The 72,089-nt window shown below is 38.2% G+C and overlaps 5 protein-coding genes, 1 non-coding gene and 2 pseudogenes across 6 annotated transcripts; 5 read left to right on the forward strand and 3 right to left on the reverse strand.

Annotated features, from left to right (window-relative positions):
- Nucleotides 1–1,465: 1,465 nt before the first annotated feature.
- LOC113328102 (uncharacterized mitochondrial protein AtMg00810-like) lies at nucleotides 1,466–1,900 on the reverse strand. Its single transcript, XM_026575193.1, has one exon. The coding sequence runs from the start codon at nucleotides 1,898–1,900 to the stop codon at nucleotides 1,466–1,468; it is 435 nt and encodes a 144-aa protein (XP_026430978.1).
- Nucleotides 1,901–9,803: 7,903 nt separating this feature from the next.
- LOC113328103 (uncharacterized mitochondrial protein AtMg00810-like) lies at nucleotides 9,804–10,238 on the reverse strand. The gene has a single exon (XM_026575194.1). It carries the CDS (start codon nucleotides 10,236–10,238, stop codon nucleotides 9,804–9,806), a length of 435 nt encoding a protein of 144 aa, XP_026430979.1.
- Nucleotides 10,239–24,388: 14,150 nt separating this feature from the next.
- On the forward strand, nucleotides 24,389–25,508 carry LOC113327773 (annotated as a pseudogene).
- A 576-nt stretch (nucleotides 25,509–26,084) lies between these two features.
- Nucleotides 26,085–26,158, reverse strand: TRNAI-AAU. Its single transcript has one exon. It is a non-coding gene; the product is annotated as a tRNA-Ile (tRNA).
- Nucleotides 26,159–26,338: 180 nt separating this feature from the next.
- Nucleotides 26,339–28,222, forward strand: LOC113328104 (serine/threonine-protein kinase ATR-like). Its single transcript, XM_026575196.1, has 5 exons — nucleotides 26,339–26,513; nucleotides 26,626–26,770; nucleotides 27,088–27,200; nucleotides 27,731–28,039; nucleotides 28,213–28,222. Exons 1-4 carry the CDS (start codon nucleotides 26,339–26,341, stop codon nucleotides 27,784–27,786), a joined length of 489 nt encoding a protein of 162 aa, XP_026430981.1. The 3' UTR covers nucleotides 27,787–28,039; nucleotides 28,213–28,222.
- Nucleotides 28,223–35,672: 7,450 nt separating this feature from the next.
- Nucleotides 35,673–36,357, forward strand: LOC113328105 (annotated as a pseudogene).
- Nucleotides 36,358–54,075: 17,718 nt separating this feature from the next.
- LOC113328409 (germin-like protein subfamily T member 2) lies at nucleotides 54,076–54,933 on the forward strand. Its single transcript, XM_026575523.1, has one exon. The coding sequence runs from the start codon at nucleotides 54,114–54,116 to the stop codon at nucleotides 54,807–54,809; it is 696 nt and encodes a 231-aa protein (XP_026431308.1). The 5' UTR covers nucleotides 54,076–54,113; the 3' UTR covers nucleotides 54,810–54,933.
- Nucleotides 54,934–66,280: 11,347 nt separating this feature from the next.
- LOC113328424 (germin-like protein subfamily T member 2) lies at nucleotides 66,281–67,138 on the forward strand. Its single transcript, XM_026575536.1, has one exon. The coding sequence runs from the start codon at nucleotides 66,319–66,321 to the stop codon at nucleotides 67,012–67,014; it is 696 nt and encodes a 231-aa protein (XP_026431321.1). The 5' UTR covers nucleotides 66,281–66,318; the 3' UTR covers nucleotides 67,015–67,138.
- Nucleotides 67,139–72,089: the final 4,951 nt, after the last annotated feature.

Here is a 72,089-nt window from a genome sequence, read left to right on the forward strand (position 1 = left end):
TCCATTACACAATCACATCAATGCTTCAAATGTATCTAGCCTAGCATTCCATCATGTAACTGACAGTGACAGGAGCAACAACAAACATGAACACAACTAACTGAACTAACAATGAATAACATCTAAACAGGACACATGTTAACAGGAGATGAAAATAAAAACATTAACAGAACAAAGTAACAAACATTAACATGACAAATTAACAGTGAACTAACATGACATTGCACATTCAACAGAAACATTAACAGGATATTGCAACTTAACACATTGATATTAACAGAACATAGTGATCATGAACTTAAATTGAGCTGAAATTGAACATTTAACAGGACATGAAAGTCCTGGATGTTGGCTAGTCCAAACATGGTTTTTACAACACACCCATAAGGCTATTTATAGTCACAGACCCAAATTCCCTAAATTACACAATTAGGGTTCTTCCCCAAATTTTTCCCCAAAGTCAGTGAAATTAGGTTTTGCAAATTACCTAATTTTATGGCACAATTCCTCCCATGTGCGACGACCCATCCCCTCTGACGCTCCTGCTGCTATCCACGCCTCCAATTGCTTCATCTATCAATCTAATTCACCAAATCCAATCCTAACAGTGAAGAGGATGGTGGAGTTGTTGAAATAGAGTAATAGGTGATAGGGGTGATGATAGTAGTGATGGGTTGTGGTTGTTGTGGAGAGTTGGTGGTTTGGTGGCTGTTGCAGGAGTGGTGGTGATGATGGTGGTGCGGCAGGGAAGGAGGTGGTTCTGCAGAGAGGGGGGTGATGGTGGTAGATGGGTTCGATAGAATGGGAGAAGGGGTTGTTTGGTTAGGTGGTAGGGCTCGGGTGATAGAGTGTTGAGCGAATTCATCTAGTCTTGATGTTTCGTGAGATGGGCCGCGAGATGCGAAGCTGGTAGGTGAATCAGACGGTGATGCGGAGTGAAGCTTGTAGCGACCGCTAGATTTTTTTATACAACGAAATCAACGATGCCAGATGGAGTTAGGTGTTGTAATGTTAGCGGAGATTCAAACTTTGATGCACAGCAATGGAGCGACCGTTGGATTCAACTACCATCTAATCTGAAGGCTTGGAATTTCAGCGCTGTGGTGCTTGGCAGAGACTTCAGATTTTGATGCTCTATGCAGGAGCGACCGTCGGATGCTTCTGAGAACTGATCTGATGGCTGAGAACGGAGGCGTTTTTGTGTGTGGAAAATGAGGTTGTGCGCACCATTCTTCGCGGCTTCCTTGCGTGATTTCTCCCGGCTTTTCACTACTTTTCTGCTCTTTTTGCTCCGCAACTCATCCGAACTTTATTTATTACCTAATAATGCAAAATTAATTAATAAAAATATTTATTCTTGAAAACAATGAAAATACAGAATATGGGATAAAATGTAGAACTAATGCACAAAAGATGAGTTAAATGCCAACAAAAAGGGATAAATATATACAATATTTGGCACTCATCAATATTCAGCTTCAGCACTGGAGAGGGAGACAGTCGCCTGACGTTTGGAAGACCAAGAAACAAGGTTGTCACGCAAAAAAATGCAGAAACCAGAGGTAGATCGTCGTGAATCAGGACAGCCCGCCCAATCAGCATCAGAGTATGCATGGATGCCAGAAATGGTGGATACAGATAAAAATAACCCATGTTCGATAGTGCCCTGGAGGTACCGAAGTATACGCCGAAGCGCCTGCATGTGAGGTTCTCTAGGGTCGTGCATGAATAAACATACCTGTTGAACCGCGTAAGATATGTCCGGTCGAGTAAAAGTAAGATACTGTAAAGCCCCAGCCAAACTTCGATATAGAGTAGGATCCTTAAGAGCTGGTCCAGAGGTAGCGCTAAGCTTGGAGTTGGTGTCGACCGGAGTGGCCACTGGATTGCAGGCAGTCATGGATGCACGAGAAATGATGTCCTTCGTATAGAGTGACTGAGACAAAAACAACCCGGAGGATGACCGAGAAGTAGTGATTCCCAAAAATGATGTAAGGAGCCAAGGTCAGTCATACAGAACTATTTTTTCATCATGTCAATAAAACGGGTGAGAAGAACATCAGTAGAGGCAGTGAGTATGATATCATCAACGTACAGTAATAAGTATGCCGTGTCCTGTCCTGACCGATAAATAAATAGAGATGGATCACATACACTACCCTGAAAACCACATTGAGTGATGAAAGTCGCAAACCGCTGAAACCATGCCCGAGGTGCCTGTTTGAGACCATAAAGAGATCTACGAAGGCGGCAAACATAATCCGGGTGAGTAGGATCAACAAATCCCGGAGGTTGGTGCATATAAACCGTCTCAGTAAGATCCCCATGAAGAAAGGCATTCTTGACGTCCAATTGGTGAATGGGCCAAGATCTGGAGGTAGCAATGGTAAGAATTGTGCGGATAGTTGCGGGCTTAACAACCGGACTAAACGTCTCAAAGCAATCAACACCAACTTGTTGTGATTTACCGTTAGCGACAAGGCGGGCTTTGTGACGTTCCAAAGTGACATATGCATGAAACTTGTGACGAAATATCCCACATGGAGCGAATGATATGAGCACCAAGAGGTCTCGGCACTAGATCCCAAGTGTGAGTTTTCAACATTGCAATATATTCATCTATCATGGCTTTCTTCCAGTTTGGGTCCCTAAGAGCATATAGGTGAGATTTGGGGAGGGTGGAGATGTGGTTTCAGGTTTGAACATGGAGATTGAGCTTGTTGGAGGGACGGAAAATCCCATGAGAGGCCCGAGTGGCAGGGCGAGAGGGAGCAGCAGGAGTGTTGCTCGGGGGGGAGGGGGGGTTGCTGTCGGACAGGGAAGGTACTTCTGGGTTTGAGGGGGAGTTAAGGGATGGGATGAGTTGTTGGGCTTGCTGGGCCGGAGCGGGTGAAGACGGCGGAACAGCAGAGTGAGAAGAGCTGGGCTGAGACGCAGAGTTAGGTGAGTTGGGCTGGGTAAGAGAGGGAGAAGAAATGGGCCTGGCAAAAGAGGGGGAAACGCTGGGCTGAGCAGGGGAATCAGAGTTGCTGGGTAATGTGTCCGTGTGTGGGAGAGCCGGACAGGTAGAGGGAGAACAGGAGATGGGTGGAGATGGGACAGCGCAAGAAGGTCGCCGTGGACGGCGGTGAGGTGGAGTGTAGAGGTGGTGAGACGACGGTTGGGTAGAAGGAGGAGATGGGTAAGCCAGTGGGAGTGGAAAATGAGGAGAAATTGATTGGGTAGATGGTTCGAGGTTGTGAGAGCGATGGTCGGAAGAAGTGCGGAAGGGAAAAACGTTTTCATCAAACGTTACATGGCGAGACAAGATAATTTTGTTAGTGGCTAGGTCAAGGCAACGATAGCCACGATGATGAGGAGAGAAACCAAGGAAAACACATCTAGAGGACCGAGGGGAAAGCTTGTGAGGAGTGGTGGCGGACAAATTAGGATAACAAAGGCAACCAAACGTACGTAGGTGATCATACGTCGGTTGGCGTTGATAGAGAATTGACACCGGTGAGGCAAAGTGAATCACGGCGGAACGGAGGATGTTATGGAGATAGACGGCCATATGGAGTGAATCGGCCCAATATTTGTATGGGATAGAGGCATGGGACATGAGAGTGCGGGTGATGTCGTTAACACGACGAATCATACGCTCCGCTTTCCCATTTTGAGATGAGGTGTGAGGACAGGAGAAACGAAAGACTAAACCAGAGTTCTAAGAAAAATCATGAAAAGAAGAGTTATCAAATTCACGTCCCATATCGGATTGAAAACATTTCATATCTCGCTCAAATTGAGTGTTGACAAAGGACCGAAACTCCAAGAATTTGGAGTGGACCTGAGATTTGAGCTTCAAGGGATACACCCATAGATAATTAGTATAGTCATCCAACAAAATAAGATAATAGCGAAAACCAGTATCAATATGTATAGGACAAGTCCATAAATCACTATGAATAATATCAAATAGAGCAGAAGTGAAAGAATTTGAGTCAGAGAAAGGAAGACGAACATGTTTACTAACTTGACAAGAATGACAAAGTTTGGTAGACTGTTGTTTATTACATTGAATTAAAGAGTGGGAACGTAAATTATTTAAAATAGCTTGTCCAGGATGACCAAGACGGCTGTGCCAGACATCATGAGCAGACGAAGACGTAAGAGACAGTGGTGGAGACTGAGATGATTTTGAAGTGGGCACGACAGAAGTTGTGAGTAGGATAAAGTTCCCCAGAGCTATCACAGCGAAAAAGGATCGTCCTCGAATTCAAATCCTTCACAGAAAAACCATAAGGATCAAATTCAACAGACACATGATTATCAGTTGTGAACTTTCGAACGGAAATAAGATTTTTGATAATATCAGGAACTACGAGGGTATCGTTGAGGTGAAGAGGTCGGGACGAGAGGTTTATAGAGTGGGTGCCACTAGCCATAACTGGAATAGAGTTACCGTTGCCAACCAAGATAGATTTAACATTGCTAGTGTCGAAAACAGTATGTAACGTACCTTGGTCCGCGGTGATATGGGATGTCGCACCAGTGTTAATGTAGAACGTTTCATCTGGTGGCTGTAAGCTCAATGAACTGTAGGCTTCCGCAAAATCACTGGGCTGTAGTGTTTCAACTGAAGGCACAGCGTACGCATGGGCCTGTCCAAGAATTGAAGAGCGTCGCTGCTGGGCTTGACGAGGACGTCCAGCAGATGGGCCTCGAGGTGGTGCAGTGGGCTGCCAAAGTGGAGCAGTTGGGTACGGGCATGGAGGTTGAGCCCAGTATGGCATCCAGGATGCTGGGTTAGCTGGGTACACTGGGCCGCGTGGCGCACTGGGCTGGCGAGGTGCACTGGGCTGGCGAGAGTATCCTGGGGTTGGCAGAAGAGGACCGGAGTTTGCAGGGTTGACAGGTCTTTTTCCGTTGCTAGTTCGGTGATGGTATTGAGAAGAATTGTTTCCAGTGGCTGCTAGGGCAGTGGAAGATATCATGGTGGTTTGTTGAGCACGTCGTATTTCTTCAGTGCGTAGTTGTGAACGAGCAGCATCATAGGTGGGCATAGACTGTTGTATGAAGGAAGCAACAGTGTTGTATTCCTCCGGTAGACCATTGACAAGTTGGATAACCAAACGTTTGTCATTCATGGGAAAATCGAGATCGGTCAGTCGATCCGCTAACGACTTGAGTTTGTCACAGTAATCATCGACACTAGCACAGTCAACAAACTTTAGATTGACAAATTTACTTTCAAGGGTTGCAGCACGATTACCTTTGTTATCTTGAAACAACTTTTGAAGATGATCCCAAAGTTCTTTGGCGGTTTTACCAGATTTTAGAACCGTGAACATGAGATCCTTGGCCATGGTGGAGAACATCCATTGGCGGCATAGGGCGTCGAGTTGTTTGAGGGTATTTGCATCAATCCCTGTTGGTGGTGTGGATCCGTTGATGAGAAAAAGGAGATCGTGAGCTTGTAGATGTAGTTCGAAGAGAAAAACCCAGGATGAGTATTCATCTTGTTTGATGTCAAGAAGAATAGGAATCAGGGTTTTGATGTTGGTTACGGCAAAGGACGGATGCAGAGTTTTCTTATCACCTGTCATGGATTTTGTGTTGGAGGTTTAATAGAGAAGAAGAAGAAGAAAAGAGAGGATCGAGATTAGGGATGATACCATATTGGGTTATAGAAAACTTCCTTGCCCTCCTTGTGGGAGAAGGGACCATATATATATTATTATTAATAATCTCTATTAAAGAGAATATCATTGGTCCGCTAAATATGGTAGAATATAATCTATTACACTCGAATATTAGTACGTTTTACGCAATGGAACTTCTAGTACCTTATCTGGATCAATTTCGATACGTTTGTGGCCGACTCTTGTTGGTTTCCTAGAAGATACATCAATCGGCATATTGGGATCTTGATTTTCTTTTGCTCGCTGCCATATGCACTGCACAGTCCAATATGACGTCTTGAAAATTCTAGCAGCAATCTTATAGGAACCCCTTTTTAGTTTTCCATTCACGCTCTTCTTCAATAAAAATTGGTAGACAGCAACCCGTTCTTCATTTTTGAGTTCTCTTGTTTCTCGTAGGATTGGGTAAGAAAGCATTTCTCCATCACTATCAACCATCTCTTCTCCATCAGAAAATAAATCTTCATCACTAGCAATAATCCCTTCATCATCAGATGCTAACTCTTCATCACCAGCAATCATCTCTTCTTCATCGGAATTTGAAAATGATTTATAGCCCCTTCTGGACTAGTGATACTTCCACATACTCTTTCCTTTAAGAAAACTCCTCATGAGGAATGACCAGTGATTGTAATTGGTTCCATCAAAACGGACAGTGATAGGTTGAGAATCTTCTCTTGACATGATTACTATATTTTCTCTGGGTTGTATTTTCTCTGGATTGTATTGCAGCGGAAACTGGTTCTCAGATCTTTCCTAGCTCTGATGCCATGATAAACATGAACATAGAGATTCTAATGCAGTTGTGAGAATAATTCTTTGTGTGTTCATTGATAGGCAAAAGCCTGATTTATACACAACTGGATAAGGCAAATAAAAGATACACCTAACAACTAGATAAGGCAAATAAAAGATACACCTAACAATATCTAGGATATATACAAAAAGAATATATATATGCAGTTACAATAAAATAACAAACACAATAATGTCAAGATATATCATATCTTGACCATATCTTAACAGTATCAAGAATTTTTATACAGTAACGTAACCTTTTTTGTTTCCCTTCATCGGTTAAGCGTGGCCTCGTAGAACTTGTGTGTGGCTTGACCTTTCCTTCTTTGACCCTCAAATGTAATGTTGATTTTAACATATCCATAGCTGCAGCAAACACTCTATTGGGTTATGGAAAACTTCCTTGCCCTCCTTGTGGGAGAAGGGACCATATATATATTATTATTAATAATCTCTATTAAAGAGAATATCCTTGGTCCGCTAAATATGGTAGAATATAATCTATTACACCCCCTTAGTCTTAGCGGGAGAGGAACAAACACTAAGACTAGTACGAAAACGAAGAAATAATTGTCTAGGAAGACCCTTCGTGAAAATATCAGCGTACTGATTTTCGGATGGAATGTGTAGCACCCGAATGTCCCCAATACGGACGCGTTCACGAACAAAATGAATGTCGATTTCCACATGTTTGGTGCGTTGATGTTGAACCGGATCACCCGACATGTAGACAGCACTCACATTGTCACAATAAATGATAATATCCCGTCGTAGTGGTATATGTAACTCAAGAAGTAAATTCCGGAGCCAAGTCGTCTCGGCCACGACATTAGCCACACCCCGATATTTGGCAGGCCCGGAGATGTGTATAAAATTTAAGCGCAAAGAAAACGGGGGCCTACAGTAATACCGCAAGTGCACGGTCGTCAGTTGTAGCTCGTGCAAGTACGGGTCGATCCACAGAGATTGGGTGTGTTTCGGAAGTGTTTTAGCTAATTGGGTTCCTAGATTTGCTTTGGGCTTAGAAGCCTTTTGGCTTAAATTGGGCCTTGAGTACTAATGGGTTTGAATGCCCTTTGAATGAATTGGGCTTAGTGGGTTTGTTAAAGATAAAATGAACTGAGCTTGGGCTCAGTTATCTTTGAAGTGCAAATGGGCTTTGGCCTTAAACTTAGGCTTTTGATTAAGCCTGAATTGGATTGGGCCTTAATGAATTTGGGCTTTGGTCTTAAACAACTGGGCTTTGGTTAAGCCCACAGTTGACTGAATTGGGCTTCAGTTTGAAGTGAGCCTTGGGCTTGAGTGCACAGCAATGAACTGAATTGGGCTCAGCTGGCTTTGGCAGGCAGCAGCAGTAGTAAGACTGCACAGCAGAAGGAAGAGAGCAGCAACAGCAGCAGCAGGAGAAAGAGCTGCACAGCAACAGAGGAAAGCAAGCCAAAAGAAGTAACAAGAAAACAGCAGCAGCAACAAAGTTGCAGCAGCAGCTGCAGACAACTGCAGTGGAAGAGAAATGCAACAGAGTTGCAGCAACAGCACAAATGCTGCACAGCAGCAGCAGCTTGGCAGAGGCAAAAATAAGGAACAAAGCAAATGAAAACAGCAACAAACAGCAACAAACAGTGAACAAAAGCAAAACACAAAAAGATGAACCAAGGCCTAAGGCCAAGGGCAGAGATGAGGTGAAGAAACTGAAATGAAGCAAGGCTAGGCTAAGGCATTCAGGAGATATACTAAAAGAATGGGAAGAGAACTAGCTTGCTATAAGCACTAGTTTCTCCCAATGCACAATCAACACTACAACCTAAGCATACAACAAGAATGGCAAGAAAATCAGCTTGCTATGAGCACTGATTTCTTCCATTACACAATCACATCAATGCTTCAAATGTATCTAGCCTAGCATTCCATCATGTAACTGACAGTGACAGGAGCAACAACAAACATGAACACAACTAACTGAACTAACAATGAATAACATCTAAACAGGACACATGTTAACAGGAGATGAAAATAAAAACATTAACAGAACAAAGTAACAAACATTAACATGACAAATTAACAGTGAACTAACATGACATTGCACATTCAACAGAAACATTAACAGGATATTGCAACTTAACACATTGATATTAACAGAACATAGTGATCATGAACTTAAATTGAGCTGAAATTGAACATTTAACAGGACATGAAAGTCCTGGATGTTGGCTAGTCCAAACATGGTTTTTACAACACACCCATAAGGCTATTTATAGTCACAGACCCAAATTCCCTAAATTACACAATTAGGGTTCTTCCCCAAATTTTTCCCCAAAGTCAGTGAAATTAGGTTTTGCAAATTACCTAATTTTATGGCACAATTCCTCCCATGTGCGACGACCCATCCTTCCTCTGACGCTCCTGCTGCTATCCACGCCTCCAATTGCTTCATCTATCAATCTAATTCACCAAATCCAATCCTAACAGTGAAGAGGATGGTGGAGTTGTTGAAATAGAGTAATAGGTGATAGGGGTGATGATAGTAGTGATGGGTTGTGGTTGTTGTGGAGAGTTGGTGGTTTGGTGGCTGTTGCAGGAGTGGTGGTGATGATGGTGGTGGCGGCAGGGAAGGAGGTGGTTCGCAGAGAGGGGGGTTGGTGGTAGATGGGTTCGATAGAATGGGAGAAGGGGTTGTTTGGTTAGGTGGTAGGGCTCGGGTGATAGAGTGTTGAGCGAATTCATCTAGTCTTGATGTTTCGTGAGATGGGCCGCGAGATGCGAAGCTGGTAGGTGAATCAGACGGTGATGCGGAGTGAAGCTTGTAGCGACCGCTAGATTTTTTTATACAACGAAATCAACGATGCCAGATGGAGTTAGGTGTTGTAATGTTAGGCGGAGATATCAAACTTTGATGCACAGCAATGGAGCGACCGTTGGATTCAACTACCATCTAATCTGAAGGCTTGGAATTTCAGCGCTGTGGTGCTTGGCAGAGACTTCAGATTTTGATGCTCTATGCAGGAGCGACCGTCGGATGCTTCTGAGAACTGATCTGATGGCTGAGAACGGAGGCGTTTTTGTGTGTGGAAAATGAGGTTGTGCGCACCATTCTTCGCGGCTTCCTTGCGTGATTTCTCCCGGCTTTTCACTACTTTTCTGCTCTTTTTGCTCCGCAACTCATCCGAACTTTATTTATTACCTAATAATGCAAAATTAATTAATAAAAATATTTATTCTTGAAAACAATGAAAATACAGAATATGGGATAAAATGTAGAACTAATGCACAAAAGATGAGTTAAATGCCAACAAAAGGGATAATATATACAATATTTGGCACTCATCAATATTCAGCTTCAGCACTGGAGAGGGAGACAGTCGCCTGACGTTTGGAAGACCAAGAAACAAGGTTGTCACGCAAAAAAATGCAGAAACCAGAGGTAGATCGTCGTGAATCAGGACAGCCCGCCCAATCAGCATCAGAGTATGCATGGATGCCAGAAATGGTGGATACAGATAAAAATAACCCATGTTCGATAGTGCCCTGGAGGTACCGAAGTATACGCCGAAGCGCCTGCATGTGAGGTTCTCTAGGGTCGTGCATGAATAAACATACCTGTTGAACCGCGTAAGATATGTCCGGTCGAGTAAAAGTAAGATACTGTAAAGCCCCAGCCAAACTTCGATATAGAGTAGGATCCTTAAGAGCTGGTCCAGAGGTAGCGCTAAGCTTGGAGTTGGTGTCGACCGGAGTGGCCACTGGATTGCAGGCAGTCATGGATGCACGAGAAATGATGTCCTTCGTATAGAGTGACTGAGACAAAAACAACCCGGAGGATGACCGAGAAGTAGTGATTCCCAAAAAATGATGTAAGGAGCCAAGGTCAGTCATACAGAACTATTTTTTCATCATGTCAATAAAACGGGTGAGAAGAACATCAGTAGAGGCAGTGAGTATGATATCATCAACGTACAGTAATAAGTATGCCGTGTCCTGTCCTGACCGATAAATAAATAGAGATGGATCACATACACTACCCTGAAAACCACATTGAGTGATGAAAGTCGCAAACCGCTGAAACCATGCCCGAGGTGCCTGTTTGAGACCATAAAGAGATCTACGAAGGCGGCAAACATAATCCGGGTGAGTAGGATCAACAAATCCCGGAGGTTGGTGCATATAAACCGTCTCAGTAAGATCCCCATGAAGAAAGGCATTCTTGACGTCCAATTGGTGAATGGGCCAAGATCTGGAGGTAGCAATGGTGAGAATGTGTGCGGATAGTTGCGGGCTTAACAACCGGACTAAACGTCTCAAAGCAATCAACACCAACTTGTTGTGATTTACCGTTAGCGACAAGGCGGGCTTTGTGACGTTCCAAAGTGCCATCTGCATGAAACTTGTGACGAATAGCCACATGGAGCGAATGATATGAGCACCAAGAGGTCTCGGCACTAGATCCCAAGTGTGAGTTTTCAACATTGCAATATATTCATCTATCATGGCTTTCTTCCAGTTTGGGTCCCTAAGAGCATATTGAGATTTGGGGAGGGTGGAGATGTGGTTTCGGTTTGAACGTGGAGATTGAGCTTGTTGGAGGGACGGAAAATCCCATGAGAGGCCCGAGTGGCAGGGCGAGAGGGAGCAGCAGGAGTGTTGCTCGGGGGGGAGGGGGGGGGTTGCTGTCGGACAGGGAAGGTACTTCTGGGTTTGAGGGGGAGTTAAGGGATGGGATGAGTTGTTGGGCTTGCTGGGCCGGAGCGGGTGAAGACGGCGGAACAGCAGAGTGAGAAGAGCTGGGCTGAGACGCAGAGTTAGGTGAGTTGGGCTGGGTAAGAGAGGGAGAAGAAATGGGCCTGGCAAAAGGGGGAAACGCTGGGCTGAGCAGGGGAATCAGAGTTGCTGGGTAATGTGTCCGTGTGGGAGAGCCGGACAGGTAGAGGGAGAACAGGAGATGGGTGGAGATGGGACAGCGCAAGAAGGTCGCCGTGGACGGCGGTGAGGTGGAGTGTAGAGGTGGTGAGACGACGGTTGGGTAGAAGGAGGAGATGGGTAAGCCAGTGGGAGTGGAAAATGAGGAGAAATGGATTGGGTAGATGGTTCGAGGTTGTGAGAGCGATGGTCGGAAGAAGTGCGGAAGGGAAAAACGTTTTCATCAAACGTTACATGGCGAGACAAGATAATTTTGTTAGTGGCTAGGTCAAGGCAACGATAGCCACGATGATGAGGAGAGAAACCAAGGAAAACACATCTAGAGGACCGAGGGGAAAGCTTGTGAGGAGTGGTGGCGGACAAATTAGGATAACAAAGGCAACCAAACGTACGTAGGTGATCATACGTCGGTTGGCGTTGATAGAGAATTGACACCGGTGAGGCGAAGTGAACACGGCGGAAGGAGGATGTTATGGAGATAGACGGCCATATGGAGTGAATCGGCCCAATATTTGTATGGGATAGAGGCATGGGACATGAGAGTGCGGGTGATGTCGTTAACACGACGAATCATACGCTCCGCTTTCCCATTTTGAGATGAGGTGTGAGGACAGGAGAAACGAAAGACTAAACCAGAGTTCTTAGAAAAATCATGAAAAGAAGAGTTATCAAATTCACGTCCCATATCGGATTGAAAACATTTGATATCTCGCTCAAATTGAGTGTTGACAAAGGACCGAAACTCCAAGAATTTGGAGTGGACCTGAGATTTGAGCTTCAAGGGATACACCCATAGATAATTAGTATAGTCATCCAACAAAATAAGATAATAGCGAAAACCAGTATCAATATGTATAGGACAAGTCCATAAATCACTATGAATAATATCAAATAGAGCAGAAGTGAAAGAATTTGAGTCAGAGAAAGGAAGACGAACATGTTTACTAACTTGACAAGAATGACAAAGTTTGGTAGACTGTTGTTTATTACATTGAATTAAAGAGTGGGAACGTAAATTATTTAAAATAGCTTGTCCAGGATGACCAAGACGGCTGTGCCAGACATCATGAGAGCAGACGGTAAGAGACAGTGGTGGAGACTGAGATGATTTTGAAGTGGGCACGACAGAAGTTGTGAGAGGATAAAGTTCCCCAGAGCTATCACAGCGAAGAAGGATCGTCCTCGAATTCAAATCCTTCACAGAAAAACCATAAGGATCAAATTCAACAGACACATGATTATCAGTTGTGAACTTTCGAACGGAAATAAGATTTTTGATAATATCAGGAACTACGAGGGTATCGTTGAGGTGAAGAGGTCGGGACGATAGGTTTATAGAGTGGGTGCCACTAGCCATAACTGGAATAGAGTTACCGTTGCCAACCAAGATAGATTTAACATTGCTAGTGTCGAAAACAGTATGTAACGTACCTGGATCCGCGGTTATGGGATGTCGCACCAGTGTCCATGTAGAACGTTTCATCTGGTGGCTGTAAGCTCAATGAACTGTAGGCTTCCGCAAAATCACTGGGCTGTAGTGTTTCAACTGAAGGCACAGCGTACGCATGGGCCTGTCCAAGAATTGAAGAGCGTCGCTGCTGGGCTTGACGAGGACGTCCAGCAGATGCCTCGAGGTGGTGCAGTGGGCTGCCAAAGTGGAGCAGTTGGGTACGGGCATGGAGGTTGAGCCCAGTATGGCATCCAGGATGCTGGGTTAGCTGGGTACACTGGGCCGCGTGGCGCACTGGGCTGGCGAGGTGCACTGGGCTGGCGAGAGTATCCTGGGGTTGGCAGAAGAGGACCGGAGTTTGCAGGGTTGACAGGTCTTTTTCCGTTGCTAGTTCGGTGATGGCGTTGAGAAGAATTGTTTCCAGTGGCTGCTAGGGCAGTGGAAGATATCATGGTGGTTTGTTGAGCACGTCGTATTTCTTCAGTGCGTAGTTGTGAACGAGCAGCATCATAGGTGGGCATAGACTGTTGTATGAAGGAAGCAACAGTTTGTATTCCTCCGGTAGACCATTGACAAGTTGGATAACCAAACGTTTGTCATTCATGGGAAAATCGAGATCGGTCAGTCGATCCGCTAACGACTTGAGTTTGTCACAGTAATCATCGACACTAGCACAGTCAACAAACTTTAGATTGACAAATTTACTTTCAAGGGTTGCAGCACGATTACCTTTGTTATCTTGAAACAACTTTTGAAGATGATCCCAAAGTTTTTGGCGGTTTTACCAGATTTTAGAACTGTGAGCATGAGATCCTTGGCCATGGTGGAGAACATCCATTGGCGGCATAGGGCGTCGAGTTGTTTGAGGGTATTTGCATCAATCCTGTTGGTGGTGTGGATCCGTTGATGAGAAAAAGGAGATCGTGAGCTTGTAGATGTAGTTCGAAGAGAAAAACCCAGGATGAGTATTCATCTTGTTTGATGTCAAGAAGAATAGGAATCAGGGTTTTGATGTTGGTTACGGCAAAGGCGGATGCAGAGTTTTCTTATCACCTGTCATGGATTTTGTGTTGGAGGTTTAATAGAGAAGAAGAAGAGAAAGAGAGGATCGAGATTAGGGATGATACCATATTGGGTTATGAAAACTTCCTTGCCCTCCTTGTGGGAGAAGGGACCATATATATATTATTAATAATCTCTATTAAAGAGAATATCATTGGTCCGCTAAATATGGTAGAATATAATCTATTACACTCGAATATTAGTACGTTTTACGCAATGGAACTTCTAGTACCTTATCTGGATCAATTTCGATACGTTTGTGGCCGACTCTTGTTGGTTTCCTAGAAGATACATCAATCGGCATATTGGGATCTTGATTTTCTTTTGCTCGCTGCCATATGCACTGCACAGTCCAATATGACGTCTTGAAAATTCTAGCAGCAATCTTATAGGAACCCCTTTTTAGTTTTCCATTCACGCTCTTCTTCAATAAAAATTGGTAGACAGCAACCCGTTCTTCATTTTTGAGTTCTCTTGTTTCTCGTAGGATTGGGTAAGAAAGCATTTCTCCATCACTATCAACCATCTCTTCTCCATCAGAAAATAAATCTTCATCACTAGCAATAATCCCTTCATCATCAGATGCTAACTCTTCATCACCAGCAATCATCTCTTCTTCATCGGAATTTGAAAATGAATTGTAAGGGTTGATGTTTTCTGAAGATCCACTCATGTTAAATGGGAGTTGGAAGATATAAAAAGAGAATTGGAAGAGTTGAAATGAAAATGGAGTATACAGTAGAGAATTTATACGGAAGATAGTGAAACATTAATGAGCAGGTGCGGTTTTCAATTTGAAAATTTGAAACAGGGAACAAAGAGGGAAATGAAAATGAATTTCAAATTTCAAATTTTGATTCAATCGTTTGTGTACAATTTTTGGTTAACGGATTCAAATTAGAAGGAAAAAAAGGACGGAACGAAGGAGGGAACAAATGGAATTCTGATAGTCACGTATATGGAGGGAGTTAGAGGAGGGAAAAAATTAATGAAACAGGTGCGGTTTTTGACACAATTTTTTTGGGTTTTGAATTCTTAAATGATCGACCAAAAAACTAGATAGGTGTCTCAAATGTAATTTGGGGTAATATTGAAAAAAAATTACCTCTCTCTATTTTCCTTCATCTGTGTGCAATATCCAATTTTGGCAAGTAAATTAGGACATCCATGGGCAAGATTAGGGTATATTTGTTGGATGTCAAAACTAGGGATATTTAATTAATGTATCCTGAGTAAAAGTATCCATTAAATAACAAATTATAAACAAATTGGATAACGAATAAATGAAAACTGTGACAATTCAATAATTATATATAAAAAAAATATTGAATAACAAAGTACATATTGCAGTGGAAATATAGGGGAAAGTAAAGAGGTAGAATGTAGTTTCCATTGAACAGCATCAACAGGTTACATGGAACAATATCCTATATATACATATAGGAAGAAAACCATAGATACTATATTGGGCCGCACATCCATGGGCTACAAGTCCTACAATACTCCCCTTGTGCGGTTCAGGAGAACTTCATATGTAGTATTTCACATTTAGTGCTTCGAATATAGTTCTTCAAATGTCGTCCTCTCCTTGATGACTTGTGCCGAAATCAATTGCCTCATTAACAGACGGGCCATATATTGAACTACATCATGGTTTGGTTCAAGCATCATGCCATATCTCAATACCCTGGTCCATGAGTCCTGGCCAAAAACAAAATAGGTCAAGCAAAATAAAATCAGCATTGTACCACATAACGCCTAAATTTTAAAGAAAAATAAAAAGGTCTACAGGGTTTCGAACCTCCGACCTCAAACTCACTTAAAACTAAAGTGAACCACCGTGCCTCACTACCTTTTTTGACATTAGATGGACTTGTACTGAATTTACACAATTATTATCTTCCTAAATATTAAATGAAGTTGTGTATAGATGGGCCATATCTTGAACTGCAACATGTTTTGGCTCAGGCATCATGTCATATCTCAATACCCTGGTAACTGAGTCCTTATCAACAACTAATTTCAAACAAATCAGGTCAAACATAGGTCCAGCAAAATAAAATCAGCACACTTGTGTATAGATGGCCCATATTTTGAACTGCAGCATAGTTTGGCTCAGGCATCATGCCAGATCTCAATACCCTGGTCCATGACCAACAACTCAAATGAGCCACAAAAATCTACCAACACTATGTCCGGAACAAAGCCCGAGACATAACTCATTATCAGTTCATCTAATTCCATTGATTTGAGCTTCATAAACAATCAATTCTTCTGTGAAACTTCGATGTAACCCTAGATTTAAGTTTAATCGATCTTTCATAGAAGTATTGACACTGATTCATAATCCAAGGTATTTCTCATTCATTCGTTTGGGGGTTTCTTGGAGATTCAGCTGCAGAAAACTTCATCAACAACAATGAATCAATTGATTCTTCTATGAAACATCGATCCAAGCCTAGTTTTTAGTTTAATCGATATCTCATAGAAGTATTGATAGTGATTCATAATTTTGGAAATGGAAATATTGGTCTTCTTTATCTAAGGTATTTCTCATTCATTAATTTGGGGGTTTAATGATTTTAAAAATTGGAGGTTCCACACTCTTGATTTTGAATGGTACAATTTCTGATGGTGATTATGAGGTATGAACATCTCTATGTTTCATATTTTAGGTTTATTTTTTTATGTTGTTTTGAGAGTCTTTTGGTGATTATGAACATCTCAATTGCATGCTTTATGCCTCCACCAAGTGGTTTTATATGTCAGTTGACAGATGATCTTAGACTCAGACATAGTATTTGGTTGTAGGATGTCAGCATTGGTGAATAAAGCTTGTATTCTGTTTTGAGAATCAGTATCTCAGGAATCTTTATGATTTGTATTCATTGTCAGATTGTAGAATTAGGTATGTGGTTTGTATATGGTAAGTAGGGTTTGTGTCAATTATGTGCGAGTCGAATATGAGCAACCAACACAAGACAATTTTTGTTAGTCATGTATTGACAGAAGATATAAAGATATAAAGATCAAACATATATAGATGTTCGTAATTTGAGCCTTCGCCATCTTGTAGATTAAGACTAGGTGTGTATATGCCTCTCCATCAAGTGAATTAGACAGCATAAAAAATCGTTTTTTGAATTTCAAACATGATGCAATTTAAAATATGCAGGGCAACTTTAAGAAACACTAAAGTGAATTGTTTTCAGTATACATTTGTTTTCATTAAAGTTTAGTCTTGTACATGTTCCAGTTCTTTGCATTGTAGTTTTATTTTCTAGATTACAACCCGCATCTCCAACATTATCGATACACAATCATCGGACAATATAAATAAATTGACTTCATCATATTGCATTTCATAAAGTTACAATATTTGACAGCAACACTATCATGTTCATAATATCCAGTTGCACACAAAAAATCCAAGTACCAAAAACAAAATAAAAAAAGCAAAAGAAACACAACTTTCCCCGGTATCATCTCTTGCATTTTCAGACTCCATTGCCATGACCAAAAAAGAAATCATGATTCAGTGACTTACCATTTTGGTTTCCCCCTTACAAACTAGTCTAACCTAAAAGACACAACAGTTGGTAACAGAAATAAACTCTAAATTCTTGCAAGGTCACGCCTATTCCCAAGAGAAAGCTTTAATTGGTAATATCACCTGACAATAAGAACTGCCAATTTAGGTTTAACTTCATACGGTTTTGTGGTTGAAAACTTGAATGGTAAATTTTTAACGGTACCCCTGCTATGAAGAGTAAAAAAACGCCTATAAAAGGTAATGTTGTCATTTTCACAGTCGCCTGAAATTTGCTGCCTGCGAGGGTAATTTGGTCATTTCAGCGTTGCCATAAATTTTGCTCTCGCTTTGGTCATTTTCACAGTCGCCAGAAAATTTGCTTGCATCGTCGTCGGAAAATTTGATTTCGCCTGAAAATTTGTTTTCACCGTCGCCGGGAATTTTGTTTTTACCCTCGCCAGAAAATTTGCTTTCTCCGGAAATTTTGCTTTCACTGTCGTCGGATCCATCCAATCTGATACACATGAAAAACCTCACCTGGACGAGAACATTGGGTCTGTATATGGTAATCTTGTAAGCTGAGTTCCATAATAGGTTGCAGAATCCACCTCGGATCCATGCAATCTTATACTTGACATCAAAAACCTCACCTGGACAAGAACATTGGGTCTGTATATGGTAATCTTGTAAGCTGAGTTCCATAATAGGTTGAAGAATCCACTTGGGATGCATGCAATCTGATACTTGACATCAAAAACCTCACCTGGATGAGAACATTGGGTCTGTATATGGTAATCTTGCAAGCTGAGTTCCATAATAGGTTGCAGAATCCACCTCGGATCCATCCAGTCTGATACTTGACATCAAAAACCTCACCTGGACGAGAACATTGGGTCTGTATATGGTAATCTTGCAAGATGAATTCCATAATAGGTTGTAGAATCCACCTCGGATCCATTCAATCTGATACTTGACATCAAAAACCTAATCTGGACGAGCACAATGGGTCTGTATATGGTAATCTTGCAAGATGAGTTCCATAATAGGTTGCAGAATCCACCTCAGATCCATCCATTCTGATACCTGACATTAAAAACCTCACCTGGACGAGAACATTGGGTCTGTATATGGTAATCTTGCAAGCTGAGTTCCATAATAGGTTGTAGAATCCACCTCGGATCCATCCAATCTGATACTTGACATCAAAAACCTCATCTGGACGAGAACATTGTGTCTGTATATGGTAATCTTGCAAGCCGAGTTCCATAATAGGTTGCAGAATCCACCTCAGATCCATCCAATCTGATACTTGACATTAAAAACCTTACCTGGACGAGAACATTGGGTCTGTATATGGTAATCTTGCAAGCTGAGTTCCATAATAGGTTGCAGAATCCACCTTGGATACATCCAATCTGATACCTGAAATCAAAAACCTCACCTGGACGAGAACATTGGGTCTATATATGGTAATCTTGCAAGCTGAGTTCCAAAATAGGTTGCAGAATCCACCTCGGATCCATGCAATCAGATACTTGACATCAAAAACCTCACCTGGACGAGAACATTGGGCCTGTATATGGTAATCTTGCAAGGTGAGTTCCATAATAGGTTGCAGAATCCACCTCGGATCCATCCAATCTGATATTTGTCATCAAAAACCTCACCTGGACGAGAACATTGGGTCTGTATATGTGGAGTCGTAATGGCACATATATACAGTGCAACAAAATGCGGAATGTCGGCTTAAATCCAGTTACCAACTGGTACACAAAAAAAAGGTTGACTAATATTGGGTTCTAAAAAGAATTAAGTAAAGATGCGTGTAATATCTCATATCCCCAAAGCAATAAAAGGTAGGTTGGTACGCATTCCTTAGACACCATCTATAACCTTTGATGTTTGCCTCTGCGAAACCATTGGGTATAAGATGCTCTATATTGATCTTATTAGTTCGTTTTGATGTAAATTCTCTAGCATTAACAAGGGTGGTGAGTGTTTGCACTTTGCATTGTGTAATATGTGCTAGGAACTCTACAAAAATTAAACGCATCGTTTGTTATGAGGAATAACTGATTCAATGCGTCAAATCATCCACCAGAGCCATAAATCACTTAAATGGTCCGCATTCTGCATGGATATATGTTCACTAACAACACTTTGTTTCTTTGAAGAATGAGTTATGCATCTGAGTAAAACAGGATGGTCTCAATCATGTTTTACTGAAGTAAGATTTTTTAATACGAGTGACGTGCTTTATTACTCTAAAGCATAATGGGGGAGAGGCAGTGCAAATCTAGTAACTTTAGAAATCACTGACTGTGATAGATGCTGGAACTTCGCATGCTATTAGTTCATTGTCTTGTACACACAGAACACTTTAATCAACCGGGAAATGGCCTCTTATGTTGCATTAATAATGCAAGCCAAGAGAAAAGGCAAGGATAGTGGTCAGATTGATGTTGATTTTGAAAGAGAGGTTCGTACAGATTGGCAGTTCACTTATGAAAGTTGTTATTATATTTTGAAGGGGTTGAAAAAATATAATCCAGAATACTTGTCAAATAGTCAACAAGTACCTGAAAGGTCACCATATAATTTTTCTCCTTCAACACCAAATTTTTCACCATTTTCACCATGTCCATCAAATTCTTCACCAGATTCCACAACAAGCTCAAATGCCAAAAAAAATTTCAATAATTATGTGGATTATTTGGAGTTTGATACTTACATTTTGACTAACATTAGTGTTTGGTCTAACTTTTGTCCAAGTCAGTGTTTGGTACTTGGAAAAGACGTTGACCAGCGTTGACTAAATTGTATCTTGACTTCTGTCTAGTAATTGTTTTTAGAAATAAGTAAATAACAATTACTTAACGTTGTTGGATGACCGTTACAAATTAAATTGAAGAAGATCCTTAGTCTCATGTTCTGCCCCGAATTAAAAATCACCGTGATCTTTCTTTCAATTATTTTTCTTCATCCTCACTCGCATACCACAAGTTCAATAATTTCATAAAAAAAAATCATGCACCCAAAATGATAACAGAAAAACAGCTCGTCTGCTTAAATCTTCTGCCAAAATCATGAAAAAAAGAACTAACTACATTTGAATCAGATTGAAAAAAAAAAGAGAATCAAATACATGAAGATCATCTAAACAGAGTGAAACCAGTTAATATTGGACGAACATCAATTGCAGGTGCCTATTTCAACTTGAAAGCCTGTAACAACAAGAAAAGCCTTATAAACAGAACTTCACTACTTCCACCATTCACCACCAGAATAAGATGAATTTGTGGACGAATAACCACCCAGTTACAAAACCAGAAAAAAAAAACCAACCCATCTTTCGAACTGTCCCATATAGCTCCTTCAACTGGTAACACATTACAAATCCAAAAAACCCAAATTTTTCAATCTTAGCGCACTCTAAAAGTTCAACCACATTACCCTGATTACATCTCCAACCTCAGAATTTACACCTCCCCAAGCCAAAATTGAATACAGAAAAAACCTTAAAATACCTTCAATCCGATGAATCAAATACCAAAAATCAGAGATCAAAACCAAAATCAAAACTCTAGGGTAAGAGATTTATGGGTTCAACGGTTATGATTTAGAGTTCTAAAATCAGATCGAAGAAAATTAATTTCGATATGGGATTTAATGAATTAAATTTGATATTTGTTTTCAATCTGAAAATTTTAGGGCAGGCGATTTGATTTGGTCTGAAATTTTTAGGGCAAAGGATTATATTTGACTGAAATTTTGAGATCTTCAATCATATATAAAAAAGAGAAACACAGAGGGGAAATGATTTCATGATGGTGTTGATATGGGATTTAAAGAAGAAAACAAAGACGAACACAGTTTTGAGATTTGTAGTTAAAGTATGTACATGGATTTTACGATGAAGAAGAAGATGCAAATGGGTTTCTGTTTCACCCGTAACAGATGGATAAAATGAAAACTAGTTTTGAAATCTTAGTCGTTCATATCTTATGTGTATGGAGATTTAATGTAGACGGTACATTTGTTTGATGCGTTAAGAACACGGTTAGTCTTTGTTACTAAAGTTAAAAATATTTTAGTAATTATGTATTAGTTAACAAAAAATTTTCACACGTCATGATTTAATCGGGTCAATGTGGGTCAACGTCATTTCCAGGTACCAACCCTAAGTTGGACAAAAGTTAGACCAAACACTAATGTTGGTCAAAATGTAGGTATTAAACACCAAATAACCCTAATTATGTTGATGGTAATGATAAGGGAAAACTTCTAGGGAGGAACACTGCAAAACAGGCTAAAAAATTAGCTCTAGAAGGAGGGAGTTCCGGAGGATTTAACATGGCGGAGTTTATGGAACATCAAAAGACCGTCGAGAAGCAAAGATCAGTTGATAGGAAATTTCAAAACCGGGAGAGTAAGTAAAGTCGTCTTTCCCAAGAAAAAATTGGGTTTGACTATGACAAGCATAACATTCTTCAAGCTAACACTTCAGTTATGAACGCCCAACAAAAACATGTATGGTAAATCGAATTTGACAGGATTCAAGCATAGATTGAACAACAAGCTGGATTTACTAACAACCAACCCAATGATGATGATGATGATGGAACCGATGATGAGTTTGATGTAATAGTTCCTCTAGATGATTAATGTATGTGTTTAAGTTTTAATGTAGCAGTTTAAGTTTTAATGTTTTGGTTTAAGTTTTAATTTGGTTTGTTGTTAATTTGAAATGAAATGTTGAAGTTTATTAATTAGAAATGTTTTCTTATTAAGTTTTTCATTCCATTTAATAATAACTTTAAATAAATAACAATACATCACTTAAGAAAAATAAATAACATAACTTAAATATTTAAAAAATATAAATAGCCTAAAAAAGAAAAAAAAATCATTGTTTTCCATGCTCTGCCCAAAGATTCAATCTCAGATCATCTCTTAAATATTAGTCATACAAATTTCGGTTCTGAATGTAGTTAGTCAGTTGACGATAATCCCTTGCAGGGCGGCCTCTTTCTGGTCGATTCTACGACCTCAAATATTCATCTTCATAGTTAATCCAATCTGAATCACGACGGGTTGCCTGAATTACCATGTTATGAAGAATTATGCAAGTGAGCATAATCTTATGCATTTCACGAGGACTTAACCCACGATATGGGCCACAAATGATAGCGAACTTCCTCTTCAAAATTCCAAAAGCGTGTTCCACATCCTTCCTGAGTGCCATTTGGGCATCGTTAAAATGCCGGTATGAACGGCCCAATGCACCAGCAGGAGGCTGCCGGTAGCATTGAACCAAGGTGGACCATTTTGGGTAGATACCATCCGCAAGATAATAGCCGTGAGTGTATTGATGGTCGTTGATCATGAAACAGACAGATGGAGAAATTTCATACCTCAAATCTTCAAACAGAGGCGACTTGTGCAAAACATTAATATCATTTTGTGAACCCGGAAGACCAAAAAATGCATGCCATATCCAACAATCATAAGAAGCAGCAACTTCAAGGATAACTGTTGGTTTTGCATAATGACCTTTATATTGACCGACCCAATATACAGGGCATCCTTGCCATACTCAATGCATACAATCGAGACTACCTAGCATTCTTGGGAATCCCATGTCCTCATTTTCAACCAATATTTGTCTAACATCTTCGTCGGTTGATTTTCGTAAATATGTTGGACCAAAATGATTAATCACTACTTCACAGAACAATGAAACGTAAGTGTAAGAAGTTGTTTTACCCATACGAAGGTACTCATCGTTCGCATCCGTTGGAGTTCCATAACCTAGAATCCTTAAAGCCGAAGTAACTTTTTGTTCAGGACTATGACCTCTAATATTCAGTGCATCAAACTGATAATTGAATTGAGGTTCTACTCGACAAAGTTCTTCAATAATCTTTTTCACCAGATGATGAGGCATGCGAAATCGACCTTGAAAATTTTGATCAGAGTACACACAATTTGGAAGAAAATAATCGTGCATCAGCTTTTGGTGGTAAAATTCCCTCCCTCGATACGTATATCTTCTTGATAATACTTCTTTGGGCTCTGGAACTCTTGGTATTTCACCCGTATGTACACACATCAAAATTTCGATTAGTTTATTATCTTCAGCTTCCTCTTCGTCAATTTCTTGCAACCTCATACGATACCTTTCTTGCTATAATCTGAACCGATTCATAATAATATATCTTTCTTCATTGGATCTGGACATTGATGATTATGAAATTTAAAATTGAGAATATAGGTGAAATATCTGTAGAAGTAGGTGTGAGATATCTGGAGAAGTAAAATGGCGTATATATTGGAATCATAGGGGGGAAATAGCCGTTGCAAAATAACTACTGGTCGATAATCAACGTATCGCCAGCGTTATTATTTAAATCGCGCGGGAGAGAGAATAGCGCCAGCGATAAAGTCATAACCGCTGACGATACTATGAATATCGCTCAGTAGAATGTCTGTCGGTTATCGGTTTTCCCATAATGATGCAATCGGTTTGCCATGCCACCTGGTATGCCAAACATCATTTTTTTTTTGGCATGTGCATAAGAATAGGCCTAAGAAATCCAATAAGCTAGTAGTCAAAAGCCCACATATTTATCTTTCATACTATAAATAACGAATACCTTATTAATAACGAATACCTTATCTTTCGTACTATAAATAACGAAGCCCACATAAGCCTTCATATTTATCTTTCATACTTTCTACCAAAAAAAAATATCTTTCATACTATAAATAACGAATACCTTATCTTTCATACTACAAATAACGTATACCTTTCGTTTGGTTTTTAGGTCAGAAGAAAGGGTTTGCGTTGATTTTTGATCAAATCATATAAAAAGTTTGGTTTTAGGTCAGAAAAGGGTTTGGTTGATTTTCAATCTAATCAATCAAAAAGAAGAGTGGGAAGGAGAACAAATGGTAGCGCTTACATGTAATTCGTGTAATTCAGAATTTGATGATGAATCTCAACAAAAAATTCATTATCGATCCGAATGGCACCGTTACAATCTCAACCGAAAGGTAGCTGGAGTTCCCGGGGTAACAGAAACTTTGTTTTTAGCTAGACAGTCTGCTCTAGTTCAAGAACAAAAGAAGCATAATGATACCCCAATGCTATATAGCTGCACACTCTGTTCGAAGCAATATAAAAGCTCCAAGTCTCATGCGCAGCATCTTACGTCAAAGTGGCACAGATTGGTGGGAGATCTAATAACTTCGGGTGCTACAGTCATTAGACCGCGGCAGAACCTTGTTGCAAACAAGGCTCTTGTAGAGAAGGTGGAAACGGAAGAAAGTGACGATGAGTGGGTAGAAGTCGGAGAGGATGAAGACATGGAAGTTAATCCCGCCTGTTGTTTCATTTGTGATAAGATGCATAACTCCATCGAGAGTTGCATGGTTCACATGCACAAGCAGCATGGATTCTTCCTACCTGACATTGAGTTCCTGAAGGATCCTGAGGGCCTCCTTACTTACCTTGGCAAAAAGGTAAATAGAGATTTCATGTGTTTATATTGCAGTGATAGGTGCCAGCCATTTAATAGCCTGGAAGCAGTGAGGAAACATATGGCCTCTAAAAGTCATTGCAAAGTACGCTACGGGGAAGGAGGTGAGGATGAGGAAGCTGAACTGGAAGATTTTTATGATTACAGCAGCAGTTACGTTGATGAAGATGGGGAACAATTAGTCTCATCTGATGATATGAGCAACATAGTCGAACTTGGAAGTGGCGGGTCTGAGCTTGTGAACAAGGAAAACAGACACGAAAACGTCTGTTAGAACTCTTGGATCAAGGGAATACTTGCGTTACTATCGTCAGAAACCACGCCCCTCTCCTACAAGGGATATAGCGCTTGCTATTTCACTTGCCTCAAGGTACAAGAGCATGGGATTGGCAACGAGACAATCAAAAGAACCTATTGTGAGGTTGAAAGTTCTGCAACAGATGAACAAGTCGGGAGTTGAACAAATGCGTTCAAAGATGGGCATGAAAAGCAATGTCATCAGGAATCTCCCCAAGAATGTCACACATTGATACTTTGGTGGAGAAAGAACCTTATGTTAACCTCCTATAAGGCTCAACTCAATGAATGAGGCAACAGAGTTCGTTTCTTTTGTTTTGAATTAGTGCGCTTCTTAAGCGGTTTTGATTTAGTGCTTGTCTGATCAAGAAAGAGAATTTTTGCTTTGATTGGGTCTTTGTAAGGTCATTAGTAAGTTTGAGAGGTGAACACTACTATCAGTTTGTCTATTCTTAATCTTTTTGGTTCTTTTCCTTTTCTATGAGAGAGTGTTGTATTACTTTTTGGAATCACAATGAAATCAAACATGCAACAAAAACCCCAGGGTCCTGATCCTCACCCTTCATGGAAGGAACTAAGGTGCCAGCAGCCCGCCGAATAGCGCATCATTAGGCATAACTCAATTTCCCTAAAACTAAAAAACTAATACTACAAAAAGGAAGTCCATTTAAACATAATACGTACATATGATCGACTTGATACTAATATAAAATCAAGGTTGCATGCTTAGAAAAAAAAATCACCAATAATCAATGTCTATAGTGAAATGGCAAAAAAGTAGCAAAAAAATATCTAATAAAAAAAAGAAATGGCCCATGCAGGTCTCGAACCTGCGACCTTCGCGTTATTAGCACGACGCTCTAACCAACTGAGCTAATGGGCCACTTGGTAGTTGCTTCACAAAAACCTTTCTTTAATTGAAAGAATTATAGAAGCGTATAATAGAAGCTTGATTCAGTAGCGTCTGAGAGAAGCTTCAGTCTCTGATTTTTTTGTGGTTCTACTCAAAAGGGGTTGAATATGGAGGGAAACCAAACCAGTAGAGAGTGTGATCAGAGATTCAATGGAGGAACTCTCAAGTATAATTCACCAACTCCGAGAAAGAATCTCATCTTCATCTTTGGCATCATCATCCTCTTCACCAGCAAATAATGGAGTTGATGATGATCAATTGGAGAATAGATTCCGTTCTGTTCTTCCTAATCTTCTCCAAACTTATGTTCTTCCTTCATCCACAGGTTTCAATCTTCCAAATCTCTCTTATCTTCACCAGAAAATAATGGATATTATGATGATCATCATGTTTTTTAGGTTTCTAATTTACTTTAATTTTTATTTTTATTTTTGTAGCAAATGAGAGAGAAGTGATTGCAGTTCTGAAGCTATTATCACATACAGCAAGGAATTTCCCAGGAGTTTACTTCCATGGGAAAGCTAGTGCTGATATTCCAGTGATTTGCAGAGTTTTGCCCTTTTTTGCTGAACCTGAATTTAGGTTAGTATTTTTCACTCTCTTGGGTTTTGAGTAATTTGACATTTCAGTTTCTTGGTTAGGGTTTCTATCAAAATGTTGATTACTGTTCATAGAAAATGAAACTAAATTAGGGAAGGAAATTATAAGGGTTTAAGAATTATTGGAGGGAATGGCAGTGAATTGTTTGTTACATTGCTGCTGCTAGAGACATATAACTTTGTAGGAAATCGCTGCGAAAATTAATTTGCATGTGTGTATAAGTGGTGTTTTAGGCTCGTCAAGAAGCTCTTCTTATCATGTCTATGAGTACTACTAATTTATGTGAGTGGGTCTTACAGATCTCGCCATGGAGTAATTTTCGAGACAGTTGGATCTCTTCTATCCTTGCTCCTTTCAGAAGACCGAGGAGCATATCGGAAGTTTTTCTTGGATGCCATGGTGTTAGTTGAAGGTATGTATGTGTTGTTGTTGTAGACTTTATCTTAAATAAATCAAATCAGTGGAAGGTCATTGCGTTGGTGAAAGGTTCATACCATAATGGGTTACCATATTGGTTTCCTTGTTCTCTCAAGTCAGCTCTAGAATTAATATATAATCTGAATTTAGAGATACTAAAAGCAACCAACTCAATACAAATGGACTAGTTAAGCTTATCAAGCCACCAATGCTTTTGAATTCATTGGTCTGAACATGTATCAAAGAATACTAATTCACTTACAGCATGTCTGGTTATAGTAATTGAAGGAGCTACTAGAGCAATTAGACATTCACCTGTAATTGATTACCCAGGAAAGGAATTTGGGATTGATTTCCACTGTTTGATGCAAGTACCTTGTGATTCATTCGGACGAGCTTCATTTCTGCATGAAAAGCATTTTATAAGTGTCAAGGCAACTAATAGCATCCCCTGAATGGTTCAAGTGATTGTGTTTCTTTCACTGATCACAGCTTCATAACAAGACCCTGATTCTTTTTTTGCAGATCTCCTATATGTAGCATCAATATTCGCAGATAGTGTCCTTGAAGTGCTTCCATAAGTCAATTGTTGGAATATCCAGTAGTCCAGCCCCTCTTGGTGATATTTCAGCATGTTTCAAACCCCCGGATGGCCTTGGTATCCTGATTGATCTCACAGACAACCGGAGGTGGAAGCCGTTGGCCACTTGGACCCTTAAGATTATCAGTAAATGCCTAACTGAAGGAACTCTGTATGTGGAAGGACTTATCAATGCATCATTTGTATCCTCGGCATGTACTCTTTTCTGCTATGAAGATGCTGCTTTACATATGGTGAGTAGAATCTAAAACTTAAGGAGGACATATGGTCTGCTATTTATTAACCAACTCAATTGTGCATTTCTGATAGCTTACATTTTGTGATAGGCATGTTTCGACTTTGCACGTTTCCTAACAACTGTAAGTGATGATGTTGAAATTGTTCCGATGGAAAATCTTATTCGCAGGATCTCGGCCATGTTAAGAATGTAAACTTGATTTTAGTTTAGAAGTGTCTAGAATTATCTAGGCCCAACTAGTCTATTGTATATTAGTCCATAATACTCTAGCCCATTTAGAGACTTCATGGCTATTAGAGCCCAAGTTCTCTACAATATTCTAGTTAGTTGTAAAGTGAATGAGTCATGAATATTCTAGACCAAACTAGAGTAGTGAAGAGCCGGTTAAGAGCTCCTATAAATAGGGCAATAGACATCATGGGGAAGATGTAATTGAGTGAAAACCAAAGTTAGTGGCAAGGTGAGAATCAAAGTGAGTTTATGTAAGAAGTTGTATGTACAACTATAGTTTTGAGAGTGAAATAAAAATTCATTTTGTTCATTGAGTGTTGTGAGCCCATTTTCAAATCATTCAATACCCATTTATCCCATTAACTCCAAAATCATTTCCAACAAAGCGGTATCAGAGCCATAAAACCCGAATGGCTAGTGAAATGTTTCCTTTTCTCGTCCCTAAACTCACTAAAGATAACTATGAAAATTGGAGCATCCAAATGAAGGCGTTACTAGGTTCGCAAGATGCTTGGGAGATAGTAGAGAAAGGTTATGTCGAACCGGAAAATGAAGCGGCGCTTCCGCAAAATGAAAAAAATGCGCTGCGCATTTCAAGAAAGAGAGACAAGAAGGCTCTTTACCTCATCTACCAAGGAATGGATGAGTCGTCCTTTGAGAAGATATTGAGAGCTGTTAATGCAAAGCAAGCATGGGAGATTTTGCAAAATTCATTCAAAGGCGTGGACAAATTAAAGAAGGTGCGGTTGCAAACTCTAAGAGGTGAGTTCGAATCTCTCTCCATGAAAGAGTCCGAATTAATATCGGATTATTTTTCAAGAGTTTTAGTTGTTGTTAATCAACTAAGAATAAATGGCGAGGTCATGGGTGATAGTCGTGTGATCGAAAAAATACTACGGTCACTTGTTCCAAAATTCGATTATATCGTCGTTGCAATTGAGGAGTCGAAAGACGTCGAATCCATGACCGTGGATGAGATCATGGGATCTCTTCAAGCCCATGAAGAAAGAATGAGAAAGAGAAGTAAAGAGGGAGTGGTAGAACAAGTTTTACAAGCTAAGCTTACTTTAAAAGACAAAGGAGAGAGCTCTAGTAGTAATGCTAGAGGAAGAGGACGCGGCTACTACGGCGGAAGAGGAAGAGGCAAGCAAAATAACGATGATCAGAGGGTCCAGAGGTCGAGCTCCACAAGAGGTCGTGGCAGAGGAAACAATTCATGGCGCAACAATAATAGGTCAAGGTATGACAAATCTCAAGTCGAATGCTGTAACTGTCATAAGCTTGGTCATTATGCTTCGGACTGTCGATCTTCTTCAAATAATGTCTAGGAGAGAGTAAACTACGCTCGTAAAGAAAATCAAGAAGACCAGACCTTGTTGGTGGCATGCAAAGGAGGTGACTATGATGAAAACTGTACATGGGTGCTTGATACGGGAGCAAGCAACCATATGAGCGGCACGAAGGAGAAATTTGTGGAGCTTGATGAATCAGTTTCTGGCAACGTGAAAAATGGAAGCCATCAATTTATTTCTAATGTTTATTATGTCCCTAACGTAAAAATGAATATATTAAGTTTGGGACAACTCTTAGAAAAGGGCTATAGGATGAACATGGAAAACCTTAGTCTTTTCATAAGAGATAGGAGAGGAAAACTAATTGCCAAAGTGCCAATGACGGGAAATAGGATGTTCTATCTGAACATTCAAAATGACACCGCGAGATGTCTGACTGCTTGTGTGAAAGACTCGTCATGGCTCTGGCATCTTAGATATGGACATCTAAATTTTGGAGGATTAAATTTACTGTCCAAACAAAATATGGTTAGAGGTTTTCCAAGAATAGACCACCCAGATCAATTGTGCGAAGGATGTTTACTTGGAAAACATTTCAGAAAAAGTTTTCCTAAGGAAACACTGACGAGAGCCACAAAGCCACTGGAGTTAGTTCACACAGACGTTTGTGGACCAATAAAGCCAAGCTCGTATGGTGGAAATAACTATTTCCTCATATTTGTCGACGATTTTAGTCGAAAAACATGGGTTTATTTCTTGAAAAAAAATCGGAGGTTTTCTCCAATTTCAAGAAATTTAAATCCCTTGTGGAGAAAGAAAGCGGCTTCGAAATTGTGGCTATGAGATCAGACGGAGGAGGTGAATTTACCTCAAAGGAATTTGAGTCTTACTGTGAAGACAATGGAATCTGTCGGTCTCTTACGGTTCCATATACTCCTCAACAAAATGGAGTTGCCGAAAGGAGAAACAGGACAATTCTCAATATGGCCCGGAGTATGCTGAAGACAAAGAAAGTGCCCAGGGAGTTTTGGGCAAAAGCAGTTGATTGTGCGGTTTACCTGATAATCCGTTGTCCTACAAAAAGCGTGTGGAACATGACTCCTTTAAAAGCATGGAGAGGAGTGAAACCCGGTGTCTCACATTTACGAGTATTCGGGAGTATCGCATATGCTCATGTGCTGAGTCAGCTAAGAACGAAGCTGGATGACAGGAGTGCCAAGTACATATTTATCGGTTATGACTCTCGATCCAAGGCATACAAGTTGTACAATCCAATCAATAGAAAGGTCATCACAAGCAGAGATGTGGAGTTCGATGAAGAAGGCGTCTGGGATTTTGGTGTTCAAGAAAAGCATTACTATTTTCTCCCTATCGTAGAAGAAGAAGAACAACAACCACCAGTACCAGAATCTCCATATAATACACCACCTCCATCTCCTCCAGCGGTGCACCAGAATGATCCATCATCAGCAGATGAAAGTTCAAGCGAGAGGACCTTACAGACGAGGAGTTTAAAAGATATGTACAAAGACAATATATCTCTCTTTTGTCTCTTTGCAGATAGTGAACCAATAACTTTTGACAAAGCCGTGGAAAGTTTAAAATGGAGAAAGGCGATGAATGAAGAAATTAATGCTATTGAGAAGAATAACACCTGGGAGCTTGTAACACTTCCGAAAGGACAAAGAGCAATTGGAGTAAAATGGGTGTACAAAGCCAAGAAAAACGCTAAAGGGGAGGTTGAAAGATACAAGGAAAGATTGGTAGTAAAAGGCTACAAACAAAGAGAGGGCATCGACTATGATGAGGTATTTGCTCATGTTGCTCGTCTTGAAACTATAAGATTAATTATCTCTCTAGCAGCTCAAAATAAATGGAAAGTCCATCAAATGGACGTCAAGTCTGCCTTTCTAAATGGGCATCTTGAAAAAGTGGTATATATCGAGCAACCACCTGGGCACGAAGCCAGAGGACATGGAAATAAAGTCCTTAAGTTGAAAAAGGCTTTATACGTCCTAAAACAGGCACCAAGGGCGTGGTACAGCAAAATCGACAAGTATTTCCAAGAAAATAATTTCAGTAAGTGCCCGCATGAATATGCTCTTTATGTGAAGGTGAATGAAAAAGGAGATATGTTGCTCATCTGCCTGTACGTAGATGATTTGATCTTCACGGGAAATAACCCAACAATGTTCGAGGAGTTCAAAAAAACGATGACGAGAGAATTTGAGATGACGGACATTGGTATTATGTCATACTATCTCGGGCTTGAAGTAAAACAACAAGAAAATGGAATATTTATATCTCAAGAAGGATATGCGAAGGAAATCCTTAAGAGATTTAAAATGGAGGAGTGTAATCCGGCAATTACTCCCGTGGAATGCGGAATCAAGCTATCAAAGATCGATGAAGGCGAGAAGGTCAATCCGACTCTTTACAAGAGCCTTGTTGGAAGTTTGAGATACTTAACTTGTACAAGGACAGATATTCTCTAAGGAGTAGGACTGATTAGTCGCTACATGGAAGCACCTACGGTTACCCATATGAAGACTGCCAAGAGAACTCTGCGCTACTTAAAGGTACACTTGATTTCGGTTTATTTTACTCGTCATCAGACAAGTACAAACTCGTTGGATATAGTGATAGTGATTGGGCCGGAGACTTAGATGAAAGGAAAAGTACTACTGGTTTTGTATTTTTCCTCGGAGATACGGGCTTCACTTGGAGTTCGAAGAAGCAACCGATCGTCACACTTTCCACTTGTGAAGCTGAGTACGCCGAAGCAGCATCGTGTGTTTGTCACGCGATATGGCTAAGGAGTTTAATGAAGGAACTTAAAATGGAGCAGGAAGAAACGACTACAATATTTGTGTACAACAAGTCAACAATAGCTTTAGCAAAGAATCCAGTGTTCCACGACCGCAGCAAGCACATCGACACACGGTACCATTTTATCCGAGAGTGCATATCGGAGAATAAGGTACAACTGAGATATACAAAGTCTCAAGACCAAGCTGCGGACATATTCACAAAACCTCTAAAGCACGAGGTATTCGTCAAATTACGAGAAATTCTTGGAGTTACTTCAAATCAAGTTTAAGGGCGGCTGTTAAGAATGTAAACTTGATTTTAGTTTAGAAGTGTCTAGAATTATCTAGGCCCAACTAGTCTATTGTATATTAGTCCATAATACTCTAGTCCATCTAGAGACTTCATGGCTATTAGAGCCCAAGTTCTCTAGAATATTCTAGTTAGTTGTAAAGTGAATGAGTCATGAATATTCTAGACAAAACTAGAGTAGTGAAGAGCCGGTTAAGAGCTCCTATAAATAGGGCAATAGACATCATGGGGAAGATGTAATTGAGTGAAAACCAAAGTTACTGGCAAGGTGAGAATCAAAGTGAGTTTATGTAAGAAGTTATATGTACAACTATATTTTTGAGAGTGAAAAAAAATTCAGTTTTTCATTGAGTGTTGTGAGCCCATTTTCAAATCATTCAATACCCATTTAGCCCATTAACTCCAAAAACATTTCCAACAGGCCATATTAGGTCACAATGAGAAAGAACATCCGACATTCAGGTATTTTCTTCTGGTACTTCTTGCTAATTCCATATCAAAAATATGATATGGAAAGATATCATATAATATGGTCTATTCCAACAGGCCATATTAGGTCACAATAAGAAAAAAACATCCGACATTCAGGTATTTTCTTCTGGTACTTCTTGCTAATTCCATATCAAAAATATGATGTTATTAACAAAAAAGTATTAACTAATGCTACTGGGCTTGTGTTGCAGAAGCACTGTCTACGATTCCTGCATGGGTGCTTGCCTTAATGTACTGTATTCAAGTTGTCTAGATGACGTGGTTGAGCTTACAACTGCAGATCTAGTGAATGCTTTCCCAGAATCATTGATAACCACGGATAGCCTTGAGCTTAAGGTGAATATGCCGGGAAACTCTCTGATTGGTGTAAAAAAAAATTTAACCTTCACTGCATGGTACTTACTGGGAAAATTTAACCCAAACTATTTTTTACTCGTCTATTTGAACCGTGATTTAAAAATATTTGAACAAATGACCCATTTTCCGTTGGTTAGTTAATTGTATAAAGTTCATGGACTGGAGTTACATTATTATCAAGTATATTCTACTATGTTTTTGTTTTGATTAGTTTATTTAGTTTTAGTGAATTTAATCAGGATCTCCTATGGTACCAGGGACGGATCCAAGAAGTTCTAATTTTTTTCTCAGCCTGGGCTAACAGCCTTGGCCCAATATAGCATTTCAATTTTTAGGTATTTGGGCTGTGACGACTGCCTGGGCTAAAGCCCGGGTTAGCCCAGCTGTTTGATCCATCAGTGGATGGTACGTGTACGCTATTGGCTCTGCCGCCGTGCACCTAGTTCCCACCATTGTAGGTTGTGGTAACGACCGTGATCAGGTCCCTGCTATATGTAATGGCTTATCTCTGGAGTCGAATCAATTTAACATTATCAAGTTTATCATACTATGTTTATTGTTTTTATTGAAATTCGTGTTTTGATTAGTTACTTTAGTTTTAGGTAATTTGATCAGTGTGACCAATGGTACGGTATTGGCTCGGCTGCCGCGCACCTCGTTTCCACCATTATAGGTTGTGGTACGTAAAGACCGTGATCAGGTCCCTGCTCTATGTAGGTTGTGTTAAGGACCAGGATCAGGTCCCTGCTAGCTCTATGTCTCTGACCACGCGGAATCTCATAGCCAGTTTTTCATTTTGTTCTGTAATGATCTGTTTTTGGAGTAAAATGAATTTGCTAGTGGCTCGGCTGCCACGCACCTAATTCCCCACCAATGTAGGTTGTGGTAAGCCCGTAATCAGGTCCCTGCTATATGTTAGTATGATTTATCTTTACAAAATTGGTTAAAAAGACCAAAATCAATGATTTCTGGGTGAAAATGACATTTAGATTTTTGATACTATTTAAATGGACAAAAATGTAAAAATAGCCGGGATGTAAACAGTTTCATTCTACCCATTTTCAAATATTTTTTCTTACTTTTAATTTACATGAGGATGCATCCAGTTTCATCCTTGCTATTTTTTAATTAAGTTTAAGTCAGGATGTATCCAGTTTCATCCTTGCTATTTTATTGGTGTCCATTTCACCTATGCTAACCATGGTTTAAAAAAATTTGGACAAATGACTCATTTTCCTATTTATCTTTGGAGTAGAATCAATTTGACAATAGATGGTAATTATTTTTTTGTTCCCTGCTATATGTAGGATAATTGTTTCTAGGTTGTGGTAAGGACTGCTACATGTTGCAATTTATCTTTGGAATAGAATCAATTTACCTACCTAGATGCTGGTGTCACTGTAGTACAATGGTAAAGTTATTGAGTGATGATACGAGTGATCTGAGTCAGAAACTCGCCGGCATCAAATTCTTTTACCGATGAAAATTACCAATCTAGATGATAAATATTGTTTTTGATTGGTAGAAATTTGTTATTGGCGGACAATATCTTTCTGTTGCCCTGGCAAATTCATTTCGTTTCATCTTCTCTAGAGTTAGCATGAATCTGCACAAGAAATTACAACAATATTTCTAATGATAAGGGTCAAGACATGACTGCCATCTTGACCCTGATTTTAATGAAACGTCATATAAAATGATTATAAAATTTAAGTAGGATGTACGCAAACCTAATTTGGCTGTAATATTTGTTGGGATACATGCATTAGAGATGATTTTTAGTTAAAAAAGTTAACTTGCTAAAATTTAATTACGTCCCAGATAGACCAATGATACAGTGAACATATGTATGTATTAATGTAGTTTTTAGATTACCACTAAGACAGAGTTCGTTAGCGCATGGCGCAATGAAATGGAAAACACACTGAGTTCTTAGTTGTATTTTCCGCTAAAGGTTTCAGAAATTACACTGTATCAATCATTAGGTAAAAATCGTACATCAAACAAACAGATCTGCACTATGATCATCTCCGTACACATCTTGTGTTTATAAATAACGGCGTAAGCAACATAACAATTATAGAAGTCGAAAACGTTTCTTTCTGCACCAAATCACAAAGAAAGAAAAGAAAAGCCATGGCTGCTGATAAGTTTAGTATCAAAACCACATCATCATTCTTCCTAGCTCTGTGTTTAACTGTGATCCTGTTTTTTCCTTTGTCATGCTTTTCTGCTGATCCCGACCCGCTACAAGACTTCTGTGTTGCTGACTTAAAATCCACCACAACCGTTGTGAATGGCTTTCCTTGCAAGCCGGTGTCTCAAGTTACATCAAATGATTTCTTTTACAGTGGCTTGATGAATGGATCGAGCACAGCGAATCCCTTAGGCATTGGAATTAGTCCCGCTGATGTTAACAACTTTCCTGGGGTAAACACCCTTGGACTTGCGGCAGCACGAGTTGACTTCGCAGCTGGTGGGTATATTCCACTTCATTCACACCCTCGAGCAAGTGAAATTATATACATCATGTGGGGAAATACATATTGGGTTCGTAAGTACTACCAACGTTTTCTACTCAAAGGTTCTGAAGTCTGGAGAGTTATCGATTATTCCCAGAGGACTTGTGCACTCCGTATCGAACGCTGGACAGGGAAAGGCTGTGATGATAGCTACTTTCAATAGTCAACAACCCGGATTTGCACAAATTCCTAGTAACCTCTTTGGTTCTAAGCCAACAATTCCTAGTTATATTTTGGCTAAGAACTTCCAAGTTGATGAAAATGTCATCGCCATCATAAAGTCTAAGTTTGCTAATTAACCAAAATAGCAAAAAATCTAGTGAATGCTTTCACCGGTTCTTTGGCAATTGTAACTTGGTAAGATTGGTCTCGTGCGTGCCTCGAGTCGGTCGTGTGTTCGAGTAAGTTTCATTCGAAGAATCAATAATAAAGCACCCGATGTTCTTGCCAAGTATGCTAGGTTTAATTCTTGTAATCACTTTAGTCCTTGTAATCACGAACGGTGGCAACAACCACCTTCTGTACTGGGATTCGTCCTGCCTATAAGCAGGATTATGTAAGGACTATGTAATTTTCTTATTTGGTTTCAATGTTATTTTCTATGTTCTTTATCGATCTAAAGAAGTTACTGCTTCAGAGAAACAAAAACAAAAAAACAATTAATGTAGGAGTGAAATATCGCACATTCATTATATACGCGAAGTAAAGGTCATTTAATGTACGTGAAGAGCATCGCACATACTAAAATTAGGATGATGTATTTAATGATGTCAGCATAGTCACGAGTAAAGTGTGATAATCTGTGCGAAGGTGTAAATGTGCGAAGATGAGTGAATGTACATGAGCGATTGTAATGCACAGTGGTTCCGAAAATAGGGGATCTATTAGCTGTCATCCACTATGTAATACCCTATATAAGGGGAAGGAATACGTGTATTGAGAGAGTTCTCTAAGGTGAGTGTTAGACAAGAAATTAGGAGAGAGAGAGAGAGTTTATTTGGAGAACAAGAAATATCTTTGTAATATGTTGTATTCAATCCCAAGATCTAGATTAATAAGCGTGTGATTTCCATTATGATTACTTAGAAAATTATATAATATTGAATGGATGTGGTTGTAGGATTTCCTGCAACTACATTTTGGCGCTAGAAACAGCTTGGAGTGATAAATCCTGTCAACGAGTTTGTAGCATCTTGAAAAATTGGATCTGAAGATTTTGGAGAAGATAAAGATGAAAAGCGAAGATCTATAGGATCTATAGGGAAAATAAAAATCATGACGATGCAAGGAAGTGGCAGAGTCATACAGTGTAACTCTATAACTAAAACACCACTCTCTGATACGGATTTTCAAGCAGGAATCACAGGAAGAATACATAAACGAGATTATAAAGGAAAGAAGGTGACAAGGGTGGAAAAAGAATCTCCTCTAAAGGAGTGGGAAAAAACGAAGATAACGTTTGCAGCAGATGAAATTCCGGAAGGAAATTTAACGCGAACAGATCCATTGGTGATTACAATAATGGTTGAGCGAAGCAAAGTTGGTCAAAAGGCGGAAAACTCAGAAGAATGGGCGATTAATAGAACGTTGGTGGATACTGGAAGTGTTGTTGATATCTTATTTTATTGTACGTTCAGAGACATGGGATACAAAGATACGGACATGACATGTTCAGCTTACAATATACATGGATTTAATAGAACAATCACAAAACCAAAAGGATAAATTACAATGTGAATACTGCTCGGAGAATTAGAAGTGAAGACAACATTATGTGTGGTTGATATAGAATCACCATACAACATGTTATTGGGAAGACCATGGGTGCATGCGATAAAAGCCGTAGCGTCTACACTACATCAATGCATTAGATTCCCAATTCCAAGTGGAATAGGTGAAATTATAGGAGATATTCTAAGTGCGAAGATCTGTCATCAGGTAGATGTAAAAAATTACGAAGGACGTGCAAAGAAGCGAAAGGATCGCTGGAGAAAAGCAAAGGAATTAAGAAAAGAAGAAGAATTTCTGATATATATGATTAGAATGAAGGAAAGAAAAGGAATACCGAGGGAGATACCATAGAAGGAAGGTGAACCAATTCAAGAGATTAAGGAGTCAACACCAATGGGAGAACCAAGAGCGAATTTCACTGATGCCAACGAAAGAAGTAAATGTTGGTACAAAAGAAGAACCAAAAACACTGAAAAATTGGAACTAAGATGGATAAAGAAGAAGAAGAAAAAATAATAAACATCTCGCGCGAATATAATGATATCTTCGCATGGAGTATGTAAGAAATGCCAGGAATAGATCCGTCTGTTGCATTCCATAAATTGGATATTAAAAAGAATGCAAAGCCATTTAAACAAAGAATACGAAAGATAGCAACAACATATCAACCTCAAATAGAAACAAAGTTACAAAAAATGTTAGAGGCAGGGATTATAAGACCAGCAAAATATCCAGAATGGATAGCAAACATGGTGGTGGTGCCAAAGAAAAACAAGGGTTGCATAGACTTCAGTGATTTAAATAAATCATGTCCGAAAGACAGTTATCCTTTACCAGATATTCCACAAATTGTAGAATCGTCTTCAGGAAACGATAGAATATCATTGTTAGATGGGTATAAAGGTTATAATCAAATTTCTTTGGCTGAAGAGGATCAAGAACATACCGCTTTTTTTGCACCCAGAGGATTATACTGTTATACAAAAATGTCGTTTGGATTGAAGAATGCGGATGCGACGTACCAGCGAGTGGTAGAAAAAGTGTTTGAGAAATGGATACATAAAACAATAGAGGTCTATGTCGATGACATGTTGGTAAAGAGCAAACAGGTGGAAGATCATGTTAATGATTTGAGAGAAATCTTTGAGCAGATGTGAAAATTCAATATCAAGGTGAATTCATAAAAATGTGTTTTCGGAGTATCATCAGGAAATGTTTTGGGTTATATAGTCTCTAAGAAGGGAATAGAAGTTGATCCGGACAAGGTACAAGCGATTAGAGATATGCCACTTCCAGCAACGGTGAAGGATGTTCAAAAGTTAAATGGATTAATAGCTTCAATGGGAAAATTTATTTCACGTTCTTCGGACAAATGTAAACACTTCTTTAACATATTAAAGAAGGGAGCAAAATTTGAGTGGACAGAGGAATGTTACAAGGCATTACAAAGCATCAAAAATTATTTAATGAATTTATCTATTATGCAAAAGTCAAAGAAAGGAGAAGAATTTTTGTTATATTTGGCATCAACACCATATGCATTAAGAGCGGTCTTGTTACGTTCGGATCAAGGGGTAGAAAAACCAATTTATTATATAAGTAAAACGTACAATTCTGTAGAGAAAAATTATTCAAAGATTCTAAAACTAATTCTCGTCCTTTAAACTTCGCATTTATTTTCAGGCTCATAAGATTAAGGTATTAATAAAGGTACCAATTGAGCCTACGATGGAAAATTCAAAAATATCAGGGATAATTGAAAGATGGAATGCACAATTGGGAAATTTTGAAATGGGTTTTGAAGTATTATCTTCGCCAAAGTCACAAATCATCGCAGAGTTCCTGGCCGAATTTCCTTTGGAGGAAGATGAATATGTAGAAGATATGATGGATGTGGATGAGGAACATGGAAATCTTAAAGATTTATTAACAGATCGAAATTCAAATAGATAGGAGATACTAGTGGATGGATCGTCTAATGGATAAGGAAATGGTATTGGTATTGTCTTTATTTCACCAGAAGGAGCGTGAATGGTTTACTCATTCAGGTTGGAGTTCGCATCCACAAATAATGAAACCGAATATGAGGCAGTTGTACATGCATTAAAGTTAGCAATTGAAATGGAGATAAATGAAGCACGAATAACTAGTGACTCCCAGTTAGTAATTCGACAGATAGAAGGAAAATATTATACAAATGAACCATCTTTACAGAAATACAAGAAATTGGTCATGGAATTAGCGGAGAAAATTTCAAATATAAGTTGGAGACATATAGGCAGAAAAGATAACAGGCTCGCAGATGCATTGGTTTTTATATCCTCCATGTTAATAGATCCAATTGCAAGAGATATAAAGATTCAAACACTTTATTTACCATCTATAAAGAAGGAAGACAAAACAGAAGCAGAAGTGAGGATAATAGAAGACAAAGAAGGAGAACAAATGAATGAAGACAAAGATTGGAGAATTGAGCTTCATTTATATCTAGATAAGGGAGAGTTACTTAGAAAAAGATTAGAATCACACAAGTTAAAAATTCGTGCAACAAATTATAAATTAAGGGATGGTATTCAGTATAGAAGATCATTTCTCGGACCTTCGCTTAGATGTCTTACGCGAAAAGAAGGAATGGAAATCTTAAAGGCATTACATCATGGGGATGCTGGAAACCACAATGGTGGAAGATCACTAGCATATAAGCGAAGATACAAGGATATTATTGTCCTTACATGCACGAAGATGCAAATCAAGTATCAAGACGATGCGAAGAGTGTCAACGTCATGGGAAGAAAATACACGCACCAATGCTAAACACGTCAGCAAACGCATGGCCATTCGGAAAAGGTGGAATTGACATCGTTGGTTCGTTTATACCAGGGACAGGTCAAAGAAGATACCTAATTGTCGCAACAGATTATTTCACAAAGTGGGCAGAAGTGAAAGCAGTACAACATATTCGTGATAAAAACATATTCACGTTTATTTTTGAAAATATCATATGCAGATTTGGCATCCCTACATAGTTAGTATCTGATAATGGGAAATAATTTGAAGGTGAGAATATAGAAATGCTACGAAATGCATTCAAAATTCAAAGTGGAAAGTTTACCCCCCTCTATCCGCAGAGTAATGGACAAGTAGAAGCAACTAACAAAATGATCGCATACACATTAAAGAAGAAGTTGGAAGGTCATAATAAAGGTTGGTGCGAACAAGTACACAATTTAGTATGGGCATATAGAACAACAAGAAGGGAAGCGACTGGAATGTCCCCTTTCTGTTTAACATATCGGGTAGAAGCAGTGTTACCAACATAAGTCACTATCCCTACTACAAAGAAAGAAGCTTGGGAGAAGAATCTAATTGCGTATTTAATTTTAACAAAACTTGATGATCTGGAAGAAGTTCGAGAGGTCGCTTTGCAACATATGGAAAATTATCAAAGAAGATTAGCTCGAGAATACAATAAGCGGGTTAAGATAAGAAAATTTCAACCAGGAGAATTAGTGTTGCGAGAAATACCGGTTTATCACAGAGGAGGTGATGGGAAGTCGGAAAAGAAGTGGGACGGACCATATATAATAAAAAGAATAGTTGGAAATGAAGCTTACGAGTTGGGAAATCCTGAAGGAAGAAATGTAGTACGAAATTAGACCGTCCTTGGAATAGGTTATATTTGAAGAAATATTATCCATAAAGACATGCGATATAAATCGCACAGGTAAAACAATGCGAAATCAAGAATGTGAATTCTTATTTTCAAACATGGATGTAACATTCAATTCAATAAAAAAGTTTGAAGATTCATTTCGTTCTCCAATCAGAAAAAGGAAAATATAAGTCCTTATAATAAGACCTTAATATAAGGCAACAGACTATATAACCACAGAAGAGAGGCATCCAACTGTGGCGTGAACCCTAGTTCGCATAAATGCAAGAGGCAACAAGTAAGACCTATCGCACGTCATATTTGGGGAAAACCTGATAAGCATGACTCAAGGGAAAGCTACATTGACCCTGGAACTTGAGTCATGGAGATTTGGGGTGAGAAAAAACGAAAAAGCCCATCCAGGAGAGGTGCCTTATATTTTCAGTCTAAGCTCATTGCCTTATATTGAGAGACCAAGGTAAGAAAGTCTCTTCTAAGGAGTGCAGAAACTAGATCAGGGCGCCAAGGTACACGGTTGAGTCAAGAGTGCCCGGAGCGTCTGGAGCGTACCTTGCCACTCTAGACAAGTCCTGACTATGATGCACTCGGTCCGAAGAAACCCCACTTAGGGTGCGGTCTCGTAACTATAAACCTTATCGGTAGAGGGATAAGAGACTGCAAAATCAACTGGTTGTTGCATTACCGGATGGGAGGAGCCAACCTTAACCCGGTAGAGGTAAGCTTCCTTGAAGGGGAAACCAGGGGGAATATAAGGACGACACCCTCCATTAGGGAGCTGAATTGTGTCAATATACGTAAATTTCATGAGTATTTTTAATCAAGGGAGTATTAACACTTATCATATTTACGCACGATAAAAACCTAAAGAGGAAATAATACAAGAATATGAAAAGGCGAGATCAAAGGGTCCTTACATTTAGATGTAGTGACCGCCTGCGATTTCGTCGCACAAAAATAAATGATAAATTAAGGAAAGATAAGACCTTTACTTAGGAAGGAAACATAAGACCTTATGAGAAAAGATATATGTAAACTGATGTTGTTTTGCAGGGATAATAAAGATTTGCAAAATTCGTATACTTGTTTCTTACAAGACATATAATAAGAGGCAAGTAGGGGAATTAAAATAAAAAGATATTATCTCTCTTGATTAAGAAACAAGTTAAAAATTTATCAAAACATAAGAGGGGAATTCAGATAATTAAGCAGTGCGAAGACTAAGCATTGTTGGAGGGAATATCATGTTAAATTAAAGACTTTTCAGCATCACTCTTGTGCCTTAGATTTGGGTCCTTAACTTCGACAGTAGTCTTAACAACAGAATCAACATTGCCATATTTGTTCTTCTCAAGTTGATCCTCTGATACAGAAGCATCAATATCATCTTCATGATCTTTTTCATCATCGCTTACAAATTTATAGTCACTATATGGTTCTGGATACTTCTCGTCTTCTCTTATATTAAAAGGAGGAATAATTACTGGAGAAAGAGAGTTGCTCAGAAGGATTTGATTAACTAAAGTCTGAGCATTAACATGAGCTTTGCGAATAACTTCTTTCTCAATATTTCTGCCAATGATCTCTGCGAAATTTTGAAGATATGCGAATCGTCTTCGCACGGTCTCGAGAAGCAGTAAGAGAAACTTCAAGATTCGTGTAAGAAATCTCCAACTTCGCGCGGTCCTTGTGAACTTTAGCTAAGTCATATCTCAACTGGGATATAGTGGATTGATTCGACTTTTCGGACTCTGCAAAAATTAATATCGAATCATAATTTGAGAGCAAAAATTCAAAGAAATAAATAAAATGATTAGAAATTTAAGGCAGTCAACTCAGGCGGACTACCTTTGCAGAATTTAGAAAAGGCAAGAGCGTTAGTCTTCATACTTTCCTTAGCTTTATCGAAATCTCACCAACTAAACCATTGAGACGAGATCGAGTCTTCCTTTTATCAGCAGAGAGGTAATTATTCTTTTTCTTAAATTCATGATGAGAATGCTTAAGTTGATCATATTGTTCTTGAAGCTGGTTCATCTTCACGGTCAAGTTTATTTTACTTTGGATGATTTTCTCGTTCTGAGTACTTAATTCTTTAAATGATGCTTCATACTGAACTTCTAATGAATGAAGGGCTTGTTCTAAATCATCATTTACTTTCTGGAGAATTAATTATTGATGCGAAAACATTGCTTCTTTCTTTAGAAAAGATTGTTTCTCCAAAGAAAGAGTATGGTTTTCTTCTGATAAAGATTGATGTCTTAAATCAACACTATATAACAATTTAGACATGTGGGAAATCTGAGTATTTAACACTTCAATCTCTTGATTAAGGTGACTATTTTCATAAGTTAGATTGTTAATCTGGTCAAGAGAATGTTGGTTATTTAATTGATCTAGTTGAGTCTGCAACATGTCATTATTCGCACGAATATCTTCAGCGAGGAATTGGAAGGTGAATCCCTCTGCAACTCGCTTCTGGTTTAAATCTTACTAAATGCACGGAAAAGTTTAAAAGGTGGAGATAAGCGAAGAAATATGCTACGAGAAGAAATAAATAAAGAGAAGAATAACTCTAAGTTTTTGATTCTGGGTGCGAAGACCTTCAGAATCAAGGATTGCAACTTGGATCTCTCCTTTCAGTCTACCAAATTCCTTTTCGAAAAGGGTGTTCTTGAGTGAAAGTTCTAATTGAGAACAACTAGATCTAAAACGTCCTTCAGCCAAAATCATTCGACGATGAGATTCCTAAGGAAGAAAGAAAGTAAGGACAGATAGTAAGAATATTATAACCAAAAGAGCATATGCAAGAGGTACTTACCAAGACATATAAAGAAGTATGTAAACTTGGATCGATTTGAGAATGGATTTCTTCTCTTATAGATTTTCTAGAAGGAAACTCGTATAGAAGTTTACTTAAATCAGAACATATGTGAATTTTGTGAGGATCACTGGTGGATGACTAAGCAGAGTTTACACTGTTCAGAGCTTCCTTATCAAGAGAAAGGGATTCTAATAAGAAAGAGGAAGATGAAAAAGGGGAACCAGAAATAGAAGGAGAGGAAGTAGTAAAATTCGAGAGTTGGGAATATCCAAATAATTTTGAGTGGTAGCGGCGCTAATGGGAAAAGGAGAGTTCATAAAGGTTGAAAAAGTTTGAACAACATCCGGAGCAAATGTAGAAGTAGGAGTGGGGATACCCTGTAAACCTTGATTAGTAACAGTTTTCTCTTCGGGAGGAAAATTTTCATCAAGAGTAACAGAGACATTCGCATGAGAAGAAAAAATATTAGTTTGAACTGGAGATGGATCGGAATGATCTCTGCTACACCAAATTCAGGAATGAAAATTTTTTATTTGAGAGTTGTGGGCTTGCGAACTCTCTTAGGCTTCAGTCCTTTTCCTCCACCCATCTCACAATCGGAATCCTGTGAAAAAACGCAGATAAGAAAGAGAGGCAACAATATTGTTTGATAAAAACAAGAATATTTCTTACTCCTTTGTTGTGCGAAGTCTTCCTCTTGAGATATTCTTTGTCCTTGATATCTGAAGAAGATTTAGGGTTGGAAACAGTCACTTTGACGCTGCTCGAAGAAGAACTTTTCCTAGAAACAGTAAGGAAGATAAATTAATCATAAGATCAACAATCGTGATCGAGATTAACAATTATGATTAACAATTGTAATCAACAGAATAAAAAGAGAATGATTTTGATAGAAAGTACAGACCTTGGATTTGGATCCATGAGAATGATGGAGGTAAAACAGCAGCAGTAACAGATGAATCAAGGGAGTAGAAGTCTCGAGGAAAAAGAGATATAAAGAAAATTAAAGAAATGAAGAAGTTATTTCTCGAGGAAAAATCAATAAATAGAGAAGAAAAATGACCGGTTAGAGACGGGTTGTATCGGTAAAAAGCATAAGAATCAACACGTGCAGAAAGAAAGACTGAAATTACGGAAGAATATTGGTAAAACAAAATATGAAGATATAAATATGTGTGATAAGTTGTATTGAAAATATCTCATATAGCTCACTTTATAAAGAGAACGAAATGAGAAGAGGCAAAATATAGGAGTGAAAATATCGCACATTCATTATATATGCGAAGTAAAGGTCATTTAATGTACGCGATGAGCATCGCACATACTAAAATTAGGATGATGTATTTAATGATGTCAGCATAGTCATGAGTAAAGTGTGATAATCTGTGCGAAGGTGTAAATTGTGCGAAGATGAGTGAATGTACATGAGCTATTGTAACGCACAGTGGTCCCGAAAATAGGGGATCCATTAGCTGTCATCCACTATGTAATACCCTATATAAGGGGAAGAAATCTGTGTATTGAGAGAGATCTCTAAGGTGAGTGTTAGACAAGAAATTAGGAGAGAGAGAGTTTATTTGGAGAACAAAAAAAATCTTTGTAATATGTTGTATTCAATCCCAAGATCTAGATTAATAAACGTGTGATTTCCATTATGATTACTTAGAAAATTATAGAATATTGAATGGATGTGGTTGTAGGATTTCCTGCAACTACAATCAAATAAGCTAAGTGCGTCTCCTTGCTTTAGTTACAAGGGTCTTCTTAACTTGTATACATGTATATATGTTTAAGGAGTCACTAATAACTCATTTTTTCTCTTGGGGTTAGATGAGTTTTATTGAAATTGTTGTTGTCTTGAAATATGTTTTACATGTTCTTTATAAAAGATCAATTCCATTTATACCATTTTCACTAAATAATTAATACTAGCTCAATTATCATTTCTATGGCTTATAATTTCGGTGCTCAAGTAATATGGGCTTATCCAATATGGCAATTGTTATCTTATATACCGGTATGGGTTTAAGGGCGAACTGTTAGGCCTAATAATTCTTTATGCATGCATGATATCCATAAATCAAGTCAGTTTGGGTAAAAATGCATGATGGATAGAACAGAATACATGACAAGGTGGTTTATTGTCGCTTTTTGTGCATACAACCATAGAAGTCAATTCCCGTGCATTTTTTTTTTGATGAATATTCCGCGCATTGAATTATTATTTTTTTAATTTGTAGTTAAGTCTTTGTTTTTGTGGTGTCTTTTTTCAAGCTTTTCTGATCCCGACCAGCTACAAGACTTCTGTGTTGCTGACTTAAAATCCACCACAACTGTTGTGAATGGCTTTCCTTGCAAGCCGGTGTCTCAAGTTACATCAAATGACGTTACCACCTTCCCTGGGTTAAACACTAGTTGGAATTCCAACATCTCGAGTTGACTTGGGTTTATTCCACTCCATGTAGTATGTACATCCTCGAGCAAGCAAAATTATATTCATCAATAAAGGGGAAGTCCTTTTTGGGTTCATAAGCACTATTAATGTTTTGTACTCAAAGGTTCTGAAAGTTGGAGAGCCGTTTATTTTTCCTAGGTTCTGATAAGTGCTTACAATAGCCAACTTCCCGGAATTGCATTACTTCCACTTAACCTCTTTGCTTCTAACCCAACAATCCCGAATGAGATTTTGGCTAAGAACTTGCAAGTTGATGTGAACGTCATCGCTATTATAAAGTCAAAGTTCTGTAACTTGACAAACTAGCTCATTGTGTGGTTATTCCTTACAAGCAGTATCTTATCTGTATCTGTATCTGTATCTAATTAACTCTGTAAGTTTGTAATAAGGGACTGACCGATATTCCCCTTCCTTTATTAATAAAGTATGTTTCCTAGGTTTAGAATCCATATAGATCTCAGGATTGTAATAAGGGACTGACCGATAGTGCAAAAGTTGGTGATTCTGTACCAATGCGGAAGGAGATGATTCATATGTGTTCCTAATAAGTGAATCACGGTTCAATACTACTAATAAGAAAATTGTAGTTAAGATCGAGGATGATAACCAAGTGATGTCTATTGCAGCAGGAAATTATGCATCTGGCCCCCCTATAGCGAGATTAAAGCTTCCTCGTGATGCAGACGCAGATACCATAAAAGCTGTTTCTGTTAATGGTACAATTCTTATTAGTATTAAGAAGATAAATAAATTAAAAACAAACAAGATTATGGTTTTAACCTTGGTAACTTTCTGTGAGGGTTTAGTTTTTGGAGCTATATATAAAGACAGTGATCATTGGTTATAATTTTTCCTTTTGTTTATTAGCATGCTTAGTTGGTTAATTGTACAAGGCTCTTGGACTGGAGTAACATTATTATTCTGTCAAGATTATCATACCATGTTGTTTATTGTTTAGATTGAAATTCGTGTTTTGATTAGTTTTTTTAGTTTTAGATAATTTGATCAGTGTGTCCAATGGTACGATATTGGCTCGGCTGCCGCGCACCTTGTTTCCGCCATTGTAGGTTGTGGTTCGTAAAGACCGTTATAACTTACAAGGTCCCTGCTATATGTAGGTTGGGGTAAGGAGCGTGATCGGTCTGGCCACGCGGAATCTCCGTAACTAGTTTTCCATTTTGTCATGATCTATCTTTGGAGTAGAATCAATTTGCTAGTGGCTTTGCTGCCACGCACCTAGTTCCCACCATTGTAGGTTGTGGTAAGCCCATGATAGAAAAACACAAAAAATGTAGGTCAGGTCCCTGCTATAGGAATAGATTTAATTTGCCTATAGATGATAATTATTTTTCTGGTCCTTCGTAGGTTGTGGAAGGACTATTATATAAGTAACAATTAGTGTCGTGTGCGTGGCATTTAATAACTTAAATAAGGTCAAGCATGGAATATTACGTTCCATCTTACCTTTGTTCATGAGTAAAGATTGTCTTTTAGTTCCCCTGGTAAATTAGTTTTTTTCATCTCCTCTGAAATTGACATGAAGGTTCGCGGAAAATTTCTATCAACATCTGTAATGATAGGGGTTTAGGTCTTAGAAAACACACACCACTTGTAAATTTAAGATATTTTTCTAAAGAAACTTCATCCGGATGCAAAGGTGCTGCTTACTTTTAAAGATGACTTGACTGCCATCTTGACCCTGCTTTTAATGACGCGTCATATAAAAAATCCAAAATGGTTTTTCTTAAATGTACCGAAATCTAATTTCTCTGTAATATTTGCTGGGGTACATCATACATCGAAGATGATTTTTAGTTAAAAAGGTGAACTTGGTAAAATTTAATTATGTCCGAGATAGATCAATGATGTGATATGTAGTGAACATATGTACTGATGTCGTTTTAGATTACCACTGAAACAAATAATTTTCCACTAATACATAGTTTATTGCATAGGGCAATGAAATGGAAAACAGACTGAGTTTCTTAGATAATTTGCTAGTATCTTGCAAGTTATAAGAGTTTCCCCTCCGGTTCTAGATGGTTTGGCAGATACGAGAATATGATCACTCTATTAACGATACATGTGTCATATATTCGTACCACTACAATAACTTCACAGTTGTAACAATATCCTGTACTCTTCCTGATTTACAGCACCGTAACAAATAAGTCTTAGTCTTCCAGTTTTGTAGTTCACTTAGTTATCTATGATTTATCTTTACTTAGTCTTTGTTCTCCTGATTTATTGTAAACCCTACTGTAAACTGTAACTATATATAAGCATTGAATGAAAGAACAATCTTCACAGTTGTGAAAACAAATACACTGTCTTCTAAATTCTTTATGGTACCGTCGTGCTAGGTTAGATTCGAAACCCTAAAATCATACTAGGTTACATCCTACACCCTACAAACATCCAATTCTCCAAATAATGGTAGACGGTGACACCACTCCACCATCAAAATCCTCAGAAAACTCAGAGAAAAGAAAGAAGGTTGCTGATGAAAACCCTCATCTTCAACCAGATAGCCCTTGATACGTACATCCAGCTGACGATCCCACCACTGTTCTTTATCAACCAGTTCTTTCAGGTGAAAACTATGGCACTTGGGTACGAGGGATGCGCAAAGCTTTGATTGCTAAAACTAAGACATGATATATAGATGGCACAATCAACAAACCAACGAAATCAGCAGATATTTCTTATTGGCAGCGCTGTGATGATCTTGTTGGCAGCTGGGTCTGCAACTCTTGTGAACCAGAGATTGGTCGCAGTATCATGTCTTTCGACACTACCCATGAGATGTGGATGAATCTGAAGAGTCGCTTTGCACAATCTAATGCAACCAAGCTGTATGCCATCAAGCAAGCAATCTCGAATCTGAAGCAAGAAGATAATATTGTTGCTCAATATTTCACTCAGCTGAAAACTCTTTGAGATCAGCTAGATTCCTTCCTTCCTCCCACTCAATGCATTTGTCACGCAGGTAAGGCTCATATTGAACAAACCGATCAAGATCGTGCAATGGAATTTTTGCAGGGCCTCCAAACTCGTTTTTCAAGCTTGAGAAGTCAGCTCCTTGTCACTAAGCCATTACCTTCTGCTGCGAAGTTATACAATCTTTTTCGTCAGGAAGAGGAACAACAGGGACTCAATTCCTTGGTGGTGCACAATGTGGACTCTGCAGATTTGAATGTCAGTCGTCATGATCCTAGAAGCAATCGCTCCTTTCCAGGCAACAACAATGGTGCCAGCAGCAATAACAAACGCCAGCGACCATTTTGTGACCATTGCAACAAACATGGTTATACACGGCTAATCTGTTGGAAATTGGTTGGTTATCCAAAGGATGCATCCAGGTCTGATATTCGTGTTTTGGCTTCTGTTGTGCCTGCTCCTGCTGCACCATCCATCACTGCTGAACAATATGCTCGCATCCTTGCTTTGCTCGATCCAGCCAATGGATACATAGCACCATCTTCCAATTTCTCAGGTTTCACCTTGTCATCTATTTCTAAATCTTCTACACTTATTTGGATTGTCGATAGTGATGCTACTCACCACATATGCTCTTCTTTGTCATCTTTCACCACTTATACAGTGGCTGATAAACCAATTGAGGTACAATTACCAGATGGTTCATATACATCTGTGAGTCACATTGGACAGGTTGATTTATCACCTACCAATAAATTACTTGATGTTTTTCATATTGCAATTTTTAAGTTTAACTTAATATCAGTCAGCCAATTAACCAATACAACACAGTGTTGTGTCAAATTCTCACGAGAGTCTTGTATTTTTCAGGACCTACAAACGAACAAGGAGATTGGATGGAGTAGAAGGATTGTTGTCCTCTACCATTTTAGCTTCCGCCCTTCTGTTTTTTCTATCAATGCAAATAAACAATCAATGGATATGTGGCATTGCCGTTTAGGCCATCCCAATGGGGATTTTTTTTTCGTTTTTAGCTCGCAATTTTTCTTATATTGATTCCAAATTGAATCATTCATGTACTGTTTGTCCCATGGCTAAACAAACTAGATTGAAATTTAATAAAAGTACATCTTTATAATCTCATGCTTTTCAACTTATTCATGCTGATATTTGGGGGTCTTTCTACATTGCTTCTCACACTGGTGTGAAATATTTTCTCACACTAGTGGATGATTACTCTCGTTGTACTTGGTTTACTTGATGCACAAAAAATCTGAGACCCTCAAATTCTTGCAATATTTTTTAACTTTGCAATCAAACAATATGTTCATGAAATTTCAACCATATCATCCGGCATAAGCCCCATGCTCATTCCACAACTCCAAACATTTCGTTCTGATAATGGTTTAGAGTTCAAGTCTAATGAACTCCAGTCCTGGTTTCATCAAAACGAAATACTTCATCAGACGAGTTGTGTCTACACGCCACAACAGAACAATGTTGTTGAATGTAAACACAGGTATTTACTAAATGTTGCTAGGGCTCTCCATTTTCAATCAAATCTCTCATTACGTTTTTGGGGTGAGTGTATCCTAACTGCAGCATATTTGATAAACAAAATTCCTACTCCTGTTTTGTCTCATAAAACTCCTCATGAGAAGCTACTTTCCACAGTGCCGAATTACTCTAATTTGCGAGTTTTTGGTTGTCTCTGTTTTGGCCGAAACACACGTCCATCTCACAAATTTGATATGCGTGCTAAACCCGGTGTTTTTGTTGGGTATCCTTATGGTCAGAAAGGTTACAAATTTTATGATCTTGAAATAAAACTCATATATACTTCTAGAGATGTTGTTTTCTATGAATTAATGTTTCCTTTTTCTAATAAGAATCACTCTTTCACTCCGCCATCTCCTAATCCTATTTCATCTTATGAATATGCTTATTATGATTCCATTTTAACTCCTTCTCAGACTGATAACTATGCACAGTCATCTACTTGGTCTACACCATGTAATACTGCACCACAAGATAGCTCTAATATTGAGCATATTGATGTGACAGTGCAACAACACACATCTTGTTCTGCGACACCAACTGAAAGCTCCAGTCCCGCTAATCTTTCACCTATTCCTCAATTCACATCTAGTTCTGCTACATCTGCGAACTCTACACAACATTCGCTAGCCGATACTACAGCTTCATCTACTGAGTCGGATTCATCTCGATCTCCACCAGTTTCATCTCATAAAACTGCTTCTGAGTCATCTTCTTCTCCTGAGACAGTTTTGACTCCAGTCGTGCAAACCTCACGACCCACTCGAACTAGAACTCAACCACCATATCTGAAAGATTATCATTGTACACTTCCCAAATGTAACACAACTTCGGCCTATCCTATGACTGATTATTTGTCCTTTGACAAATTTACACCAGCTCATAAAGATTTTTTAGCTGCAATTGTTCTTTCGGAAGAACCAACATCTTACTCTCAAGCTAAACTATGTCCCAAATGGAGAGCAGTTATGGCCTAAGAAATTCTCGCTCTTGAAGCCAATAATACTTGGATTTTGGTTGATTTACCATCAGGAAAGACAGCTATAGGTTGTAAGTGGATTTTTAAAATCAAATTCAATGCAGATGGAACTGTGGAGCGATACAAATCTTTCCTTGTTGCTAAGGGTTATACTCAGCAAGAAGGAATTGATTTTTATGATACTTTTGCGCCTGTTGCGAAACTCGTTACAATGCGAGTATTTTTATTTGTTGCAGCCATCAAAGGTTGGGCCTTACATCAACTTGATGTCAATAATGCATTTCTTCAAGGAGATCTTGAAGAAGAAATCTACATGAAGCTCCCGCCTGGTCTAAACCAAAAAGGTGAGACTAAGGTTCTTAAGCTCAACAAATCATTGTATGGCCTGAAACAAGCCTCAAGACAATGGTTTGCCAAGCTTTCTTCTGTATTATTATCTGAGGGTTTTCACAAATCCTTATGTGATAATTCTCTCTTCACATATCATCAAGGCAATACTTCCATTTTTGTTCTCGTATATGTGGATGACATCATCATAACTGGTACTGATAATGATTTCATTACCTCTCTTAAATCACGACTTGCATCCCATTTCTCCATCAAAGACTTGGGTAAATTGCATTATTTTTTAGGCATATAAATTTCTAGATCTCCAAAAGGGATTTTTCAAACTGGTACTGTCTTCTAAATTCTTTACACTCAGTTCAGATGGCGTTTTTAGTGTCAAGTCTTTGTATACTAAACTGAACTCAAATGCAGGAATCGATAATTTCCCTCATTCTTTCCTATGGTAGAAAATCATACCTCCAAAGGTAAATTTTCTCACTTGGTGTGCGGTGCATGGGAAGTTAAATACTATTTATGTTCTTGCTAGAAAGGGGGTTATTTTTGATGGTGGCTGCATTTTATGTGGAAACGCTTTTGAAATTGCTGATCATATCTTCTTTCACTGTATAGTTGCTAATAGGATTTGGTCGCAATTAACTCCTTCAAACTGGCCATGGTCATCCAAAAAGTCTGTATGATCTCGCTTTTTGTTGGGATTTTAACCATTTTTCTAGCACAGGTAAGCTTTATTGGTCTCTCATTTCAGCTGCAGTGGTCTGGGTACTTTGGAAAGAAAGAAACGCATGTACCTTTCATACAAAGCATACTTTCAAGACAGACTCTGACTTAGGATATGAAGTTAAAGTCTTTAGTAGTTTATTGGGCTTCTGCGTTTGGTTTTCAAGCGTACCTGAACTTCTCTTTTACTGTCCAAAATTGGGACAATCTTTTTATGTAAATTTTACATTTTCTACTTTTGCTTTTGCTTCTGCTACCCCTTGTAGCTTTCATTGTAAATTCTTTCTTCTAATAATATCTCTCTTTCAATTAAAAAAGAAGAGTTCTTAGTTTTACTATCACAAAATTGGTTAACAAGACTAAAATCAACAAATCCTGGATGAAATGGACAGTTAGATTTGGATACTGTTTAAATGGACAAAAATGTAAAAATAGGCAGGATGTAACCAGTTTCATCGTGTCCATTTTCAAATATTTTTTCTTATTTTTAATTTACACAGGATGTATCCAGTTTCATCCTTACTATTTTTTTTGGCCATTTCACCCAAATTATTTTTTACTCGTCCATTTGAACCGTGATTTAAAAATATTTGGACAAATGACCCATTTTCCGTTTTACTTTCCACTAAAGGTTTCAGAAATTACACTGTACTAATCAATAGGTAAAAATCGTACATCAAATAAACATGTCTGCACTATGAGCTGAAGTTTAATTTGGTTTTCAATTGCATTTTCGTACACAGCTTGTGTATATAAATAGTGGCACAAGCAACATAACTTTCGCAGAACTCAAAAACATTTCTTTCTACACTAAATCACAAAGAAAGAAAAGCCATGGCTGCTGCTAAGTTTAGTATCAAAACAACATCATCATTCTTCCTAGTTCTCTGTTTATCTACGATCCTATTTTTTACTTTGTCATGTTTTTCTTCTGATCCCGACCCGCTACAAGACTTTTGTGTTGCTGACTTAAAATCCACCACAACCGTTGTGAATGGCTTTCCTTGCAAGCCGGTATCTCAAGTTACATCAAATGATTTCTTTTACAGTGGCTTGATGAATGGATCGAGCACAGCGAATCCCTTAGGCATTGGAATTAGTCCCGCTGATGTTAACAACTTTCCTGGGGTAAACACCCTTGGACTTGCGGCAGCACGAGTTGACTTCGCAGCTGGTGGGTATATTCCACTTCATTCACACCCTCGAGCAAGTGAAATTATATACATCATCAGTGGGGAAATCCATATTGGGTTCGTAAGTACTACCAACGTTTTCTACTCAAAGGTTCTGAAGTCTGGGGAGTTATCGATTATTCCCAGAGGACTTGTGCACTCTGTTTCCAACGCTGGACAGGGAAAGGCTGTTATGATAGCTACTTTCAATAGTCAACAACCCGGATTTGCACAAATTCCTAGTAACCTCTTTGCTTCTAACCCAACAATCCCCAATGAGATTTTGGCTAAGAACTTCCAAGTTGATGTGAACGTCATCGCTATCATAAAGTCAAAGTTTGGCAACTTAATAAACTAGCATAATGTGGTTCTTCCTTGCGACTTGTAAGCAATATCGTATCTGTATCTCTGTAACTCTAAGTTTGTAATAAGGGACTGACAGATCGTCCCCTTGCTTTATTAATGAAGTATGTTTCCTAAAATTAGTTTCCTTAAATCTTATGATTGTATGCATCATACAGTGAATTTTTCATGACCCTATTGAGATAATAAGATGCTATATACGATAATTCGTTTATCAAGATCTTGTTATTGCTGAGATGTGTGTACGAGAAGATGCTACCAAAAGACCTCTTATAACACATGTCGTGACTACTCTTTCGCATGTACGTATGTCTCGCAAGCTTAAGGAGAAGCATGATGTACAATCGAAGCTGATCGGTTAACTCGTTGGACCATGACTCAGAGATTACAAGCAGTTGCGTCGTAAATTATGCAGTGAAGATTATATCTAGTGGTTATAAACAATGAATTGATCCATTCAACCTAAGCATTGTTGGAGGGAATACCATGTTCAATTAAAGACTTTTCAGCATCACTCTTGTGGCTTGGATTCGGGTCCTTAACTTCGACAGTAGTCTTATCAACAGAATCAATATTGCCAGATTTGTTCTTCTCAAGTTGATCCTCTGATATAGAAGCATCAATATCATCTTCATGATCTTTTTCATCATCGCTTACAAATTTATAGTCACTATCTGGTTCTGGATACTTCTCGTCTTCTCTTATATTAAAAGGAGGAATAGTTACCGGAGAAAGAGAGTTGCTCAGAAGGATTTGATTAACTAAAGTCTGAGCATTAACATGAGCTTTGTGAATAACTTCTTTCTCAATATTTCTAGCAATGATCTCTGCGAAATTTTGAAGATATGTGAATCGTCTTCGCACGGTCTCGAGAAGCAGTAAGAGAAACTTCAAGATTCGTGTAAGAAATCTCCAGGTTCGCGCGGTCCTTATGAACTTTGGCTAAGTCAGATCTCAACTGGGATATAGTGGATTGATTCGACCTTTCGGACTCTGCAAAAATTAATATGGAATCATAATTTGAGAGCAAAAATTCAAAGAAATAAATAAAATGATTAGAAATTTAAGGCAGTCAACTCAGGCAGACTACCTTTGCAGAATTTAGAAAAGGCAAAAGCGTTAGTCTTCATACTTTCCATAGCTTTATCGAAATCTCACCAACTAAAACATTGAGACAAGATCGAGACGTCTTCCTTTTATCAGCAGAGAGTGAATCATTCTTTTTCTTAAGGTCATCATGAGAATGCTTCAGTTGATCATATTGTTCTTGAAGCTGGTTCATCTTCACAGTCAAGTTTATTTTACTTTGGATGATTTTCTCGTTCTGAGTACTTAATTCTTTAAATGATGCTTCATACTGAACTTCTAATGAATGAAGGGCTTGTTCTAAATCATCATTTACTTTCTGGAGAATTAAGTATTGATGAGAAAACATTGCTTCTTTCTTTAGAAAAGATTGTTTCTCCAAAGAAAGAGTATGGTTTTCTTCTGATAAAGATTGATGTCTTAAATCAGCACTATATAACAATTTAGACATGTTGGAAATCTGAGTATTTAACACTTCAATCTCTTGATTAAGGTGACTATTTTCATAAGTTCGATTGTTAATCTGGTCAAGAGAATATGAATGTTGGTTATTTAATTGATCTAGTTGAGTCTGCAACATGTCATTATTCGCACGAATATCTTCAGCGAGGAATTGGAAGGTGAATCTCTCTGCAACTCGCTTCTGGTTTAAATCTTAATAAATGCATCGAAAAGTTTAAAAGGTGGAGATAGGCGAAGAAATATGCTACGAGAAGCAATAAATAAAGAGAAGAATACCTCTAAGTTTTTGATTCTGGCTGCGAAGACCTTCAGAATCAAGGATTGCAACTTGGAGCTCTCCTTTCAGTCTACCAACTTCCTTTTCGAAAAGGGTGTTCTTGAGTGAAAGTTATAATTGAGAACAACTAGATTTAAAACGTCCTTCAGCCAAAATCATTCAACGATGATATTCCTAAGGAAGAAAGAAAGTAAGGACAGATAGTAAGAATATTATAACCAAAAGAGCATATGCAAGAGGTACTTACCAAGACATCTAAAGCAGTATGGAAAGTTGGATCGGTTTGAGAATGGATTTCTTTTCTTGTAGCTTTACTAGAAGGAAACTCGTATAAAAGTTTAATTACTTAAAGCAGAACATATGCGAATTTTGCGAGGATCACTGGTGGATGACTGAGCAGAGTTGATAATGTCGAGTAAAGTTTGAGAAGCAAACTTTACACTGTTCAGAGCTTCCTTATCAAGAGAAAGGGATTCTAATAAGAAAGAGGAAGATGAAAAAGGGGAAACAGAAATAGAAGGAGAGGAAGTAGTAAAATTCGCGGAGTTGGGAATATCCAAATTATTTTGAGTGGTATCGGTGCTAATGGGAAAAGGAGAGTTCACAAAGGTTGAAACAGTTTGAATAACATCCAGAGCAAATGTAGAAGCAGGAGTGGGGATACCCTGTAGACCTTGATTAGTAACAGTTTTCTCTTCGGGAGGAAAAATTTCATCAAGAGTAACAGAGACATTCGCATGAAAATAAAAAATATTAGTTTGAACTGGAGATGGATCGGAATGATCTCTGCGACACCAAATTCAGGAATGTAAAATTTTGATTTGAGAGTTGTGGGCTTGCTAACTCTCTTAGGTTTCAGTCATTTTCCTCCACCCATCTCACAATCGGAATCCTGTGAAAAAACGCAGATAAGAAATAGAGGCAACAATATTGTTTGATAAAAACAAGATATTTCTTACTCCTTTGTTGTGCGAAGTCTTCCTCTTGAGAGATTCTTTGTCCTTGATATCTGAAGAACATTTAGGGTTGGAAACAGTCACTTTGACGCTGCTCGAAGAAGAACTTTTCCTGGAAACAGTAAGGAAGATAAATTAATCATAAGATCAACAATCGTGATCGAGATTAACAATTATGATTAACAATTGTAATCAACAGAATAAAAAGAGAATGATTTTGATAGAACGTACAGACCTTGGATTTGGATCTATGAGAATGATGGAGGTAAAACAGCAGCAGCAGTAACAGATGAATCAAGGGAGTAGAAGTCTCGAGGAAAAAAAGATATAAACAAAATTAAAGAAATGAAGAAGTTATTTCTCGAGGAAAAATCAATAAATAGAGAAGAAAAATGACCGGTAAGAGACAGGTTGTATCGGTAAAAATTAAAAGAATCAACACGTGCAGAAAGAAAGACTGAAATTACGGAAGAATAGGGGTAAAGCAAAATATGAAGAAATAAATATGTGTGATACGTTGGATTGAAAATTTCTCATATAGCTCACTTTATAAAGAGAACGAAATGAGAAGAGGCAAAATGTAGGAGTCAAATATCGCACATTCATTATATATGCGAAGTAAAGGTCATTTAATGTACGCGAAGAGCATCGCACATACTAAAATTAGGATGATGTATTTAATGATGTCAGCATAGTCATGAGTAAAGTGTGATAATTTGTGCGAAGGTGTAAATTGTGCGAAGATGAGTGAATGTACATGAGCGATTGTAACGCACAGTGGTTCCGAAAATAGGGGATCTATTAGCTGTCATCCACTATGTAATACCCTATATAAGGGAAAGGAATCTTTGTATTGAGAGAGATCTCTAAGGTGAGTGTTAGACAAGAAATTAGGAGGGAGAGAGTTTATTTGGAGAACAAAAAAAATCTTTGTAATGTGTTGTATTCAATCCAAAGATCTAGATTAATAAACGTGTGATTTCCATTATGATTACTTAGAAAATTATATAATATTGAATGGATGTGGTTGTAGGATTTCCTACAGCTACAATTAAAGAAGCTAAGTGTATCTCCTTGCTTTAGTTATAAGGGTCTTCTTCACTTGTATACCTGTATATATGTTAAGGAGTTACTAATAACTCAATTTTTTTCTTGGGTTAGATGAGTTTTATTGAAATTGTTGTTGTCTTGAAATATGTTTTACATGTTCTTTATAAAAGATCAATTCCATTTATACCATTTTCACTAAATAATTAATACTAGCTCAATTATCATTTCTATGGATTATAATTTCGGTGATCAAGTAATATGGGCTTATCCAATATGGCAATTGTTATCTTATATATCGGTATGGGTTTAAGGGAGAACTGTTAGGCCTAATAATTCTTTATGCATGCATGATATCCATAAATCAAGTCAATTTGGGTAAAAATGCATGATGGATAGAACACAATACATGACAAGGTAGTTCATTGTCGCTTTTTGTGCATACAACCATAGAAGTCCATTTCCGTGCATTTTTTTTGATGAATATTCCGCGCATTGAATTATTATTTTTTTTAATTTGTAGTTAAGTCTTTGTTTTTGTGGTGTCTTTTTTCAAGCTTTTCTGATCCCGACCAGCTACAAGACTTCTGTGTTGCTGACTTAAAATCCACCACAACTATTGTGAATGGCTTTCCTTGCAAGCGGGTGTCTCAAGTTACATCAAATGACGTTACCACCTTCCCTGGGTTAAACACTAGTTGGAATTTCAACATCTCGAGTTGACTTGGGTTTATTCCACTCCATGTAGTATGTACATCCTCGAGCAAGCAAAACTATATTCATCAATAAAGGGGAAATCCTTTTTGGGTTCATAAGCACTATTAATGTTTTGTACTCAAAGGTTCTGAAAGTTGGAGATCCGTTTATTTTTCCTAGATTCTGATAAGTGCTTACAATAGCCAACTTCCCGGAATTGCATTACTTCCACTTAACCTCTTTGCTTCTAACCCAACAATCCCGAATGAGATTTTGGCTAAGAACTTGCAAGTTGATGTGAACGTCATCGGTATTATAAAGTCAAAGTTCTGTAACTTGACAAACTAGCTCATTGTGTGGTTATTCCTTATAAGCAGTATCGTATCTGTATCTGTATCTGTATCTGTATCTGTATCTGTATCTCATTAACTCTGTAAGTTTGTAATAAGGGACTGACCGATATTCCCCTTCCTTTATGAATGAAGTATGTTTCCTAGGTTTAGAATCCATATAGATCTCAGGATTGTAATAAGGGACTGACCGATAGTGCAAAAGTTGGTGATTCTGTACCAATGCGGAAGGAGATGATTCATATGTGTTCCTAATAAGTGAATCACGGTTCAACACTACTAATAAGAAAATTGTAGTTAAGCTCGAGGATGATAACCAAGTGATGTCTATTGCAGCAGGAAATTATGCATCTGGCCCCCCTATAGCGAGATTAAAGCTTCCTCGTGATGCAGACGCAGATACCATAAAAGCTGTTTCTGTTAATGGTACAATTCTTATTAGTATTAAGAAGATAAATAAATTAAAAACAAACAAGATTATGGTTTTAACCTTGGTAACTTTCTGTTAATGGTACAATTCTTATTAGTTTTTTTAGTTTTAGATAATTTGATCAGTGTGTCCAATGGTACGATATTGGCTCGGCTGCCGCGCACCTTGTTTCCACCATTGTAGGTTGTGGTTCGTAAAGACCGTTATAACTTACAAGGTCCCTGCTATATGTAGGTTGGGGTAAGGAGCGTGATCGGTCTGGCCACGCGGAACTCCGTAACTAGTTTTCCATTTTGTCATGATCTATCTTTGGAGTAGAATCAATTTGCTAGTGGCTTTCTGCCACGCACCTAGTTCCCACCATTGTAGGTTGTGGTAAGCCCATGATAGAAAAACACAAAAAATGTAGGTAAGGTCCCTGTTATAGGAATAGATTTAATTTGCCTATACATGATAATTATTTTTCTGGTCCTTCGTAGGTTGTGGTAAGGACTATTATAAGTAACAATTAGTGTCGTGTGCGTGGCATTTAATAACTTAAATAAGGTCAAGCATGGAATATTGCGTTCCATCTTACCTTTGTTCATGACTAAAGATTGTCTCTTAGTTCCCCTGGTAAATTCATTTTGTTTCATCTCCTCTGAAATTGACATGAAGGTTGGCAGAAAATTTCTATCAACATCTGTAATGATAGGGGTTAAGGTCTTAGAAAAAACACACCACTTGTAAATTAAGATATTTTTCTAAAGAAACTTCATCAGGATGCAAAGGTGCTGCTTACTTTTAAAGATGACTTGACTGTCATCTTGACCCTGCTTTTAATGACGCGTCATATAAAAAATCCAAAATGGCTTTTCTTAAATGTATCGAAATCTAATTTCTCTGTGATATTTGTTGGGATACATCATACATTGAAGATGATTTTTAGTTAAAAAGGTGAACTTGGTAAAATTTAATTATGTCCGAGATAGATCAATGATGTGATATGTAGTGAACATATGTACTGATGTCGTTTTAGATTACCACTGAAACAAATAATTTTCCACTAATACATAGTTTATTCCATAGGGCAATGAAATGGAAAACAGACTGAGTTTCTTAGATAATTTGCTAGTATCTTGCAAGTTATAAGAGTTTCCCCTCCGGTTCTAGATGGTTTGGCAGATACGAGAATATGATCACTCTATTAACGATACATGTGTCATATATTCGTACCACTACAATAACTTCACAGTTGTAACAATATCCTGTACTCTTCCTGATTTACAGCACCGTAACAAATAAGTCTTAGTCTTCCAGTTTTGTAGTTCACTTAGTTATCTATGATTTATCTTTACTTAGTCTTTGTTCTCCTGATTTATTGTAAACCCTACTGTAAACTGTAACTATATATAAGCATTGAATGAAAGAACAATCTTCACAGTTGTGAAAACAAATACACTGTCTTCTAAATTCTTTATGGTACCGTCGTGCTAGGTTAGATTCGAAACCCTAAAATCATACTAGGTTACATCCTACACCCTACAAACATCCAATTCTCCAAATAATGGTAGACGGTGACACCACTCCACCATCAAAATCCTCAGAAAACTCAGAGAAAAGAAAGAAGGTTGCTGATGAAAAACCTCATCTTCAACCAGATAGCCCTTACTACGTACATCCAGCTGACAATCCCACCACTATTCTTTATCAACCAGTTCTTTCAGGTGAAAACTATGGCACTTGAGTACGAGGGATGCGCAAAGCTTTGAGTGCTAAAACTAAGACAGGATATATAGATGGAAAAATCAACAAACCAACGAAATCAGCAGATATTTCTTATTGGCAGCGCTGTGATGATCTTGTTGGCAGCTGGGTCTGCAACTCTTGTGAACCAGAGATTGGTCGCAGTATCATGTATTTCGACACTACCAATGAGATGTGGATGAATCTGAAGAGTCGCTTTGCACAATCTAATGCAACCAAGCTGTATGCAATCAAGCAAGCGATCTCGAATCTGAAGCAAGAAGATAATATTGTTGCTCAATATTTCAGTCAGCTGAAAACTCTTTGAGATCAGCTAGACTCCTTCCGTCCTCCCACTCAATGCATTTGTCACGCAGGTAAGGCTCATATTGAACAAACCGATCAAGATCGTGCAATGGAATTTTTGCAGGGCCCCAAAACTCGTTTTTCAAGCTTGAGAAGTCAGCTCCTTGTCACTGAGCCATTACCTTCTGCTGCGAAGTTATACAATCTTGTTCGTCAGGAAGAGGAACAATAGGTACTCAATTCCTTGATGGTGCACAATGTGGACTCTGCAGCTTTAAATGTCGGCCGTCATGATCCTAGAAGAAATCGCTCCTTTCCAGGCAACAACAATGGTGCCAGCAGCAGCAATAACAAACGCCAGCGACCATTTTGTGATCACTGCAACAAACATGGTTATACACGGCTAATCTGTTGGAAATTGGTTGGTTATCCAAAGGATGCATCCATGTATGATTCTCGTTCTTTGGCTTCTGTTGTTGTGCCTGCTCCTGCTGCACCATCCATCACTGCTGAATAATATGCTCGCATCCTTTCTTTGCTCGATCCAACCAATGGAGACATAGCACCATCTGCCAATTTCGCAGGTATCAACTTGTCATCTATTTCTAATTCTTCTACACTTATTTGGATTGTCGATAGTGGTGCTACTCACCACAAATGCTCTTCTTTGTCATCTTTCACCACTTATACAGTGGTTGATAAACCAATTGAGGTACAATTACCAGATGGTTCATATACATCTGTGAGTCACATTGGACAGGTTGATTTATCATCTACCATTAAATTACTTGATGTTTTTCATATTCCAAGTTTCTAGTTTAACTTAATATCAGTCAGCCAATTAACCAATACAACAGAGTGTTGTGTCAAATTCTCACGAGAGTCTTGTATTTTTCAGGACCTACAAACGAACAAGGAGATTGGATGGAGTAGAAGGATTGATGGCCTCTACCATTTTAGCCTCCGCCCTTCTGTTTTTTTTTATCAGTACAAATAAACAGTCAATGGATATGTGGCATTGCCGTTTAGGCCATCCCAATGAGGATTTTTTTTTGCTCGCAATTTTGCTTATATTGTTTCCAAATTGAATCATTCATGTATTGTTTGTCCCATGGCTAAACAAACCTGATTGAAATTTAATAAAAGTACATCTTTATCATCTCATGCTTTTCAACTTGTTCATGCTGATATTTGGGGGCCTTTCTCCATTGCTTCTCACACTGGTGCGAAATATTTTCTCACACTAGTGGATGATTATTCTCGTTATACTTGGGTTTACTTGATGCACAACAAATCTGAGACCCTCAAATGCTTGCAATATTTTTTTAACTTTGCAATCAAACAATATGGTCATAAAATTGCAACCATATCATCCGGCATAAGCCCCATGCTCATTCCACAACTCCAAACATTTCGTTCTGATAATGGTTTAGAGTTCAAGTCTAATGAACTCCAATCTTGGTTTCATCAAAATGGAATACTTCATCAGACGATTTGTGTCTACACGCCACAACAGAAAAGTGTTGTTGAACGTAAACACAGGTATTTACTAAATGTTGCTAGGGCTCTCCATTATCAATCAAATCTCCCATTACGTTTCTGGGGTGAGTGTATCCTAACTGCAGCATATTTGATAAACAAAATTCCTACTCCTGTTTTGTCTCATAAAACTCCTCATGAGATTCTACTTTCCACAGTGCCGAATTACTCTAATTTTCGAGTTTTTGGTTGTCTCTGTTTTTGCCGAAACACACGTCCATCTCACAAATTTGATATGCGTGCTAAACCCGGTATTTTCGTTGGGTATCCTTATGGTCAGAAAGGTTACAAAGTTTATGATCTTGAAACAAAACTCATATATACTTCTAGAGATGTTGTTTTCTATGAATTAATGTTTCCTTTTTCTAATAAGAATCACTCTTTCACTCTGTCATCTCCTAAGCCTATTCCATCTTCTGAATATGCTTATTATGATTCCATTTTAACTCCTTCTCAGACTGATAACTATGCACAGTCATCTACTTGGTCTACACCATGTAATACTGCGCTACAAGATATCTCTAATATTGAGCATATTGATGTGACAATGCAACAACACACATCTTGTTCTGCGACACCAACTGAAAGCTCCAGTCCCGCTAATCTTTCACCTATTCCTCAATCCACATCTAGTTCTTCTACATATGCGAAATCTACACAACATTCTCTAGCCGATACTACAGTTTCATCTACTGAGTCGGATTCATCTCGATCTCCACCAGTTTCATCTCATAAAACTGCTTCTGAGTCATCTTCTTCTCCTGAGACAGTTTTGACTCCACTCGTGCAAACCTCACGACCCACTCGAACTAGAACTCAACCACCATATCTGAAAGATTATCATTGTACACTTCCCAAATGTAACACAACTTCAGCCTATCCTATGACTGATTATTTGTCCTTTGACAAATTTACACCAGCTAATAAAGCTTTTTTAGCTGCAATTGTTCTTTCGGAAGAACCAACATCTTACTCTCAAGCTAAACTATGTCCCAAATGGAGAGCAGCTATGGCCAAAGAAATTCTCGCTCTTGAAGCCAATAATACTTGGATTTTGGTTGATTTACCATCAGGAAAGACAACTATAGGTTGTAAGTAGATTTTTAAAATCAAATTCAATGCAGATGGAACTATAGAGCGATACAAAGCTCGCCTTGTTGCTAAGGGTTATACTCAGCAAGAAGGAATTGATTTTTATGATACTTTTGCGCCTGTTGCGAAACTCGTTACAATGCGAGTATTGTTATCTGTTGCATCCATCAAAGGTTGGGCCTTACATCAACTTGATGTCAATAATGCATTCCTTCAAGGAGATCTTGAAGAAGAAATCTACATGAAGCTCCCGCCTGGTCTAAACCAAAAAGGTGAGACTAAGGTTCTTAAGCTCAACAAATCATTGTACGGCCTGAAACAAGCCTCAAGACAATGGTTTGCCAAGCTTTCTTCTGTATTATTATCTGAGGGTTTTCACAAATCCTTATGTGATAATTCTCTCTTCACATATCATCAAGGAAATACTTCCATTTTTGTTCTCGTATATGTGGATGACATCATCATAACTGATACTGATAATGATTTCATTACCTCTCTTAAATCACGCCTTGCATCCCATTTCTCCATCAAAGACTTGGGTAAATTGCAGTATTTTTTAGGCATAGAAGTTTCTAGATCTCCAAAAGGGATTTTTCTAACTGGTACTGTCTTCTAAATTCTTTACACTCAGTTCAGATGGCGTTTTTAGTGTCAATTCTTTGTATACTAAACTGAACTCAAATGCAGGAATCGATAATTTCCCTCATTCTTTCCTATGGAAGAAAATCATACCTCCAAAGGTAAATTTTCTCATTTGGTGTGCGATGCATGGGAAGTTAAATACTATTTATGTTCTTGCTAGAAAGGGGGTTATTTTTGAAGGTGGCTGCATTTTATGTGGAAACGCTTTTGAAATTGCTGATCATATCTTCTTTCACTGTATAGTTGCTAATAGGATTTGGTCGCAATTAACTCCTTCAAACTGGCCATGGTCATCCAAAAAGTCTGTATGATCTCGCTTTTTGTTGGGGATTTTAACCATTTTTCGAGCACAGGTAAGCTTTATTGGTCTCTCATTTCAGCTGCAGTGGTCTGGGTACTTTGGAAAGAAAGAAACGCATGTACCTTTCATACAAAGCATACTTTCAAGACAGACTCTGACTTAGGATATGAAGTTAAGTCTTTAGTAGTTTATTGGGCTTCTGCGTTTGGTTTTCAAGCGTACCTGAACTTCTCTTTTACTGTCCAAAATTGGGACAATCTTTTTATGTAAATTTTACATTTTCTACTTTTGCTTCTGCTACCCCTTGTAGCTTTCATTGTAAATTCTTTCTTCTAATAATATCTCTCTTTCAATTAAAAAAGAAGAGTTCTTAGTTTTACTTTCCACTAAAGGTTTCAGAAATTACACCGTACTAATCAATAGGTAAAAATCGTACATCAAATAAACAGATCTGCACTATGAGCTGAAGTTTAATTTGGTTTTCAATTGCATTTTCGTACACATCTTGTGTATATAAATAGTGGCACAAGCAACATAACTTTCGCAGAACTCAAAAACATTTCTTTCTACACTAAATCACAAAGAAAGAAAAGCCATGGCTGCTGCTAAGTTTAGTATCAAAACAACATCATCATTCTTCCTAGTTCTCTGTTTATCTACGATCATATTTTTTACTTTGTCATGCTTTTCTTCTGATCCCGACCCGCTACAAGACTTTTGTGTTGCTGACTTAAAATCCACCACAACCGTTGTGAATGGCTTTCCTTGCAAGCCGGTATCTCAAGTTACATCAAATGATTTCTTTTACAGTGGCTTGATGAATGGATCGAGCACAGCGAATCCCTTAGGCATTGGAATTAGTCCCGCTGATGTTAACAACTTTCCTGGGGTAAACACCCTTGGACTTGCGGCAGCACGAGTTGACTTCGCAGCTGGTGGGTATATTCCACTTCATTCACACCCTCGAGCAAGTGAAATTATATACATCATCAGTGGGGAAATCCATATTGGGTTCGTAAGTACTACCAACGTTTTCTACTCAAAGGTTCTGAAGTCTGGGGAGTTATCGATTATTCCCAGAGGACTTGTGCACTCTGTTTCCAACGCTGGACAGGGAAAGGCTGTTATGATAGCTACTTTCAATAGTCAACAACCCGGATTTGCACAAATTCCTAGTAACCTCTTTGCTTCTAACCCAACAATCCCCAATGAGATTTTGGCTAAGAACTTCCAAGTTGATGTGAACGTCATCGCTATCATAAAGTCAAAGTTTGGCAACTTAATAAACTAGCATAATGTGGTTCTTCCTTGCGACTTGTAAGCAATATCGTATCTGTATCTCTGTAACTCTAAGTTTGTAATAAGGGACTGACAGATCGTCCCCTTGCTTTATTAATGAAGTATGTTTCCTAAAATTAGTTTCCTTAAATCTTATGATTGTATGCATCATACAGTGAATTTTTCATGACCATATTGAGATAATAAGATGCTATATACGATAATTCGTTTATCAAGATCTTGTTATTGCTGAGATGTGTGTACGAGAAGATGCTACCAAAAGACCTATTATAACACATGTCGTGACTACTCTTTCGCATGTACGTATGTCTCGCAAGCTTAAGGAGAAGCATGATGTACAATCGAAGCTGATCGGTTAACTCGTTGGTCCATGACTCAGAGATTACAAGCAGTTTCGTCGTAAATTATGCAGTGAAGATTATAGCTAGTGGTTATAAACAATGAATTGATCCATTCAACCTAATTTTCCTGTGGGTATATCTATCAATCAAAACATGCTGAACACTTTCAGTGAATCCTCCTGAGAGTATAAACATGCTGAACACTTTCATTGAAATGTTGATATCATATATGGCTATTCAGCCGGAATCCACCACGGGCTCCAACCATGATTAAGGGGTTAGAATATTGGTGTCACATCGTGGGGAAGACGGTGGGGTTATGTATAGTTCGTAGTCTCATAGACCCAGCTGCACGCTCCCAGAACTTCCTCGTATACCACCTAAATATCAACGGATACTTTCCAGCGTAAAAGAAAAAGAAGACAAAATGATGAGCAAAGTCAACAAAAGAATACAATGCTTATAATAAAACAAAAGAGTACAGTTATTTGACAAAAACACCCCCACATACTCTATAATGCCGGCCGGCATGTCCCGGTCGATAGTGATTGTCCCTGGACCGGTTCCGCCAAAAAGTATTGACATTTTTGTGTTAAAGATGATGGGTAAAAGATGCAAGTCGTAATCATACGAGAACCTAATTGTAGCTCGTCTTAAGAAATTTTAAGATGTCTCCTCGAAGAATCGGGGAAACTAGGTTAATTTAGACTAGATTTGTGCCCGTGCTATGCACCGGGCAAATTTATTTTTAGTTTCGTGTGTGTGGGGCTTCGTCCACCGTGTAGTGATGGATTTTTGGATTGGTGCGCGGGGCGATTTGGAGATGTATTTTTGATTTGTTGTGTCGGGAAAATACATTAAATAGCTGCAAAATAAATACATATTTTATTTATTTTTTTCTTTTAATTTGCTGTGCTAGGGGCTTCGCCCCCCCCGTGACAATGCATTTTCGATTTGGTGTGTGCGGGACTTTGCCCCGTCCTGTGAAGATGTATTTTTGATTTGGTGTGGCGGGGAAAATACATTAAATAGGTGAAGGATATGTGTAAATTTTATTTATTTTTTTCTTTTATTTTCGCAGAAAATATATGAATTTTTTTCCACTTTATATATGAATTTAATAATCCTATTCAACCCACTAAGTCAAACCCACGGTAAAACCCATTTTTTAGGTGGCAATGACGTGGCTTGACTATTCTCTTTTCTGTGTTTTCTTTTCTTCTTCGGTTTTTGATGTTAGTGTCCACAATAGAAAAACTGAGGAAAAAACCTGTGCTATGGCTCCCCCGCCATGAAGAACTGCTAAAGAAAAACTTAAAACCATTAAGAAATAAGAAGAACGGCCATTAGGTAATTTGTATACAATCCCTTCTCAAAATAAAAAAAACATGATGATCTTGTTATTTACAAATCTTTAAAAGCATAAAAAGTTATGAGGGTTTATAAATCTTAATCTTGTTTCTGGCTACCGAAGACTGTTTGGGTACAAAAGCTTCTGAAACCATGCAATCTGATATTTTTCCACTTTCATTATGCTTTGTAGTGAACATACAACTTCATTTTGTATATATATCATGGGTTGTATTATACTCGAGAAGAGTGAGCATAGGAAGAATGTAAAATTTGATTACTGTGTGACTAAATATAGCTAATTTTATATATTATGATATGAGAAAAAATCAATATACAAGTACCAAAGAATACCCTCTCGAAAACTAACAAATTAACAATACATAAAAAATACACTCCAGAAAAATGGAATTGCGTGCAGTTTTCCGGCTAAAAAAACCTTGTTAATCTGTATGGACTTCTCTGGTCATAGTCTTGATACATTATGTATACATTTGTTCCTACAACATTCTGCATTGTCATAGTCTTGATCGCATCTCCAACTGGTGTGCTCGAATTAGCATATGCAACTTTGTCACTCAAGCTCAGGTTGAGAACCTTCCACCTCATCTTTGTAGTAGTCGTTATGGATCAGCAATGGAACTTGCAGTATCCCTTCAACTGTGGTTGATTGCTGCTAGATTATCAATTCGTTTCTCGACTTCACCATGACAATAGTGCCCCCTTTCTGTAACCAGCTTGCAGTAACATCTTTACTTGAGATTGCTTCCGCAGTGTAGGAATGCATGTTCAATTATCTCTTCCTTGTCTTCACAGTAATAGTAGCAAGGTTCCACGTCTTGGAAGAGTCTATTGACCAAGTATCAAAAAAATCATTTGAACACTCTGAAAAACTGACAGCATATCCATATATACACTCATTTCATTCCGAGTACCTCAAATATACACTCAAAAACACCTAAATGTGTAACACAAAGAGCGGTTGCAAGTTATGGTCCCTGATATGCACGGTTAAAAGAAACGAGGGTAGTTAAAACACAATGTTGCCTAGAAAACAAAAACGAAATCTTGATAATTCAAATTGCAATTTTCAAATAACATATACAAACACCAACATTGGCAACTTGTTACCAACGTCTAGTATTTTGATTAAGTTCACTTCGTATGCTTAACAACCCTTTGGCGGTTTAGAATTAGGTGGTTCTAGCATTCCTTGCATAGAAATGGAACAAATTAGGAGTCCTAATATCTTTGACTTTATATCATACTGAAAAGCAAATGTGAACAAATTGATTAACAGAAAAATATAAATGGTATTATACCTGAATTATGCCGACATTATCCCTTCGCGGGTGATCTATCATTTTATGTCAGCAGAAATGTAACTAGCCAATAACCACATAGTCTCATGGTAAGGATGTTTAGTTCTTCTTGCAAGGAAGAAAGCTACCGCAGTGAAACTGACACGCATAATAAGTAAGTAACCCGCAGTACAACCAAAAACTCCCTGTAATATTCAATCTGGATTTAGTATTCAAACACAATTCAACAACCATTTTTTAGGGACCATGATTTTTCTGGGACCATGGTTTTATTAGGCTAACCTTCCTATACTTATAAGTGATGTCCCAAAATTAGATAAATACACATTTACCCTTTACTTTATTTTAAATTAAAACTAACTTAATAATTATATAAATCTAATCATGTACATCTAATTCAAATGAATTTATTAACCAATATCAAAATCAAAAGCAAAAACAAGAGGGGAATCGAAATTTTTTAGTTTTGAAAAAAAAGATTATTCTCTTCTTCTTCTCTCTTTCCTTACGTTCCTCTTTCGATTGAAAAACCCATCAATCTTTTTAATTCGTTCTTTGATTGGAAAAATTGAGTAGAAATCATCAAAATATGGTTTAAATGGAAGTTAAAGTGGCATGTTCGGGTAGGAATAGTTTTAAAAAAAACTAGTTTTATAACCGAACATTCTGAAACCAAGAACACGGAGAACACTTCGGTTATCACGAATTTAATTTTTCGTAACCGAACTCTGAGTTTGATTGGTTCGCAAAAAATAGTTTTAACCGAACTCCTCATTGAAAACCAATATATTATGTTCGGTTGGTCCCAAAAAAATTCTAAAACTAGTTAGTAACCAAACTCTACCCCATAATACAAAAAAAAAATCAATGTAACCGAACTGTTTTATTTTTTCCACTATGTTGAGTTATGATTTAACCGAACTTTGCCTACTCTGTTCGGTTGGTTCGCAAAAATTTCTAAAACTATCTAGTAACGAACTCTACCTAAATTACAAAAAGAAAAAGAAAATGTAACCGAACTGTGATATTTTGCCTACTATGTTGAGTTTCAATTTAACCAAATTTGTCCCACTATGTTCGGTTTGTTCGCAAAAAATCTTAACAAACCGAACTCTTCACTAATTGCATACATGTGGAGTTCGGTTAGATATGTTGTTGGGTTAAAGTTTGCGAATCAACCGAACATTACTCTGTAAATCCTATAAACAAAGTTCGGTAACATGTTTGTTAACCGAACGACTAAAAATCTCCATGAAAGAGCGAGTTCGGTAACCTGCGTGTTTGGAAAAAGTAACCGAACTACACTTTCAGATGAGTTCGATAACCTGTTCTTCACATAAGGTAACCGAACAAGCCCAAATCTATTCTAAAAATTTACAATTTTTTGAAAATTTTGAGCAATTCAACCAACATTATCTAAGTTTGAAGCATACCTGGGTACCCAAATACTCTTCCTCCGGTTGTGGTTGGTAAAATCCATCGTTTTTCATGTTTTCCTTCTTCATCTTCTCTAACTTTGCTCTCTCAATAATTCTACTTCTTTTAAAAAAAACCATCTGATTTTTTAATCTCACATTAACTATTATTAACACTAATTATCTTTAACTTAATCATTTTACTAATCATCACATTAACTATTATTAACACTAACTAATCATTACCCAAAATTAATCAGAAAGGTAATTTAGATATTAATATAAATATCTAGATAAGGGGTGACCTAGATTTACTTTAATGTTTTACCCAAAATAAAATCATGATTCCCCGAAAAAAAATCATGATTCCCCGGAAAAAAATCATGATCCCAAAAAACGGTTCCAATTCAAACACAATACTCCATGTAATATACAATTGCCCCAAACATGCAGCTCAAGTAAAAGGCCCAATTCATTATCTACCTATATAATCAAGAGAAGCTCAGCCTTCAGAACATCTGACCTTATGTGTTGTTTTTATAATAATTAAGTACATTTGAAACAGTTCCAAATACTTGGTATAGCTGAGATGCACTGTTAAAATGAACCAGTGTAGTTAAATGCACTGCCGCATTTTTG

The sequence above is a fragment of the Papaver somniferum genome, unplaced genomic scaffold, assembly GCF_003573695.1.
Source record: "Papaver somniferum cultivar HN1 unplaced genomic scaffold, ASM357369v1 unplaced-scaffold_107, whole genome shotgun sequence".
NCBI classification, from domain to species: domain Eukaryota; kingdom Viridiplantae; phylum Streptophyta; class Magnoliopsida; order Ranunculales; family Papaveraceae; genus Papaver; species Papaver somniferum.

What these genes read in the sequence shown, in the direction of transcription:
- LOC113328102 (XM_026575193.1), bottom strand. Translation starts at nt 1,900, where the DNA reads ATGACTGCCTGCAATCCAGTGGCCACTCCGGTCGACACCAACTCCAAG.
- LOC113328103 (XM_026575194.1), bottom strand. Translation starts at nt 10,238, where the DNA reads ATGACTGCCTGCAATCCAGTGGCCACTCCGGTCGACACCAACTCCAAG.
- LOC113328104 (XM_026575196.1), top strand. Translation starts at nt 26,339, where the DNA reads ATGGAGGAACTCTCAAGTATAATTCACCAACTCCGAGAAAGAATCTCA. An exon ending in TGTTCTTCCTTCATCCACAG is followed by an intron (nt 26,514 to 26,625) that starts GTTTCAATCTTC and finishes TTATTTTTGTAG; the next exon opens with CAAATGAGAGAGAAGTGATT. An exon ending in TTTGCTGAACCTGAATTTAG is followed by an intron (nt 26,771 to 27,087) that starts GTTAGTATTTTT and finishes TGGGTCTTACAG; the next exon opens with ATCTCGCCATGGAGTAATTT.
- LOC113328409 (XM_026575523.1), top strand. Translation starts at nt 54,114, where the DNA reads ATGGCTGCTGCTAAGTTTAGTATCAAAACAACATCATCATTCTTCCTA.
- LOC113328424 (XM_026575536.1), top strand. Translation starts at nt 66,319, where the DNA reads ATGGCTGCTGCTAAGTTTAGTATCAAAACAACATCATCATTCTTCCTA.